The sequence below is a fragment of the Cantharellus anzutake genome, assembly GCF_015039405.1.
Source record: "Cantharellus anzutake strain C23 chromosome Unknown EI90scaffold_3, whole genome shotgun sequence".
In the NCBI taxonomy this organism is placed as follows: Eukaryota; Fungi; Basidiomycota; class Agaricomycetes; order Cantharellales; family Hydnaceae; genus Cantharellus; species Cantharellus anzutake.
Window position 1 is genome coordinate 230,539 of NW_024066953.1, and position 56,461 is coordinate 286,999.

At 47.7% G+C, this 56,461-nt stretch overlaps 3 protein-coding genes across 3 annotated transcripts; 2 read left to right on the forward strand and 1 right to left on the reverse strand.

Moving 5' to 3' along the window:
- Window positions 1-20,428: 20,428 nt before the first annotated feature.
- Window positions 20,429-21,727, reverse strand: EI90DRAFT_3011564 (uncharacterized protein; the record flags this gene model as incomplete). Its single annotated transcript, XM_039056475.1, has 8 exons — window positions 20,429-20,486; window positions 20,596-20,666; window positions 20,747-20,797; window positions 20,870-21,015; window positions 21,044-21,112; window positions 21,161-21,212; window positions 21,284-21,437; window positions 21,585-21,727. 8 exons carry the CDS (start codon window positions 21,725-21,727, stop codon window positions 20,429-20,431), a joined length of 744 nt encoding a protein of 247 aa, XP_038922620.1.
- A 737-nt stretch (window positions 21,728-22,464) lies between these two features.
- On the forward strand, window positions 22,465-22,835 carry EI90DRAFT_3115807 (uncharacterized protein; the record flags this gene model as incomplete). Its single annotated transcript, XM_039062827.1, has 2 exons — window positions 22,465-22,485; window positions 22,545-22,835. The coding sequence occupies 2 exons, from the start codon at window positions 22,465-22,467 to the stop codon at window positions 22,833-22,835; spliced, it is 312 nt and encodes a 103-aa protein (XP_038922621.1).
- Window positions 22,836-25,892: 3,057 nt separating this feature from the next.
- Window positions 25,893-26,744, forward strand: EI90DRAFT_3011565 (uncharacterized protein; the record flags this gene model as incomplete). Its single annotated transcript, XM_039056476.1, has 6 exons — window positions 25,893-25,924; window positions 25,999-26,075; window positions 26,128-26,279; window positions 26,348-26,460; window positions 26,544-26,618; window positions 26,654-26,744. 6 exons carry the CDS (start codon window positions 25,893-25,895, stop codon window positions 26,742-26,744), a joined length of 540 nt encoding a protein of 179 aa, XP_038922622.1.
- Between the last annotated feature and the right edge of the window lie 29,717 nt (window positions 26,745-56,461).

The following is a 56,461-nucleotide window of genomic DNA, read 5'->3' on the forward strand; positions in this document are numbered from 1 at the left end:
TGATGAATAACTGAATGAGATCAATAACCTAGTGCCAATAAAGAGGGGATCAAATGCCGATATTGGCAGGGAAGCAAACAATAGATGGCACTCGGCAAGGAATGAATGATAAGCTGCCAAGTGACAAATGACCAGAGGAAAAGCGGAGGTCAGCGCGCGGCGCCGATACAAGTCCGCAAATAAGCGGGGTCGGTGCGGTGCCGACACAAGTCCGCGAACAGAGGTTGATCTGCCAGCACTGTCACACAAGGACAGCATGAAGGCCAACAGAGGTACAGAGGTGGGCAGAGGGTGCGGAGTGGGCAGAGGGTGCGGAATGCATGGAAGCGGGGCATGGCTGTGACCACATAGCGGGAAGCGATGAGTGTGGTTCAGATGGAGACAAGGCAGGCGTGACTGAATGCCGGGAGCGCCAAGGGCTCAGGAACTGGAGGTAAGGTCGGAATACCGGCAGGGTCTAGGTTCTGATTCTTGGCCAAGTCTCACACAATAAGGCAGGGGGCCAGACATGGGGTTGGGGGCTGGTTAGGATGGGTTTCAGGTCGGCGGATTCGCCTATTGGCATTGGTTCGCCGCTGACGGAGCCCTGGGATTTGTCGGTCGTGACATTGTCCTTCCTCACCTAAGCTATTTTAATGGTTAATTAGAACTTGACTGCGCTGCATTTGTCGCAGTTTTCTATTTCAAATTCCTCATATTTACCATTAAGTTCGCTATGACTCGGTCATTCTGAATTCAAACTTCGCATTACTATGTGTATGGCTGCGCTGAGACCTTCAGCTGATTTATTCTATTTTTATCCAGTAACATTTAGTTGAAATGAGACTTGAAATGATAAATGAGTGAATTATTCAGGTTTAGAACCGAAAGGAAAAGTTGCTAGTAGTCAAAAATTGCTCAAACGAATGTATTATAGCTCTCCACTTCATTGGTATATCGTTCCCTAAAATTCCTGCCATGGTCCATTGTAGTTTAGTGGTGTTCGTGGATTTCATCCATCTCCCCTGATTCCCCTTTGTATTATTGCATCCTAGTCCTCCATATATATTGTTCGTTGTTATCGTAGGTCGTCCTCGAAGATATCATATTTTTATGTATTTTATTTGGGGCTCTGGACCTCTAGAAGCTGTCTTCCCACACGTTTTCAGGTTTCTAACTTCATGTCCTTGTATCTCGTTCATTTCTGAATGGTTTTTCACGTTCTTGGTATCATAAATTTCCATTTATTCCCACCTTTCCAATGGTACTAAAGCTGTGTTCTATTTCTTGGTATTCGTCGAGTTAGCAAAAGTTCGCATGCACATTTGGTAATCACATGCATCGTTCCCATGGTCGTTCGTATGTGGGTGCCGTTTCTGTTTAATTGTTCAGGATTTATGATATGCTCCGGTGTTTGTATCCTTCATATGGGCTTCCGTGATATATTTCAGATTTTTCCCTGATGATCTAAGGTTGTTTTGTACTTTCCATGCTTTGTTTTGACTGGGGTCTTCCTTATTTGGATGGAAATTGGTCTTCGCAATCTGCTGAAGTGCAGATCTCGGTTCCGATGGCCAGTTCCCTTCGCATCGCCACCCTCACATGTCTTTAAACATGATGCAGATTTCTATATTCCCATCTTTGGTATAACTTCACAACGGCTGGACCGTTTAGGCTGAAAATTTGCATATCTATAGTTTCCTATTTATCATAATTTCCGTGTAAATTTCGTTGTATGTTTTAATTATGGATCCTACGTAAACGTCGTCTTTTCCCTGAGCCCGGACTTTTGATGTCACTTTTCCCATTATTGGATATCTCATTGATGCGTGATCCTTTTATTATGAAAGTTTGGGTGGATTAAGATTAGATCCCTTCCTTTCTAATGGGCTATCGAGCTTGTCCCGGTCGTTGCTACTTGTTCTTCGCGCTTGCCTTTTAAATGTTGTCCTCATTTTCTGGGAGTTTTAGTCATTTCTCCGTCGTTTATGGGTAGTTTTCCCTGTAATTACTTTCATTGAGTCCGTTTGGGGGACATCTACATTCCCTATTATAAACACGACTTTGAATTTTGCATTAGTTCCTAAGGAATCCTTGTTCCGTGGTACTTCCATCCTCGGCTACATGTGCAGGCATGGGAAAGTAGTTTCCGTGGAGGTTCTCTGGTTGTTTTTATAGTCAAATCTTGGTCGACTGTCGTAATTCTTTGTTTTATATTTGCTATGAATTCCCCGAGAATTCCGTCTTGTTGATGCTAAGCTTGAAGTATTTTTGCTAATTTTCTTTCTTCCAATTTATTGTATGTATGTCAGGGCTTGGTCCTCGATCGGGGACAGCCCAACCTCAGGCCTAGGTGTGTGCAGTGTTCCAGGTGGCTGGGTGCTAGACCCTGTCCTCAGCTCCTCAAACTCACTGAAGGGACTAAGCAGGGATTGAGTTGTCATGTATTACAGAGGGTAACTACAACTTGCCTAAGCAGGGATTGAGTTGAGAAGAAGGGTAAGTCTCCCTATTCCCTGCTTGGCTACTATAAAAGGGAAGTGTACTGTACAGTTTGTAACATGACTCTGGGTAGAAGCCAAGCATGTTCCCGCGACTTGGAAAAGGTGTCACATGGGTTAAGGCAAGTTGCTCGCCTTGACCCACGTGATTTTTCCCACGGGCTCACATGCGGGCTGAAGTTGTGAGAGATATGTAGGGATGGGGAGGTCAGGGAAGTGGGGGAAGTCTGGGAGGGTGGTTCTGGGGTGTGGTTGGGTGCCCTGACAGTGGGGTCAGGGGCTGATCCCTGACAATGTAGTTGTAAAAATTCGTAAAAATTCAGGTTCTTCTATTTTTCTCATATCTACTTGTTGTATGGGGTTTTTGATTTATCTGGAATATTTCTATAACGGGTTTCCATAGTGTGACCGTTATTTCTCCTACACCATCAGTGGTGAACCAATGCCAATAGGCAAATCCACCAACCCGAAACCCATCCTAACCAGCCCCAACCCAATGTCTGGCCCCCTGCCTTATTGCATGAGACTTGAGACTTGGCCAACAATCAGAACCTAGGCACTCCTGGCATTCAGTCCCTCCAGTTCCTATGCCTGCCTTGTCTCCATCTGAACCACACTCATTGCTTCCTGCTATGTGGTCACAGCCATGCCCCGCTTCCATGCATTCCGCACCCTCTGCCCACTTCCATGCCCTCTGCCACTCCTGGTTGACCTCCACACCCTGTAGTCAGGTCAACACTCCCCTCCGTACCTTTGCTGGCCATCACACTGCAGGCGGGCTAGAGATCTAACCCCCTAAATGCGAGCAAATTCGTGGGGAGGGAGTCTGGGATATCCTGAGCTCATCCTAGGTTTGGTCCGGGTGCTAACAAAACAAAAACAATCACAAAACTCGCTAAGAATTACGTACCCCTGGTCTGTCTTGGACAATTGTCAGGGACTTCCTTATAATACTCAAAGAGTCAAGCTTAGAATTTCTCTCTTTTCCTTGGATCTCTCAGCACTACAGTCTCTTGTAGTCAAAAAGGGAGGTCGCTTTTCCATTCCTACATGTACAAGCTTTTAAACACATGGAATGGCAATAATGTGGAAAAACAAATGAAAGGAAAAATATAAAATGAAGGATTGTTGTTACGGACACCATGTGGACCATTAAGTACAGCCGATAAGTCCAACAGCCAACGTGGAAGTTCAATAAAAAGAAACAGGAGTGATAAGCGGGCCATATCCGCTAATAATTGCCATTCTCCACCAATTTCCACCATCACACTACACTCATCTGTCTCTTCCTACCCGTAGCATCCTTTCCTGACCTCTCCATTCAATTCCCCGGGTTCGTAGCTTTCTCTCAATACTAAATTTGTCCCAAATGGTTGAGATTTGACTGAGTGGTGGGCGTGAGAATCGTAAAATTGGCCTGTGCACAGGGTTAGATGTCCCAAAAAGTGTTTGTGAGAGTCCCCATGTCAATTGGATCTTCATACACATCCTTTGTGATTTTTCTGAATTTTTCTGAGCACTCCGGAGTGCATTCTGGTTGTTTGTTTGCTTCGGTATGGCTTGTGATTTCCATATTGGGCCGAAAACCAGTTTCGCGATCTCCCGAAGTATGGATCTTGGCTCCACCACATGGGACTTTCGACACCGCCACCCTCACGTGCCTTTCAACATTGTGCGGAACCTTGCAGTAAGATGAGAAATCGTCACCACCATTGTTCCACAACGGCTGGGTCGATCTGGACGAAATTCGGGGAATCCATAGTTATGATTTTTCTCTATTTTCTGAGCCCTTGATCGTCTTCTGGCGGCCAGTAGCGCCAAGCGTAGTTTTTGGGCTGAACCAATTCAGTACCAGCACATTATGCGCAATTGTACCCTGTAATAAATGAAATAAAATGTTCTTATGCACCATTGGCATTGGTAGGTGATCATCGCATATGGGAAATCCTTAAGGAACATAAAACCGCAAAAATGCTGGCAGTGTAGGGTATAGTAGGTTATCCTGCCTACAACGCTGTCCTCATTTGTGACAGCACTGACAGACCACCCTCTGTTGCGGACTTATCAGCTCCACGCTGATTCCCACATCCCATTTCATGGACTTGTGTCGGTGCCGTGCACCGACCCCGCATTTCCTTTGGCCTTTTGCCACTTGGCAGCTTATCATTCATTCCTCCGAGTGCCTATTATGTTCACCCATTTCATTCACTTAACTGGCATTTGATCCATGTGCTATTGCACTTTCCTATTCATTCATTTAATCTGTCAATATTGGTACTTGATCCGCTTTGACTTTATTCATTCCTTGCCTCCCATTTCCCGGGTTCTCATCCTTGGTTTAGTTTGACAAGTCCCCACTCATTTCCACTTATTTCCACACCAGACGGACCGGTCCCTCTTTTGATTTCTCTTACCTACTTATACCTTGTAAATACTTTCAGGGACCTCAGTCTGAAATCAACTAGAGTACCCCCCCTATTCTGATCTGAGTCCGTGCTCATGGAGTCCATGCTCCTCCTACAGGTCTGCTCCACTCGCAAGTCTTGTTTGAAGTCCACTGTAAGTGTCAATCTGTAAATATGGGATCTCCCCCAGATGTCAAGCTCAGGGCACAGTGCTCCACTTGAGTCGCTGAGGCCGCGATCCCACTCTGCTAACCTTGAACAGCGCTTCCGGACGCGCCACATATTTCCACCTGCATATCCACATGTGCATGCTCCAACAGATTTCTGCCAACACCTCCGACCTCGACTCAGACAGAAACCCCATCTGTCTTCAGTCTGTCTTCTGACAGCATTTCCGACTCTGACAGTAATTCCGACTCTGACAATATTCCCGTCTCTGACATTGTGGCCCCTTGACATTCAATATCTGGCTGGGTGCGCCATGCAACGAGATGGGAATGGCTGGGAAAGATATCACAGTGATTGGGCCTGCAAAAACCTCCAGAAATTAGGTTTAGAGCTCTCATCAGGACATGGCTCTCAATTATGCACATTAATAATAACCATTGGATCACATTCCTCATTTCCCCCATGGAATCAACTATCTACCTTGCCGATTCTTTATGATGGCCAACAGAAGATAATGGGCCACTGTCAGAGACCAGGTTTGGGATGAATGGAGACATCCCTGTGAATGGAGGGCTTTGGCCTGTCAGTGTCAGGGCACATACCCTGACTTAGCCCGGACCCGGACCCGTGTCCGGACCCGCTCCACTTCCCGTGCACTTCCTGTGCCACATGCTCCGCGCACCGCATGATCCGACCCCGGATCCCACCTCATGTGACTTCCGGGTATCCCCGGAAGTTTTCGCCATATTGGGGCCACTGTGGGAAAGTGAGAAGTTAACCTTCTTCTCACTTTCTTACCCACAGTAGAGTCATTGCCCTGGACAGGGCTGTTCATAGGTTAGGCTGTGGGCTATAGAGAGAGGGGTCATGGGGACCCGGGGTCCATCCCCTGACAGTCAGAGTCTGCATGTCAGTTCACACGTAAGAGTCTCCCTGAGAAACCAGTCATTGTTAAAGCTGGGGAGCCAACCCAGCTGGCGATAAGGCCTTATATACATGATTACCACCAATCACAAGAGCGTGGCTACAATGGAGATAACATAGAAGGACGACATGAAAGAGGAAGATAGATCATGCAGAAAAGGGGCTGATAACAGGTAAGGGGTGATGTGATAGCGGAAATAGCTTATTGAATACAACCTGCATTCTAACTACAGCAAATCACATGCAGATATCAGCTTATGGGTACTCAACCTATCCAGGTAGAGGTTAGGGCCAGTGTCATGGCCATGCATTCCGGCCCATTAGCCACCCATCCTGATGCTGCCTGAGCCCATCCTGCTGCATGAGCATGAGTGCGAGCCCTGACCCTCATCCCTATTCTCCTTGAGGACCCCCTGCTCACCCCCCCACTTGCCCCTAGGCTCCCCTGCACCTGGCTGACTCCACTCCAGCCACACCAGCCTTCCCACCCTGAGTCCGCCTCTGGCACTGTGCCCAGCATGACTCCTTCTACCTTGCCTGCTTGGCCCTCACCGGACTGCTATCATTCCCATGCCCAACTCCGAGTCTGGCACCACTATGATACCATTGCTGCTATCACAGCCCTATGCTCTTTCTTGTTTATCTATTATTGTTTGTTTTGACCCACAGTCATTGCCAGCCGCTATGCAGCCAACTCCGTTCCCTATTCATATTTGCTTCTGGACCCTTTGGCCTTCAGCCTGGGTCCGCTTCCATTCATTCTACCTTCATATATATATCCTGTATGCTACATTATAGTACCTTAGCTCTAATATCGATTTTACCACAACTCCCCAAGTCCTGACCCCAGCAAGGCAACCCCAGTGAGTCTGAAATGAGGGCCAAGAGACGGCTAGGGGGCACAGCACTCCTTTAGAGTCACTGAGGCCAAATGCCCTACCATCAGGCCTTGTTCACAGCATTGCGGCCATCATGGCCTATAGTGGCCCACAATGGTGACCCTCCCAGACCTGTGTCTAACAGCCAGCTGGATAACCAGGCATGCCCTGACATGGCCTCAGGGACTGATGCCAGGAGTGCTGTGCCTAGTAACACATTGGTGCCCTAATTTACAGACTGAGAGGGAACTGTAGAAGAGGGGGAAAACTCTAGTTGATTTTATCACTGAGGTGTAATGTATCTACAGGTTAGGTATATATATAGTTACAGAGGGAGTCTAGGTGGCAGGCCTGTAAATGGAAAGGGCTGGGCGGAGTGGACCTAACAGGGTTACAGGTTAGCTGACTGAATAATACCAATGACTTGGGTTATGGGGTTTAACAGATTAGTGGGTTATAACCCAGAAGGGATCAGTCTGAAGGTAGACTTGCAGGGCAGGCAACTAAGTTACCCAGCAAAGGCAGGGGTGCACTTGCAGACATTGGAGCTGTCTGGAGACCTTCAGAGTTCTGTACTTAGGGAGGTGTAGGTAATATGAAATGAGTGGGTGGTGACCATCAGGGGAGTCGGAGGGGATTGCGGAAACCAGAGGTTTTGAGGTTAGTGACAAAGGAGTGGAGGCAATCTGGAAGGACTGGAAGTGGTGGAAGGTGATGGCTGTGGATGGATATGACAGCCACCAGCTGCAGTGGAAGAGACAGTTGGTATTCTCAGTGGTGGCTGACTGTATCATGTTTGGGCTCTAATCAATCAATTTTGCCATTTCAGATTGTGTGGCTGCCAATTGCTCACCAAAGAGACTCCACTTCATGTGGTTTCTGTCAGGGCACGGCCTAACTGGCTACCCTGACCCCCTATGCCGGAAGGGAGTTGCCGTCAGACGATCCAGAGAGATCCGAAGAATGCAGGTAATCTCGCTTAGCTTTCGCTTAGCATCCCGCTTCTATCTTCCGTCCACATGTCACCCCTTTCCCACACCTCGCTTACGATTATCCAAATGAATAGCTATCTTTTCATGTCGTCATTCTATCGGCTGTTCCTTATCTCGTTTGTAGCCGTGCTCTAGTGGATAGCGGTATCCATGTATATAAGCTCTATCTCCGCTGAAGGTGGCGCTTCAGCGTTAACAACGACTAGGATTCTCGGGAACGCCTTTATCGTCGTGAACTGACACGCAGTCCCTGACAGTTTCTTCGCTCTCGATGCTCTGATGCATTGTCTCATCCCAACGAAATTTCACCTCTGTACCAGTGATGTGTCAGGGATTGTGGGGGATCCTGAGTGTCCACTCCAGGCATGCATGCTGGGCACAGTGGGAAGCCATCTGAGGTGTCTGGGCTGGATGGATTAACAGTACATTGATACTGTTAGAGACTGGGCACAAGACGAAGGATATGTCTCTGTGGTGGAGGGCTTCAGCCTCAGCGACTCGGACCAGGAGTGCTGTGCCAAGTTACACATCTGTGCCTTAATTTACTTACTGGCAGCGAGAACTAAAAAGGGGGATTAACTCTAGTCGATTTTATCACTAAGGTGTAACCTACCTACAAGTTAAGTATATATAGGTACATAGAGGGCAGGCCCATGAATGACAGGGCCGAGCGGAGCGGAGCTAATGGAGTTAAATGTTAGCCGACTGAATATTACCGATGAGTTGGGTTACAGGGTTAGTGGAATGGCAGGCTATAACCCAGAAATGGAAAGGAGGGATAGGCCTGAAGGTAGACTTGCAAGGCAAGCAAGTGAATTGCCCAGCAGGGGTGGGAGTGCGCTAGCAGACATTGGAGCTGTCCGGAGGCCTTCAGGGTTCTGTACTTAGGGAGGTGTAGGTAATATATTGAATTGAGGGGGTGGTGACCATCGGGGGGGTCGGAGGTGATTGTGGAAACTGGAGGCTCCAAGGTCAGTGATGAAGGACCAGAGGGAATCTGGAGGACTGGAGGGGATTGAGGATGATGGCCATGGATGGATATGACAGATACAAGGGAAAGTCATCTGTGTGAATAGAAAGAATAAACAGAAAGAGAGTAAATGGGAAGAAGGAAATAAAGAAAAGGGAAGAGAGAGAAAAGGAAGAGAGGAGAAGAGAGAGGAGGGAGGAGGGAGAGGGATGGGTAGCAGGGCAGCAGGTGAAGTGGGGCCAGGTGGAGCTGGGCCAGGTGGGTGTGCCCTGACATGATGACACAGCAACACTGCACATTGAATTTCTCACATCAATCCTTGACTGCCATGACACACTGGTAAGTGTCAGGGCACACCAGCCAGACCTGGCTCCACCCAGCCCCACCTGACCCGGTACCCCACTGTCCACCCCTCCTCAACCTCCTCCCCCTTTCCTCTCCCCCTCTTCATTTCTGTTTCCTTATCTTCTTTCTATTTTACTTCTTCCTTATCTTCTCTTTATTTTACATGGACAACCTTTCCTTGTATCAATGTACCATTGACCCACCGGCAGTGTGCCCACAACACACCTGGCCCAGACACCTTGGGCGACTCCCCACTGTGCCCAGCACACGTGCTCACACCGGATGCCCTCAGGATCTCCCACAGAGACACCTGGGTGGTTACGGCTGTGTGCAAGGGTGATGTGGCATCCATCAGGTGACCTAAGCCGCATGTACATAACATACCTGAAGTGGGAACCGAAGAAGTAGCCTTCTTCTCATCTTTCCACTTCAGGTAAGTAGTATAGCATTCCCCTTTTAATAACAATGACATCTTTCCACTTCAGTCTAAGTGGCCAGGGACCATTGTCCCACATTGGGCCTGTCAGTACGCATGCCCGATCCACCCCCTGCCAGGCTCTCAGCCCTGGATGCTACACCCAGGCTCCCTTGACCCTGGACAAGTCCCTGACAGTAAGTGACAAAGCACAGCCATAATCCCACCACTCCATTACCAGGCATCCTCGCCTATCTCAGAAGGAAATGCTCCAGCGACAAAACTAATGCCAGTGGCAGCAGCCTCAAATGCAGCAATCAGATCAACAATGATGTCGGTCCAAGTGACAGTGGTGCCACCACCTGCAGCTTCACTGCAAGTCATTGCCATGCCAGCAATGATTCTTTTAGGACTGAACATTGGGTGTGAGGTCTCAGGGGGGTCGCTCAGCACACCAGACTGTATGTGATACAATGGTGTTTATAATTATGATGGTGTTAAGCGGTAACTGGAAGTTGCCGCTTAGCCATGTGACTCAATGTACACCGTTGTTACATCAGACTCGGGGTTCGGGGCAATTGCCCTGACATTCTCCCCCTTTGTGTTGCATATGTGATGCATACATGGTTTTTTAAGAAGAAATAAATGAATTCAAAGTGAAAAATATTGTTTTAAAGAAAGTTTATTATTGCCACTTTAAAGTGGGTGATGTGTACATTTAGGAAGGATGGGAAAGAAAGAAAAAAATGAAGGGGTGTGGGGCCATTACTTTAAAGTAAATGGCAATACACGGATATCATGGGAAAGAGAGGGAAAAAATAGAAGAAAAAGGAAGTTTCGAGAATAGATTTCAACCCAAAGATTATATATCTCTGGTATTCCTCCTCACTTGTTCCATGAGGAGTTGTGTGTAAATGGTGTTTATACACAGGTGGTGGTGGATGTGGGTTAGATGGAGTAGAAGTTTCCGCAATTGTTACTTGCAGTTCCTCACATACAATATTGTGTGTGGGGCCTCAAGTTGGGGGAAGGTGTTTTCACAGGCACCTCAATGGCATATTACCATGTCACTTTCCCTTTCTTTGAGGGTAGAGTTATTGCCCCAGAGGAGGGTTTTCCTCCAGGTTGTTCATCTGGACATCTGATTGCTGCATCGGATGCACTGATGTAGCCCCAGGCTACATTGTCAAGCTGTGGACTCGACAAAGTGGGCACTTTCTGGGTGGGAGTGGGTTGTTGTGTGCCACTTGGCTCAGGTGTAGATGCATCTCTGTTATACCTAATTGGCCCATTTCTATAGTGTTCAGGTGCAGGAGAGGGCCATGACATCGAAAGAGTGTTACAGTCAATGTAACAGAAGTTATAACAGTGGTGTTTACAATAACACGGACAGGAGTGTTTTTGGGTAGTAATTGTTGGTTAAGTTGTTATTATATACATGTCACGTGATAATATACTGTACAGAGGCCATAAGAGGCTAGAAATGGGAATTTCCCATTTCCATAACAATCTCTCTCCCAGTATTTGGAAGCTTTCACTTCCCACCCTGCAGCTTTTGCAGCCCATTCCTCAGGAGTCCTGAGTGGTTTGAACTGGGCCTTCACATAGGCAGCTTTGCCTAGACTTTCCCAGGAGATTTTTCCCCTGTTCTCCAGGGAGTCGTAATCCTCCACGAGTTTTGCAATACTCAGGAGTTCCAAGAAATATTTCTCGGTTTCCTTCACTTGTTCACAAAGGACTTTGTGTACCTTGCCACTTTTAAAGGTGGCTTCGGCCTGTTTGTACCATTGTACAAATGCTTTTCCACTCACGCTTGTCCACCAAGCATATGCAGCATCATGCACTACTTCTGACCCCACTGTTCTCCTCATGGGGAAGTTGGGGTTGATTGTTACATCAACAGGAGCTTGTCAGGGTCGTGCGTGCTTGCAACGAAGGATGCCCCAGAAACCTAATCGATATCAAAGCTGGGGGACATGCCCATGCCAGCACACAGTCACATATACACAGTAGAGGTGGTAACTAGTCAACTAGCTAATAACCGGTAGTATCGGATCAAGAAAGATAGAAGATCATGTGGCATCATAACTGACAGCCGCAGATCGGATCAGATTGGAGATGAAGAAGAAAAGAAGTAGAAGCTGATGGAGATATGGGTCATGTGGCAATGCGCTACTTGCGCTAGCTACCCAAAGGCATGCCCTGACAGAGCTTTGACTTTGCCAAACTCATTGAGTTTGGCAGTCTTGTATAATATGTGGACACTTCCCTGCAGGGTAGCTTGCCCATAGGGTGCTGAGGTACTCAGTGGCCTGCTGCCTCTGGCAGTGGTCCCTGCTTTGGGGGTCTGCCATCAGTGTGTCAGGGACTTGTCCAGGGTCAAGGAGGCCCAGGTGTAGCATCCGGCACTGAGAGTCTGGCAGGGTGCAGATTGGGGGTGCATACCAACAAGCCCGATATGGGACAGTAGTCCCTAGCCACTTAGACTGAAGTGGAAAGTTGAGAAGAAGGCTACTTCTTCGGTTCCCACTTCAGGTATGTTTATATACATGCGGGATGCCACATCACCCTCACACACAGCTGTAACCACCCAGGTGTCTCTGTGGGAGATCCTGAGGGCATCCGGTGCGAGCATGTGTGCTGGGCACAGCGGGAAGGTGCCCAGGCCAGGTGTGTCATGGGTGTGCTGCAGATGGGTCAATGGTACATTGATACAAAGAAAGGTCGTCCATGTAGAATAAAGAGAAAATAAAGAGGAAGTAGAAGTAGGAAGAAAGTGAGGAAACAGAAATGAGAAGAGGGAGAGGAAGAGGGGGAGGAGGTGAGGAGGGGTGGATAGCAGGGTACCAGGTCAGGTGGGGCTGGGTGGAGCCGGGTCAGGTGGGTGTGCCCTGACATGGAGTCAGGGACACGTCCGGGGTCAAGGTGGTCCAGGTGTAGTGTCTGGTGCTGAGGACCTCACAGGGGGTAGACCAGGCATGCATACTGGCAGGCCTGATGTGGGACAGCTGTCCCTGGCCACTTAGACTGAAGTGGGAATGATGAGAAGAAGGTTACTTCTTCAGTTCCCACCCCAGGTGTGTTTATATACAAGCAGCTTGGGTCACATGAGGTCTGCCACATCACCCTGCACACAGCTGCAGTCACCTGAATGTCCCCATGGGGGGTCCCAAGGGTGTATGCTGCATGCACACATACTGGGTTGCGCCCTGAGCCTGTCCAGGGTGCCTGGGGCTGGGCCTGTCATGTGCATGTTGCAGGCAGGGCAATAGTACATGGATATAAAGGAAGGGCATCCATGTAAGATAGAAATAGAAATAGAAATAGGGGAGAAGGTAGAGAGAACAGGGAACAGAAAAGGAGAACATGGAATGAAGAAGGGGGGAAGAAGGGGAGTACCAGGTGGTACCGGGTGAGGTGGGTCCGGGTGGAGGCAGGTTGGGTGGGTGTGCCCTGACAGTCGGTTGCCTACCGCTCTCCCTCTTCCCCTTGACATGGGTTTGCCCTTATGCAACCTGGACAGGGTCACCTGACCATGGGGTGGCAGGATAGTCAGTGCCCCACCCCTTGGTGTGCTAGTCCCTGCATGGGGTCATGCCTCATGAGGCCCAGCTGTCATATCCATACCAACTCTGCCCAACCTCCAACCTACTCCGTCACCGTTCTGGTTCATTTCTGGTTTGTCCTCTCCCTCACCTCCACCTCTGATCTCTGGTACCTTCTCCAGTACCCTGTATCCTCATCATAGAAGATTATTAATATTTCTATCTACCCAACATTACTATGGACCTCCTAGGACCTCTGCCAACCCCGCAAAGGTTTTCCCATTACCCAATAGCTGTCACTAATCCCACCCTTCACTTACCCACTCCACAGGGCTCGATAAGGTAATTCTTTCACGAGCTTGCCAACCTGGCAAGTGGGTAAGTCCATCTTGGGTTTTCCCTTTCTTCTCATATTTGTCCTATATTATGTATATAGGTCATGTACTGTAGTTGATGGCACTTCAGTGCAACATCGATGACTAAATCCCCCAGAGTTTGCACCCTCCCATTCTGAAGTTAAGGACCCAACAATAGCATAATCAAATGTTGGCACAGTGCTCCCCTCTGAGTCGCTGAGGCCATGGTCCCTCCACTTGTCCTCTACCTCCAGCCTCCCTTCCAGGGAAAGGTCCAGACACGCTTGTTCCCTTTTTGCTGTGTTCTGACACTGGCACTGTATCCCCTCCCCCTGACCTGGGAGGCCCCCATCATAATGGGTTTGGCAGCAAGATCTGCCAGTGCACACGCCTCTTCGAACTCGTGTTTTAATAATTCGATCTCCCTCTTCTGGAGATCGACTTCTCTCTCTGTATCTCTCAGAGAGGCAAAGATGCCTTTGGCATTTCTGTGTGCTCTATTGTATTCACGCCTCCAATGGGCGCAATTATTGCAGGCATCATCTGACACCCTCAAGTTGTCAGACCATGCCTGTTTGGATGGCCTGGATGAGGAGCCGCTGTCACTCCCTCATCTCCCTCCTATGAGGGACTTCATCTCTTTCAACTCCTGATGGAGTTGACCCATCTGGGCAGCTACCACTGATGCAATAGCTGATTCCCAGCCTACATTTGGCTGGGGTGTTGTCGGACCTGGGCCAAATTGGCCGATCCAGGGAGTGATTTGGCCAGGGAAGTTCCCTGGAGAGTAGGCCTGGGGCTGCAGCAGCAATTGACTGACGTTGCAAGCAGGGTAGCTGTGAGGTCTCAGTGGGGTAGCTCAGCACACAGAGCCATAAGTGATACAAAGATGTGTATTTTACGGTGTGTGTAAGCAGTTAACGGAAGTTACTGCTTACCCACATGACTATATGTATCTTGTAATCACATATGGCTCGAGGTTCGGGGCTATTGCCCTGACCGTAGCAGAGCACAAGGGGTCAGGGACCAGATAGGAATGGATGCACGGCACAGCAGCGCACCAACCTACCACAACCACCACCACCTCAACTACTTCACACCACACCTACTCCCACCCAGCAGGATGAGAAATAAAAAGGGGGCCAGCAAGCGGCTTCCTGGACAGAATCAAGACCAAACTCAAAACTCAACTGGACTCGGTGTCCTATAACTTGGTGTGGATCTCCCTGAGGACACTGTGAGGCTACCTTGCCTCCCTCAAGACTACTGCACTCGACCATGCCTCCAGCACACTTCACTTGGTGACCAGATCTAAATGTAGCAGAGGGGAAATCTCTGTATCTAGCCAATATTATATACAAACGACCCTGAAAACACGTCTGCAAGCTTCCAGCATGTTCCATATGACTCATCTGGTCACGTCACAAGAGAAAATAGAATAGGAAACACAATATCACAAGCAACAAAATATAAAACAATAGAAAGTGGCCACAGAAAAACCCAACCTGCACCTCCAGCCCAAACCACTCGACACAACTGCGCTCCCTTCATGTCAACCAACTCGCCTAAACTACAGCTATCCAACGCAACAAACCACATCCAATTTGATGGAGAATTGAGTGAGATTGAGGTGGGGAATATCCGGCACATTTTCCCTAACTTTCCAACCACATGTTGCCAAGGTCCCAAAATTGGCACATCCTCCCGACCAGCCACACCATAAACAATGGATATTTATTCCCATTTTTCTGAAGCCTGAGGGATGCCAGGGACCATCTGTGTACCCCATTTCCCACGCATGCACAATGAACATGTGACATGCATCGTGATACACAACTGGAATCTGCATATCTCTGTGAATACTTCACCGATTCTCCTTGCGTAACGTGCATTTGAATTGCCTCGATGTCCTCTACCATCCGTACTATAACCTCATCACCTAATTTCTACCTAACTTTCCATTGTATGTTTTCCTAACATTTATTCTTCATGAAGGACCAGATATTTAGCTGGTTTTGGGATGCCCATGGCTACCCTCCTACAACATTCGGCATGAATATCGATAGATATTCCACCATTCCCAGGAATCTTAAGAATCCTGTGTGGTCTACTGGCTCTTGCCAGTTGCAGATTTTTTCCATTTTATCTGCTTGAGCGTGGATGCCTTGTTCATCCATGTGGCTTCCTAGAACGTCTAGGATTGGAGCAAACAGCTGGAATTTCTTCCGGCTTATGTAGAACTTCACCCCCTTGAGGTGAGGGAATAACCACAATAGTGCTTTATTGTGGTTCTTCACCAAGCTTGTGCTGGTAATATCATCGAACCAGACATGTAGATGTTGTAGGAGAAATAACGGTCACCCTATGAAAACTCATTATGGAAATATGCCAGAAAAATCACAAAAACCCCCATATGACAAGTAGAATAGAAGAACCTGAATTTTCATGAATTCTTACGAATTATTATGACTACATATGACAAATACGAAGAAAGAAAATTAATAAAAATACTTCAAGCTTAGCATCAACAAGACAGAATGCTCGGGAGACTTTATAGCGAATATCAAACAAGGAACTAGGTCAATCAAGTAAGATTTGACTATAAAATCAACCAGAAAACCTCCACAGAAACTACTTTCCCACGTCCGCACATGTAGCTGAGGCTGGCAGAACAAGGATTCCGTAGGAACCAATGCAAAACTCAAAGTTGTGTTTATAATAGGGAATGTAGATGTCTCCAAAATAGACTCAATAAAGGTAAGTTCAGGGAAAACTACTGATAGATGATGGAGAAATGACCGAAATTTGCAGGAAATGAGGACAACATTCAAAAGGAAAGCGCAAAGAACAACCAGTAATGACCGAGACAAGTTTGATAGCCCATTAGAAAGGAAAAGCTCCATTTTTAATCCACGCAAATTTTCATAATAAAAGGTTCATGCATCAATAAGATATTCATTAATGGAATGAGCAACATTAAAGTCATAGCTCAGGGAAAAGTCGACGTTCACGCAAAATCCATATTTAAAACACATAACGAAATTTAAATGGAAAATATGATAAATTAGAAACTACCACTGTGCGAAGTTTCAGGCCAAACGGCCCACCCATTGTGAAGTTATGCCAGCAACAGGAATAGAGTATTCCGCACTATGCTTGAAGACATGTGAGGGTGGCAATGCGAAGGTGTCATATCCATACAACTCTGGACCTCCACTCCTGTTTCTGGACCTCCATCTCCTCCTCCAGAACTCCACATCCTCCACCACCTCCTCCCCCTGTTGGTTGTTGAGAGCCCACTCTGCCTCTGGCTCCAACACAACGTCCAACACTACCTCCGATCCGACTCCAGTTTACCCGAGTCCGATCCCAACCTTGTACCTTCCAGACCAGAGTTTGTGATGCTCCACACCTCCGGCTCTGGACTCCTGTACTGGAACCCCATCACACCTCCACCTCTGGAACACCAGTCACATCTCCGCCTCTGGACTTTGACCTCCTCCTCTGTCTTATCTCCTTGTATTCCTTATTACATTTCATTTATTACGTTTGCCAATATTCCGGACTTAGACTTCCGACTCCGGACCTCTGGAACTTACTCTGGACCCTGCAGTCTCTACTGTATGGTGTCATTTAATCCTCTTGTTGCCTCTTCCTTATTTAGACAGCTGCTTCCTTTCCATATTAGTCAGCTGTCATTCCCCACAACCCCCTCCACTCCTTCCCCTCTTGGCCTTGCCCTTTTGGGAAGCACCATAGAGTCCCACCCCTTGACCCTTGGGGTTGTTCCCTCATCCAGTCCCCCTTTGTCCTCCTTCCTGTTCTCTGACTCCACTCCTGTATCGTTATATATATACTCTGTACTTAGTTTCCTGTACCCCCAGTCTGAAATCGACGACCATGATGACTGGATTGTCCCCCCAAGAGACTCCCCCTGCTAACCTGAAATTAAGGACCACCTTAGACAACAAGCAACAGCACAGCGCTCCACCTGAGTCACCGAGGCCAAGGTCCCTTCATTCCTGAGTCCCTTCTCCACTTCTGGACAACTCCATGCTCCTCTAACAGAAGGGAACCAGCCATCGGAACCGAGATCCACACTTTGGGAGATTGTGAAGACCAATTTCTGTCTGAATAAGGAAAACTCCGGTCAAAACAAAGCACAGAGAACACAAAAACACCTTAGATCATGAGGGAAAAATCTGAAATAAATCAAGGAAGCCTGTATTGAGGATACAAACACTCACACATACAATAAATCCTGAATGATTAAACAGAAATGGTGCCCACATACAGATGAGTACGAGAACAACACACATGATTACCGATTGTCAAAAACCCATCGGTTATGGAAGAAGGGGTGAATGCGTGAGTCCGAATGCAGGCGGGGGCTCAACTAGAGGGGGGTCCGAGGGCTCCGGTGATGAACCGAAGCTCCTCAGGGAGCCCGGTTCTGCTGGATGGTACAAGAGGCTCTAAGAAGGACGCAGCCTCAGCGACTCGGAGGGAGCGCTGTGCCTCCATTACGTCTCTGTTAGTCCTTGTATTTCTTATGTCTGAGGTGTCTTGTAGAACGGAGACAGGAATCACTCAGAGGGACTTTGGGTGGCATTTTAGTCGAGATTAGAACTCAGGAACTACAGGTTCTAATCTACGTGTATTTATAAAAGTGGATGGGGAGGACTTTAGTCAAAGCCCGAAATGACAAAACGGGGAAAACACCGAAAGGTACCGAATGATACCGAGAGGTACCGAAAGGTTCCAAACGATATCTAAAACGGGGAACCGAGGTGTCGGGCCAAGGAGGGCGGAGTTGGAGGCCGGAAAATGGATGGGGAAGACAAATGGGGAAGGGAGGTTAGCCGACTGAATGGTAGTAAGAAGGTAGTCGTGCTAAGGATGGAAGATGACTAATAAGTGATAGCGTGAAGGAGATCACCGAGGGATACGGTTAGCTCCGAAAGCGGAGTTGCGTGTCCGAAGGATGTTGGGTGACTCCAATAAATGAAGTGGGCGAGGGAATGGTTTAAGGGCATGTCACGGGATGTCGGAGGTCCGTCAGGATATCGGAGCAAATCCGGGGTCTCCGAATGTTCCGACTCGGGACCGAGGTTCCGGGATGGGAGTAGCCAAGGTTCGGTGTGCCGCGACCAGACCGGAGCTGAGACAGCCAGGAGGGAAGGTGATTTGGAGAGTGGGGAGGCATGGTGTAGGGGATGGTGAAGTTGTTAGGAAGGTGTGATGTGGTGGGAGTGTGCAGGGTCGGTATTCCGGGATATGACATCGGCCGCTTTTTTGACCGCCTTGTGCCTCACCCGCTCATTCAGCTTTGCCTGCATCATGGCAGGCTCATCGTCCATCGCCTCCTGGATGTCCTCCTCCTCCCAGGACGCGATGTTGTGCAGTTCAAGAGTTTTGGACATAGAGGCGGGGTAATTGAGTAAGTCTGATGGTTAATGACTGGATTTGATCAAAGGATGCTTGGTTTTCACACGCGGATTCAAAATTCGGAATTGGCCGAACGATTCCCATGTGTACCAATTGGGTCTCCAGGGGCATCGGCCCTAAGAAGGGGATACTGTCACAACCCGACATACCTGCCACTTCCATCTACGCGTCCTAGTGCCACTTGGCCTGTCCCTCCCACTATCATCATCATCCATCCACCCATCCGTCCACCCATCACCCTCACCCGCACTTCCTCCCTCGCATGCATACCTTCCAACCTAGGTTGCCCACTTCATTGTTGTCCGCTCGCCAGCCGGACGGCTTGCTAGACGGCCGGATGGTTCTTTCTCTTTTGTCCGCTTGCGGACTATTGTTCTTCCTTTTGTTTCTTGCTTTCCTTTTGTTGACCAAGTTTGCCGATATTAACTATTTGTTTCTTCCTTCATTCATTAATATCGTGCTTGATCTGCCACTCCTTCCGGGCCAGTCTCATTTAGTTACTTGTGTTTATAATGCATGTAGGTTACACCGGATGTACCTCAGTTCATATATCGACTTGGATTCCCCCTCTAAACTCTTATCCTCATCATAAGGCTTCTGTCTGAAATTGGGACACCAACGTAAGAACGAAGCGCAGCGCTCCACCTGAGTCACTGAAGTTAAAGTCCTGCCCCTCTGACCTTACGAGCCCGGACGACCTTGCGCACCTCACGGGTCACCCGGAGAAAGTGCAGATGAGGGTGATGGATGGATGGGTGGATGGACAGATGATGATGGCAGTCAGCGGGATGGGCCAAGTGGCACTCAGACACATTGATGGAAGTGATGGATATGCTGGGTCATGACACACAGTAGGACTATGCCCTGGACAGGGCTGCTTACAGGATAGGCTGTGGGCCATAGAGAGGGGTCATGGGGACCCAGGGATCGTCCCCTGACACCAACTGACCTTCCTTCATTCTCTCCTTCAGTGTCAGCATATCTTTCAGTGGATTGTAGTACATACTGGGAGACTGTCATTGAGCTGAAAGTGTCCAATGTGTAGCATGATTTGAATGGTTCAGAAATTTCGGTTGCCACATCCCACTAGAAAGGTTGCTTCGCAACCATGACCTTGCTTGCACATCACATGACCCTACCCTCTTCCGTCATCCTCCATTGATAGAATGCATATTAGACCATGTGTGGTTGAATCAGAAGTAGAGATCTCAGCATTGCAGTCTAGTAATCATGTCTTTCACAGCAGTTTTCACACATATAATAATTGTTCTGAGTTGAATCAGTGTTTTAGGTGACATCAATAACACTAGGACAAATGCTGAAAATACTACGAAATTACTTATAACAGGAGGGAACAGAAGGGATGATTAATTTGCAGTGAACACATCGACAGAGCTTTTCTCAAGCTTTCGGCATTTTACAGGTGAAAAAGATGGACCTGAGAACTGGCACTTCAAGGGGGATCCATTGTTAGTGTGAGAGCTGACAAGAGGGGTTGGGGGTCAGAGGACAATAATCTCCTCGATGCATGTGGAGAAGGTCGCCTTTTTGCCCTCTGAGCTTCCAATTAAGTGGCAGGCATTGGTGAAAGAAATCTGCACAGTCACTCCTGGGAGAGTGCTTGCATGATCTGTTGGTGGGATGACTCCATCTCCTTCATGATACACACGTAAAGGATTGGTTTGCCATCTTGAACATCTTGTCATGCATGGGGACATTTTCCTGTGATACAGGCCAATGCTGTAAGCCAAATTCGGGAGCCAAGAAGCCGTCAACTACCACAAAACATGGTCAGCTCGCAAGTGATTAATGGAACGAACCTGAATCATCATCACCATCAGTGCTGTCATCGCCATCGTCATTGTTATAATCTTCCGGCAATGCCGCATTTGCAATTTTTTTACTTAATGAAATGCTAGTGTGTTACCAATGAAGATACTCACCTTTGCCTTTGTTTTCTGGGGTGCATGGCTCTGTTGGTGTTGTGCTGGGCCCTTTTTCCACCTCAGGATGTTCAGTCTCTCTTGAAGTTTCCGCAGTTTTGTCCTGAAGGACTCAAGGACTGTCTGCTGTGGCTGTTGAGTTGTGGCTTGTCTGAGTATGGATTATGTACTTACTTGCATTAGCAAATCTTAATGCAACTGCATGATTGCCTGGAGTAAGCTTGTATCGTGTTTTGGACTTGGCTATTATGTGGAGTCAGTTGCACATCAGACTTAGATAGCTACATGTACTCTCATACTCCTGCTGAGGAGTAGCCAGAAAACGAATATTATCCCAGCACGACTATAAGATAGCTTTCTCAGCGACTAAAGCAATATAACCAAATATGGAACTTCAAACATTCTATGAATCACCTTGATCTGAGGTGCATTTGCACCCTCCTCATTGACTAAGGAGTAATGGTGATGAGTACCACCCAGCATTAGGTTCTTGATGTATGTGGGGAAATCTTCGTATCCCAGCAAGCTTTCATCCATGATTCTTTCAAGTTGCGCCCATGCATTTGTTCTGGCCATCACCTCTTGGAGTGAGATATGGCCAAAATAGATCATCGCAGTCGATTGCTGAAATCCGCCATCTGGGACTAACTTGAATGGATGTCAGGAAACAGAGAATATGCTGTGGAAGGTGGCTGGTGTTGGGTTTAGCACTGACCTATCGGCACCCTTAGCACAGAGAACATGGCAGTGGCGAGCCTTTGCATATATCCATTCAACTTTAGATGTGATGTTCAGGCCCCCAAGGTATAGACCAGCAAGACACTGATGGAGCTCGTTGTTGGTGGAAAGAGAGGTCATCAAGAAAGGCCACAATAATCATCACTGAGAGGTGGGGGAAGTGGCAAAGTTAGTTGTTAGACCTTATTATACTCTGTTGCATGTCAAATGAGCATGTACTATGAGTATACTATTGGTGACACAGTACTTGCTCTGTGATACATGCTATTGAAAAGGTGACTGAATGAGGATTAGAGCAAGAGTGGGATGAAATAATGGAACGAACTTGGAGTCGAGCAATACCAATATGAATTTGATACCATTTATGGCAGGGTTAGGGTACCTCAGAAGTTTTGATGACCACACATGCGCTGGCTGGGCTACATGCGATGAGATCATTAAAAATGAGGGATCAGTTGAAGCATCATTGAGAGTGAATAGCACTAGTGACAAATGTGGCACAAAGTATGAGATAGGTTTCAGCAACCAGTCAAAGGTTCTGTCATATCCATACCAACTCCGCCCAACCTCCGACCTACTCCACTAATGTTCCAGTTCACTTCCAGTTTGTCCTCCCCCTCACCTCTGCCATTCCCTCCAGCATACTTCCGGTCCATCTCTGCCTCTGATCTCCGGTACCTTCCCCAGTACCCCGTATCCTCATCATAGAAGACTATTAATATTTCTATCTACCCAACATTACTATGGACCTCCTAGGACCTCCACCAACCCTGAAAGGTTTTCCCATTACCCAATAGCTGTTGCTAATTCCACCCTTCACTTACCCACTCCACAGTGCTCGATAAGGCAATTCTCTCATGAGCTCACCAACCCAGCAAGTGGGTAAGTCCTTCTTGGGTTTTCCCTTTCTTTTATTTGTCCTGTATTATGTATATAGGCCATGTGTCATATCCCGGAATCCCAACCCCATACTCTCCCACCTCATTACACCTTCCTAACAACCTCATCACCCCCTACACCATACCTCCCCACTTCCCAACATCACCTTCCATCCCCACTGTCTCAGCTCCGGCCTGGACTTCAGCACACTCGCCCTTGGGAACTCCCATCCCAGAACCTCAGTCCTGAGTTGGAACATTCGGAACCTCCGGATTTGCTCGGACCTCCTGACGGACCTCCAACATCTTGTTCCATACTTCTAAACCATTCCACCACCCATTTCATTTAGTGGAGTCACCCAATATCCTTCAGATATGTAACTCCGGCTTCGGAGCTACCCACATCCTCCAGTGATCCCACTCACGTCATCTTAAATTAGTCACCTTCCATTTGTAGTACGACTGTTGTCTTCTTTCCATTCAGTCGGCTAACTTCCCCTTACCCACTTCTCATTCCCATTTATCCTCCAGCCTTCTCCTCCACCCTCCTCGACCTGACACCTTGGTTCCCTGTTAAAGATATCGTTCAGTACCTTTCGGTATCTGTTATAGGAATGGACCAGAATCTTATGGTCCATGGTTACAAGCAGGTAGAACCAGGTATGCCTCCTTATTGTTTTCCCCTATTTCTCTACCCAAACCCCATGCCAAGCTTTCCCACTGGGTTTTGGTGCTGGCTGGGGGAATTGTTGAATTTCAAGGGACTCCCCTTGACCATTACAACTTTTATATTAGATATAAACTAGTCATATGACACGTAAAGGCAAATGCCGAAAGAGGTCTTTCTTCATCTAATACATAACCCACAAAACCTTGTACCACGATTGTAACTGCCACACCATTGTGCCACCACTGTAAGCCTTCTCTGTAACATCTGACTTGGTCCATATCGATGTCTACATCGATATTCTTACAATCTGTGAGAAAACCTCAACGGCCCAGTGAGTGCTCAGACACCGGACCTCACCCTTCCTGCTCCCACCCCCCCACTGGGTGGTTGAGCTCCCATTCCTACCCTTCCTGTAGTACCCTACTGGGTCCTACAACCCTTCCTCCCTTCTTGGGAGGGAGAAGTGACTCAGGCAGCCCCAGGATGCCTGGCCACGTACCCGTGGGCCCAAATTCCCACGGTCATTCACTACCGTGCACTGGTCAACCAACCTGCCTGTCCCAACAAATCCCGCTACCGGTATGCTCCCCTGAGTGCCAAGTAACCGATAGTCAACCACTGGGCTACTCCCTCAAGGAGTGCCAACTACCCATGCTACCGGTACGCTCACATGAGCGCCAAGTCACCGCTAGCCGACTGTTAGGTGGCTCCCTCAAGGAGCCCCCACTATACCCGCTCCCGGTACGCTCCTTGGAGTGCCAAGTCACCGTTAGCAGACCACCACACCCGCTGCCGGTATGCTCCTCGGAGTGCCAAGTTACCGTTAGCCCACCTGGCCTTGGATCTCCTGCTCTCCCCTCAACGGCTACACAGCCACCTCCGTCTGTGAGCAGAATGGCTCAGGTTGGGTTCCCCAGAACCCATTCCTGTAACAGTATCATTCAGTACCCTTCAGTGTTTGTTGGTATCACTTGGACTTTGACTAAAGTCCTTTTCCTCCTCCCTCTATATATACTTGTAGATTAGAACCTGTTGTACCTCAGTTCTAATCTCGACTAAAATTACCCCAAGTCCCTCTATGAGTGAATCCTGACCCCCTCCTACAAGATACCTCAGACACATGAAATAAAAGGACTAACTGACACGTAACAGAGGCACAGCGCTCCCTCTGAGTCGCTGAGGCCATGTCCTTCTTAGAGCCTCTTGTACCACCCAGCAGACTCAGGCTTCTGGAGAAGCTTCGGTTCACTACCAGAGCTCTCGGAACCCCTCTAGTTGAGCCCCACCTGCATTCGGATTCATGCCCCCTGCAGGGTTTTTGACACCATGTACCATAGTTGATGGCACTTCAGTGCAAAATCGATGACTAGATCCCCCAAGAGTTTGTGCCCCCCTGTTCTGAAGTTAAGGACCCAACAGCAAGTGTAATCGAACGTTGGCACAGCGCTCCCCTCCGAGTCGCTGAGGCCATGGTCCCTCCGCTCGTCCTCTACCTCCGGCCTCCCTTCCAGGGAAAGGTCCAGACATGCTTGTTCCCTCTTGCCATGTTCTGACAGGTTCATCCAGAGTGAATCACAGCAGTGATGGAACTGGTATAAAGTATGGTGGTGTCATATCCATACAATCCCAACCTCTGCTCCGGGCTCCCGGAACTCCGAACTCCGACTTCCGGAGCCCTACTTCCCTTCCGTCACCTTCTCCTTGCCGACTCCCAAGAGGTTATCCCACCTCCGGCTTGGACACCACCTTCGGTCCGACTCCGGAACATTCCGGGTCTGACCCCAACCTCGACACCTTCCAGACGAGTACGCAACACCTATGCTCCCGACTCCGGACCTCCGCTCCGGAATCCCGTTTGCATCTCTGTCTCCGGAACCTCCGGTCTTAGCTCTGACCTCGGACTTTGACCCCACCTCCACTTATACCCATTGTATTGGTTAGCTCATTCCATTTAATTATGTTTGCCAATATTCCGGAGTTTAACCTCCGAGTTCGGACTTTCCGGACTTACTCCGGACCTTGCAACTATTGCATTGTCCATTTCAATCCCGCTATTCTCCCTCATTCCTATTTGGGCTGCTGCTTCCTTTCTATTCAGTCAGCTAGCCATTCCCCACTCCCAACCTCCTTCCTTCCTCCTTGGGCCCTGGCCCTTCATTCCTCCTTTGGGAAACACCATTGAGTCAAACACTTGACCCTAGGTGTTGTTCCTCTTTCCATCTCCCTTTGTCTCCTTTCATCCTACCCTTGTTCCTTTTGATTCCGGACCCCTCCTTATATACAATGTACCTAGTAACTTGTAACCTCAGTCCGAAATCAACTTGAATTCCCCCCAAGAGACTTTCCCTCTGCTAGATCCGAAATTAGGGACCCCTAGGACAACCAGCAATGGCACAGCGCTCCGCATGAGTCGCTGAGGCCAAGGTCCTTCCATAATAAGTCTCCGATTCCATTCCGGAGTCGTCCGAATCCCCGCATTCTAACAGGTGGGAGGAAACTAGTAAAAATTGGGATGAAACTGAGCAGTCCTGTCAGAGAACGTCATAGAGGAGATTATATAAGTGACAGACCCAATGTTGCCACAAATGTGCCTTGATTGCACCGGTGATTTAAATCCAATAAACTAATAACTGTGAATGACAGGTGTTTGGAATCAGACAAAGCATTGTCAAGACTTATTTCTACTAGTGATGGACCTGATACAAAGTATGGTGGGAGGAAACTAGTCAAAATCAGGATGAAAGCTGTCAGAGAACATAGAAGAGATTTGTAAGTGACGTACCTGAATGGTAGCCTTGATTGTGTTGGTGAATAAACTAATAAGTATGAATGATAGGTTTCAGGAATTTGCTGAAGCATCTTGAAGAGTCAATTGCATTAGTGGAAACTAGTCCAGATGGGGATATGAGAGAATGGACCTGTCAGAGAACATTGTCGAAAGTGACTGATCCAATAGACATTCATTGGCATAGTTACTCACTTGGCACTTAGTCATTGGGGCAACTCTTTCGACTACACAATGATGGACTGGCTTTCGCCATTGACACTGGCAGAAATCATTGCAATCTGCAAAGAGTATCAGATCTACATGTCAGATGCGGCTCGAAGGAAGCACGAGAAGATGGTGTCTTTGATCCAAACCTTTCATGAGGATCCTCAAGTTATCTTTGAGCAACATCATGATTGCAAAAGAATGCACCTTTGCCAAATAAGAGAAAATCAGACTTGCCAGTTCAAGGACCAAGGAAGAAAATGAAGAACTCTGGACCAAGTGCCAGCATCAATGGTGATGATACCATGGACAAGTCAGATGAAATAACACTCCCCTCCATAGTCAATGATAATCACATCACTGCCTCTCCTGAGTTCCTCCATATAATCATCCCAGACTGAGCTTCGAGATTGCCAAGGAGAGTTCTTACAAGCTATCTCACCTTCAGCAGTTCAAGAGGCTGTTTGCACTGTGTGTGCATGACTCTGCTGGGAACATAAGTGCAGTGTGTCAGGAATATTCCAAATGCGGGCCGTTTACAACCAGCAGATTAGGACAGACATCCAGCTCAGGTCTTTATTGCTGGCATGCTACTAGAGGAGAAGGGAGTCATCAAGGTCAAAGGGAAATGTAGTGCAATTTTGTGTGGAGCCTGTCTTCAAGATCTTCATCATGATAAAATACTGCGGTATTCCCTATCAAACAAAATGTGGATAGGCAATATACCTCATCTGTCATATCCATACATACCTGATCCCGATCCGACTCCTGGACCCTCCACTTCACCACCTCTGGAGTCCTACCTACCCCCGTTCGCTCCGACAGCCACCTTTGGACCAAACATAACCCCTTTCGCCACCCTCCTCCTCTTACTCCTCCTCACTCCTCATGTTACCTCCACCCTCACATCCCTCTCCTACCTATCTCCGTTTGCTCTGACATCCACCTTCGGACTGAACATCACTCCTCTCTCCACCCTCCTCACTCCTCCACCCTCACATCCTTCTCTTACCCTATCTCTGTCTGCTCCAATGATCACCGTTGGACCTGACATCATTCCTCCTCTTATCTCTCCTTCTCGTTCCTCTCACTCCTCTCTTTCCATCTCTCTTCTGCCAAACCTCCAGCAAGTTACAACCTTCTGCTGCAGCCCCATACCTTGTACTTGGACACCACTTGTACCTTTGCTCCGAGATTCCATCATAGTTCCGACCTCGGACTTTGACTCCACCTCAGCTTAAGTCCATTGCATTGGTGACCTCATTCTACGTAAACACCATTGCCAACATTCCTTGGACTTTCAATCCTGCCTCTGCAACCTCTGTAAGCTCCACAACCTCTGAGCTCCATGGATCATACCTGGCACTTTTGCCACTTGTAATGTATCTTTTGCGCTTTTCCCTCATCCTTATTTGGACTGCTGCTTCTCCCCATTTTAGCCAGTTAGTCATCATCCCCACTTCACCTCATCCTCCTGCCCCTCTGGGCTTCACCCTCCCTATCTCCTTTTGGATGTACCACAGGTTCTGACCTATGACCTTCAGTGCCACTCCACTTCCGTCATCCCTTTGTCCCCATTTGGATGCCTTTGTTCCGATTCAGACCCCTTTTATTTCCATGTGCTTTCGCCTCTCTCCATTATATACAGGCGCTTGTACATACTTGTTTTAGGCCCTTAGTCTAAAATCGACCTGAAATGCCCCCTAGAGACTTCCTGCTCACTGCTTCTGAAATTAAGGACCAAATGGACAAACAGCAATGGCACAGCACTCCGCATGAGTTGCTGAGGCCAAGGTCCCTCCTTGCTAAGTCTCCGGTTCCCCTCCAGAATCGTCCACCCTTGCCCAGTTCTAACACTCATCAGCTCTCTTGCCTCACAATTCCTGAACAGCTCTTACTTTCACCCATTTATCCCCACTGTTTCATTTTCAAAATGTACCCCAAAGGCAGAGCCCAGGATGATCCCACATGCTTACAGTCAGGCTTGCATGGAAATGTGACAAGTTACCCTATGAACACTGACAAAATTTTCAGTATGCTCCAAGGACACATGTTGTCAGAGACCAGGTCCGGGATGAAGATGATGTCCCTGTGGGGGGGGGGGTTTCAGCCTCAGCGACTAAACCAGGAGCGCTGTGCCTAGTTACATGTCCATGCCCTGATTTACTAACTGGCAAGGATTCTAGAAGAGGGGAAACTCTAGTCGATTTTATCACTGGGGTGTAACCTATCTACAAGTCATGTATATGAATGGTGGAACCGAGCGGAGTGGAGCTAACAGAGTTATAGGTTAGCCGACTGAATATTACCAATGAGTTGGGTTATGGGTTTAGCAGAGTAATGGGCTATAACCCAGGAATGGAAAGGAGGGATTGGCCCGAAGGTAAACTTGCAGGGCAAGCAACTAAATTGCCAGCAGAGGTGGGGGTGCACTAGTGGACGTTGGAGCTGCCCAGAGGCCTTCAGGGCTCCATACTTAGGGAGGCATAGGTAATATATTGAATTGAAGGGGTGGTGACCATTGGGGGTGTTGGAGGGGATCACAGAATATGGAGGCTCCAAGGTTAGTGATGAAGGAGTGGAGGTAATCCGGAAGGACTGGAGGTGATGGCCGTGGATGGATATGACACATGTTGCCATGGTGTCAGGGCACGCCACACCCCTCTCCCTCTCCTTCTTTCTCCCCCTTTCTCCTTCTTCCTTTCTTTCTCTCCTTTCTCTCCTTCCCCTCTATCCTTATATGGATGACTTCTCCTTTTTCCACATCTGTAGCACAGATGTGTCTGACACCGATCACCCTGCACAGGCACCATGACGCTGGACATGCTGCACATTCTTACTTATGTTTTCTTCTCTGACACTTGGGATCGACTGCAGAGCCACCTGTGACAACCCGGCTTTGTCTGGGGCTGACGTTGTTGTGGGGACAAGTCCGTGCAGGTCAAACCAACCCTTATCACGCATTTCACCCCCTACTGCATCAGGGACTAGGATTGGTGAGTCATGGTAATAGTAGGAGTTGTAGATACTGTGGAGGTGGTTCTGACGAGTCCAAGATCGTCGGATTTGGTGGAGTGGTTGAGGAGATATGACCTTTTCTTTATTTTCCTTATTATTTTCATTCATTCACACATGTGACTTTCCTTTTATATTTGTATTGGACTCTTCCATGACAACTGTACAGACAGTTAGTTAGAGGTTAGAGAGAGTATCAGCACCGTACTCAAGGACCATACCTACCTGAGAGATAGAGAGAGAGACCTACCCCCCCTAGACCTGAGCCACGAGTCTAGATTCATAGACCCGTTACAACGTGGCACCTCCATGTGACCCGTTCTCACATGTATATAAACTTAGCTGAAGCAGGACCAAAGAAGCAGCCTTCTTCTCATTCCCGCTTCAGGCAAGTGGCCCAACCTAGTTTAGCTTTTCATCCCAATGACAGACAATACATTCCTGCTTCAGCCTAAGAAGCCACACAGGGACACAAGCCCAAGTGAGGGCTGCCCACCATACAGTCTCACCGCCCCACCACCATCTGGGCTGTTAGCACCAAGCGCTACACTGCTACCCCTGCCTCTCTAGAGCCATCCCTGACACATGGCCAATGGAGATACTTCCCTCGATTATATCAGTGACATATGTTGGAGTCAGCAATCTCCCAAAGCATTGGCTTGAATTGACATTTCACATTTGGAGAAGGGTAGTGTTGGAGGCGCTTGAATGGTTGATTGAGCATACATCTCCAAGTATACTGTAGACCAAGTGGTAATGGCATCTTTACCTGAAGACAATGTGCCTCTTGAGATTGTGAGTTTACAGCACAAATCATATATGCTTGAATCTCGCCTTCTTGTTTGGTATAGTCAGTGATGACCATGGCGACATTAGTGAGAGGGCTGAACCACCTAACAAGCAGTATGGTGTGTCCGATGCTCAATATTTCGATACAAAACTTACCAGAATGTTAGATGAAGGGGACATTGTTCCATTACAGTATATTGGCAGTAGCCAAACTGAGCTCACAGCAGTATCCACATCCAATCTACTTGAAGAGGGACTCACCATGTCAAAACATGATGATCCTGGGTGCAGATGGGGCTCAACTAGGGGGTTCCGAGAGCTCTGGTAGTGAACCGAAGCTTCTCTAGGAAGACTGGGTCTGCAGGCTAATACAAGAGGCTCTTAGAAGGATGTGGCCTCAGCGACTTGGAGGGGAGCACTGTGCCTCTGTTATGTCTTAGTTTCAGATGTCTGAGGTATCTTGTAAGAGGGGAACATGAATCACTCATAGGGGTGGGGGTGAGGTTTTAGTTGAAATTAGAACTAAGGTACAACAGGTTCTAATCTACAGGTATATATAATAAGGTGGAGGAGGAGGACTTTAGTCAAAGTCCAAAAGATACTGAAAGGTTCTGAAAGTTATCTTTAATGGGGAACTGAGGTGTCAGGTCGAGGGAGGCAGAGTTGAAGGCCAGAGGATAAATGGGAATGAGAAATGGGTCAGCTGACTGAATGGAAAGAAGATGTTGTAGGTGGGATAACCTACTATACTTTACACTGCCGGTATTTTCGTGGTTTACATTCCTTTTGGGTTCTCATGCCCACCACTCAGTCAAATCTCAACCATTTGGGACAAATTTGGTATCAGGAGAAAGCTACGAACCCGGGGGATCGAATGGAGAGGTCGGAAAGGGATGCTATGGGTAGGAAGAGACGCATGAGTGTGGTGTGATGGTGGAAATTGGTGGAGGATGGCAATTATTAGCAGATATGGCCTGCTTATCACTCCTGTTTTTCTTTATTTGAACTTCCACATCGGCCGTTGGACTTATCGGCCATACCTAACGGTCCACATGGTGCCTGTAACAACAATCATTCGTTTTATATTTTCTTTTCATTTGTTTTTCCACATTATTGCTGTCCCATGTGTTCAAAAGCCTTGTACATGTAGGAATGGAAAAGAGACCTCCCTTTTGACTACAAAGAGACTGTAGTGCTGAGAGATCCAAGTAGAGAAAGAAACCCTAAGCTTGACTCCTTGAGTATTATAAGGAATCCCTGACAATTGTCCAAGACAGACCAGGGGTACGTAATTCTTAAAGAGTTTTTGTGATTGCTTTTGTTTTGTTAGCACCCAGACCGAACCCAGGATGAGTGTCAGGGACCGGATGTGGGACAAAGGAAGCGTCCCCATGGCGGAGGGCTTTGGCCTCAGTGACTTAGACCAGGAGTGCTGTGCCCAGTTACATGTCTGTGCCCTAATTTACTAACTGGCAACAAGAACTTGAAAGAGGGGAACTCTAGTCGATTTTATCACTAGGGTGTAACCTATCTACAAGTTATGTATATATAGTTACATAGAGGGTGGGCCCATGAATGGTGTCATATCCATACAATCCTGACCTCCGTTCCAGGCTCCCGGAACTCCGAACCTGACTTCCAGAGTCCTGCTTCCCTTCTGCCACCTCCTTGCCAACTTCCAAGAGGTTATCCCACCTCCGGCTCCGACACCACCTTCGGTCTGACTCCGGAACATTCCAGGTCCGACCTCAACCTCAACACCTTCCAGACGAGCATGCAACACCTATGCTCCCGACTCCGGACCTCTGCTCTGGAATCCTGTCCACGTCTCCATCTCCGGAACCTCCGGTCTTAGCTCTGACCTCGGACTTTGACCCCACCTCTGCTTATACCCATTGTATTGGTTAGCTCATTCCATTTAATTACGTTTGCCAATATTCCGGAGTTTAACCTCCGAGTTCGGACTTTCCGGACTTACTCCGGACCTTGCAACTATTGCATTGTCCATTTCAATTCCGCTATTCTCCCTCATTCCTATTTGGGCTGCTGCTTTCTATTCAGTCAGCTAGCCATTCCCGACTCCCATCCTCCTTCCTTCCTTCTTGGGCCTTGGCCCTTCATTCCTCCTTTGGGAAACACCATTGAGTCAAACACTTGACCCTCGGTGTTGTTCCTCTTTCCATCTCCCTTTGTCTCCTTTTGTCCTACCCTTGTTCCTTTTGATTCCGGACCCCTCCTTATATACAGTGCCCCAAAAAACCGTTGCAATGTTTTGCACTTTCACTTCACAAGCTTATTGCACCCTGGGAAGGGATCCTAAAATTGCATAAAAATATGAAAATAATGCGCTAGTAGCTCATTAATAGCTCCACTAATTCTCTAATAAATGTGTCCATTTTTGGTAAAGTTATTCACTTTACAAAGGACCCATGTCATTGCAACGGTTTTTTGGTGTGCATTTTGGAGAAAGGAAAATCACATTTAGTATGACTACCTTTTGCCCTAAGTAGTGCCTCAATCCTCCTAGGCATACTCTCGATTAAATCCTGGCAGACACTTGGTCCTATCCTCTCCCACTCCTCCTGAAACTTATCCCACAGCTCATGAACACTACTTGGAGGTTCTCCATACGCCCCAAGCTTCCTCTTTACATGGTTCCATGAATATTTGATTGGATTAAGGTCTGGGGACTGGGAGGGCCACTCCATGACCCTGATACCATGGTTATTGAACCAGCTATGGGCCCTTTTGCTGGTGTGTTTTGGGTCATCATCCTGTTGGAAGAGGATGTGGGCTGGGTTTTTGTCATAATATGAGGGGGTTTGCTGGAAGTCCTCTTCCAGGATTTGGCAGTAGAGCTCTTCATCTATCTTTCTATCAATCTTGCATGTCATTCCAACTCCATCTGATGTCATACATCCTCAAACTATGACAAAACCACCACCAAACCTTTTTGTGCCTTGCACCAGCCTGTCAGTAAGAGGTTCATCCCCCCATTTCCACACCCATTTCCTCCCATCTGAGCCCAGGCAATTCACCTTAGTCTCACCAGACCACACCACTCTCTTCCAATCCTCCAGAGTCCACTCTTTGTGGCTGATTGCGAAGTCCATTCTCTCCATGGTATGATGTCTGCTGAGCATAGGCTGCTTCTTCTTCACCACTGCTCTCCAACCAGCCTCCTTTAGTTGCAGACGAACAGCCTCAGTTGAGAGGCTGGTGCTGGTGACGTTTTGAAGAATTTGGGTGACTTGTGCAGCATTGTTGGCTTTACCAGAGTTGATAAGATGCATTGCATGATGGATATTGGTGTCTGACAGTTTAGATGGGCAACCACCACTGGGCTTAGGAGTGTCAGTACAATGTTTAGACCAAATATGGGTAACAGTGGAATGGTGGACAGCAGTAATTGATGAGATCTGGTGAGCACTGTGGCCAGAAACAATGAGAGAAAGCACTTGGTCAATTTTCAAAGCAACCAATTGACACATTCTAGAATTGGGGATTACAGCTTAAAATCCATGTGTATTTATGCTCCAGCAATGTTTATTTGTTTACTAGTGTGTATTCTAAACAATATCACATGACCTATCAGATGATATTTCCAGTTTTAGTCCATTCTGGCAGCACACCAAAAAACTGTTGCAATGACATGGGTCCCTTGTGAATTGGATAACTTTACCAAAAATGGACATATTTCTTATGTAATTGGTAGAGTTATGGACAAGATACTAACACATGTTTCACATATTTATTTGAAAATTTAGAACCCTTTCCCATTGCTTAATAAGCCCTTGAAGTCAAAGGTGCAAACATTGCAACAGTTTTTTGGGGCACTGTACAATGTACCTAGTAACTTGTAACCTCAGTCCAAAATCAACTTGAATGCCCCCAAGAGACTTTCCCTCTGCTAGATCCGAAATTAGGGACCCCCAGGACAACCAGCAATGGCACAGCGCTCCGCCTGAGTCGCTGAGGCCGAGGTCCTTCCATTCCGATTCCACTCTGGAGTCGTCCGAATCCGCCCGGTTCTAACAAATGGTGGGGCAGAGCGGAGCGGAGCTAATGGAGTTACATGTTCACCAACTGAAGGGGTTAGTGGAATGGTGGGCTATAACCCAGAAATGGAAAGGAGGGATAGGCCCGAAGGTAGGCTTGCAGGGAAAGCAAGTGAATTGCCCAGTGGAGGTGGGAGTGCACTAGCGGACATCAAAGCTGTCCAGAGGCCTTTGGGAATCTGTACTTAGGGAGGCATAGGTAATATATTGGATTGAGGGGGTGGTGACCATCGAGGGAGTCAGAGGTGATTGCGGAATATGGAGGCTCTGAGGTTAGTGATGAAGGAGTGGAGGTAATCCAGAAGGATCAGAGATAGTGGAGGTCGATGGCTGTGGATGGATATGACAACGAGGAGAGAACATCCTAGACTCCCTCCCCATGAATTTGCTTGCATTTAGGGGGTTAGATCTCTAGCCCACTTGCAATGCCTGTCCTACCTTCCTACAATGTTGCTTGTCATTAAGTTGCATGTAAGGAGTGACTGGATGGGGGAAACCATAGATGCATTGTCCTTTTCGATTACAGTGGCTGGTGTGTGTGTGTTGAGGATCAAGATGATTGGACTGATGCATCATGTGGGATAAAACCAATGTACAAAGGGGACTTTGCTCAGGAGGGATTTCTGCAGAAACACTGTAATCAATGTGTTCGAAGTCAATGTGCCGTTTCAGCTGTTGAAAGAAAAAAGATGGTGAGCATTGGATGGAAATTGAGTGCCAGATACCTTCACAACAATATGAGCATGGGGTAAGCCACGTTTCTGAAATTCCACAGCATATACCAAATACCGAAAGCCTCCAAAGAGGACTTCAATTCTTTTAAGCAATCGTTGCAATCGAGCCTGATAATAAAGGATAAACGAAACAACCCATAGAATCCTGAGAACAGTGATCACCTGAAAAACCCAAGCTGTTATGACAGGAGCAGTGGTGGCACTCTGGCCAGGCGATAGTCAGGCCGTGATTTCAGGCCAATTAGGATTGCAAGTGGCTGTGATCATAAGGTCAGGTTTGCTGTACTGATGTGCCAATGCAAGAGCATTGGCTACTTTCTCCATGTAATATCATGCTGACCCAGTGAAACTGGATGGAAGTTGATAGAAATGTTCTTCATCTTCTGATTCTTGGTGATCAGCACATAATAGACGGTATTCATGTTGTTTTCCTTGTTTAATGAGGAAAAGCCATTGATCTTCCACTTGGGAGAACATGACTCGTCAATCAGCCATTCACAACCTAAGCACCAAAGTTGATGGACATGACTTTCAATCAGGAGACAATATTTATACCACACAATTTGAGTCCAATGTCCATACTGGACATGTCGATACATTTCGCCTCAACCCCTGACACCATGAGGGAAAAGAATGTGGTACTGTAAGGGTTCGTATAATGTATTCAAAATATTAACAGGAGTTGGAGTGGCATTGTGACAATGCTGTACATATAAGCAGCATGGATCGTGAGTAGCCCCAGAACCGACATGATAGATAGCAGGAATTTCATTGGAGACACCAGGATCCTGAATTTTCATGGAGATGTTGTAGGGGTGGTGGTCACAGACACCCCAAAACAGGCGAAATATCGGGTCTCACATGCAGGAAAATAGTGGAAAACCTACAGTGGAAGGATGGCCAGGAATTTTGTAACGAGCCCATAGTACAGATGGTAGAGGATGTGAAGGCAATTCCAATGCACATTGTGCGAGGAAGATCAGCTGGGAACTCATCAAGATACGAGGATTTCAGATGTTGTGCCGCATTGGATGTCACATGTCCGTTGCGCATGTGTGGGAAACGGGGTGCACAGACAGTCTCTGGTGTCCCTCAGACCTTGGAAAAATAGGAAAAAATAGTCATTGTTTATGATGTGACTGGTCGGGAGGATCTACCGAATTTGGGACTATGGGGATATGTAGTTGGAAAGTTTGAGAAATGTGCCGGTTATTCCCCACAATTTTCCCTATCTCACCCAATTCTCCATCAATTTGAACGTGGTTTGTTGCGTTGGATAGCTGTGGTTTTGGAATGCTGGTAGGCACGAAGGGAGCGCCGTTGTACCGAGTGGTTTGGGCTGGAGATGCAAGTTGGGATTTCTGTGGCCACTTTCTATTGTTTTATATTTTGTGGCTTGTGATTTTTGTGTTTCTCATTTATTTTTCTCTTGCGACGTGACCCGAGGGAGTCATATGGAACCTTCTGGAAGCTTGCAGACGTATTCAGGGTCAGTTGTATATAGGATTAGGTAGTTTGACTATGTACAGAGAATCTCCCCCCTCCTCCCACCTAGCTTGGAGTCAGTGTGCTCTGGGGTGTGACGAGTGGTCTGAGTATAAAGACTGAGGAACAGGTCCTTAGGGCGATTCCACCCCTAGTTGAGTAGTCCAACAAGTCGGTGTTGGCTGAGTTTTTGTTTTTGTGTGTTAGTTTTTCTGGACCTGGTCTAGATGACCTACCGACCCTCTTGGGCCCCCACTCTCCTTCCCTGTCTCATCAGGGAGTTGGCTGGAGCGGTTTCCTTTCATCCCCCCTCCCCCCTGCCGAGTCTGCCCCTGCTTGCAACGTCATGGAGATGGGGTTGGAAATGTGCAAAGTCTTGGAAGGTGCGAAATAAAGGATTGTGAGCAAACAGTTCTTGTCAGATTGCATCCACAGTGGTAAGAGATACATTGGATTGAAGAATGGCAGGTGTGGCTCCCAAAGGGCCGTACAAAAACCAATTTATGGGATGGCCTGTTTGTTGACTGGGGAAATGTCAGGGGACGACTCCTGGGTCCCCATGACCCTCCCCTATGGTCTACAGCCTACTGGTGTAACCAGCCCTATCCAGGGCACAACCTACTGTGGGTAAGAAGATGAGAAGGAAGCTGACTTCTCACCTTCCCACAGTGGCCACCATATCAGGAAAACTTCCAGGAATATCCGAAGTCACATGAAGGCAGGATCCGGGGCCGGATCATGCGGCGCATGGAGCATGCAGCGCGGGAATGCGCATGGGAAATGTAGCGGGTCTGGACGTGGGTCCGGGTCAGGGTGTGTGCCCTGACAGGAAAATTCAATGATACATACAACTGGTGATACAAAGAGAATATGGGCCTAGCGCCATGGTTAGAGAGGAGAGAGTGAAAGAGGAGGGCAAACTGACCTTGGAAAGAATAAAATTCTCCTGACACTCCTTGCACACTAAGATTGAATAAGTAGTTCAAAGCACGGGATGCATTGCCTGCATTGGTGGGAGAGGTAGTGATGAACAATAACAAACAAGGAGGTAAGGGGGGTAGAGGTTGGAGACGTTTGGCACTGCAATGGCAACACCAGTCCACACTTTCGCTTTCTAACAATAGTGCTCCACACCATTGACACTTGGTAGATCACCATCAGAATGTGTTGCACATTGGCAATAATCGAGCAAAATATGCCCAATATTGGTGGTTGGAAAGTATCTCTCTGACCAAAGAGTGATCAGTGGGGGAGGCAGTGGAATTCGAAGGACATCCATTGATTGGGCATTCTGGCCCCTCTGACGACCATGGCCAGAACCAAAAACGTCCAGCAGGATCGCCATGTTAAGAGGAAGAGGTGGGGAGGAGTTAGATTAGAGGGAGGATGTATGGATGGAAAGGAGTGGATTGAAAAAATGACAGAACTCATCGATGATCGAGGAGTCCCCACAGAGAGGGGGCTGAATTGAACAACCCTCCACTTTCCAGAAACACGAACACTGGTCTGTGAGCATTTGAAATCTTTGTAATAGCAGCGAAGAGTCTCCACTTTCCAAAGACAGCAAACAAAGAACCAGTAACTTGTGGTACGATGGGCATTTGAAATCTTGGTAATAGCAGTGAGTCCCAAAAACTTGCCACTTTCCAAAAAGAACAAAACCCCTGCATGTTCACGTGACAGGAGCCATTTGATGAAAGAACCAGTAACTTGAGGAACGAAGGGGAGGCAGAAGTGTATGTCTACAAGAAGCATGTGATGAGAATCGGAGAGAGCCAATGGGGAGTCCATGAGCAGACGCTGTTCCAAAGTGGTGAAGATATGATTGTTCAATGCTGAGAATTTGTTCACAACAAATACAGATAGAGATACATAGTCTTGGAGTAAGGAAAAGGGCAAATACACAAACCCAGTAAGTCAAAACGGAAACCAAGGTGTGAATGGAAGAAATTTGAATCCAGGCAATATATCATATGAAACTACAACTATAAAAGGCCCTCTAAAAGGCCATGAGGGGGAAGGCAAACCACACACGTGAGGAAGTGGAGACAGTGAGTATGGATTAGATAATAGGGAGCAGCCAATCAAAAGGATTGTAACCTGGCTTCAGGGTGATCCGAGCCAATCATATGTCGTGAATGAGCATCCTGTCAGGGTCCATCCCTTGCCCAGAGGGGATGTAGTGATGAGGCCCAGGAGTGGCACTGGAGTCTTCTCCAGCCACTAATTCCTCGAAGTCGCTGAGGGGACTTGCCCTGGGCTTCACAGGGAATGAGTTGGTGTGCATTAGGAAGTTGGTAATTACACTTGCCTTCACAGGGAATGAGTTGAGAAGAAGGGTAACCTTCTCAACCCCCTGTGAGGCCGCTACAAAAGGAGCCTGAGAACTGTGCAGTTGTCGGGTCTTTCCCGAGTTTCCATATTAGGTACCATGGGAAGTTTCTGGGTGAGCAGCTCACCCAGAACGTTCCCACGGGTTCGCATAACTGTACTATTGCAGAACAGTGGAGGGAAAATGGGGAAAAATGGGGGAAGGGTGGTTAGGAGGGGGGAAGGGGTGTCTGAGGGTGTGTGGGGTCGAGGGCTGTGCCTTGACACATCCACAAAGATTTATTAGCAGGTGTTGTTATAGATGTTATCACAAAGACATGATTTTGTTAATGATTGATTCATTAAACTCTATTACTATGCAAATCATGTGATACAGAACCCATAAGAGTCTAAATTGGGAAATTCCCATTTCCATAACAACACTCATGCTCAACAAATGTCACCCAGCCTTGGTTACTGTCGCAGTTCATACCCTTGTAATTCATAACAGTAGCAATGTGGGTGTCATATCCCGGATCTTCCACCTCCCTCTGCCCTAGTCCTATATGACTCCTATGACCTCCACCAGCCCTCCCAATCTCTCTCTGCTGCCTCCAGTGAATGCCAACGATCCTAGGACTACCTCCTCCTTCGACTCTCTCCTGCTCTGCCCCCCATCTATGTCCGCATCACCTCCAGACCTCCCCTACCAGACCTCCACCTCCTCGGACCTCTTGTTCAAAGGATACGGATCTGCTTGTTGTTGGTAAACCTCAACTTGCCTATCCACCCTCCTTCTTACTTCTGGTCTCTGCACCTCTGGCACCTCCAGTTGTGTACCTCCAGTACCTCCCCACTCCTACCTTACCTCCAGTCATGTTATTCTTTTTGTTTTATCATTTGATATTTTCTACAACCCAAATCTTCCGGACTACAACTTCCGGGCTCCAGACCTTTCCGGACATCTTCCTTGTAGTCCCCTGCTCATTCATAGATGGGCCCAGGCCTTACCATTCAGTTGGCTTCTAATCCTCCCACTCCACAAACCTCAGACATAATTCGGGCTTTTCACCTATTCCTTATTTGTCTTGTGGATTCCTTTCTATTTACTTCTCCTTCCCCTTGGTAACCTTTGTTTACCTTCAGATCCAATTGTCTCTGATATATGTATGTGCATACCCCTCTAGTAAATAGTTTTTCCCCCCAGTTATTAAGTCCTAAGTCCTCGAATCCAAACCCTCTCCAGGACGTCTATTGCATTCCACTCGTCTGCTGCTCCACCCTGAACCAAGAACTGAGTAACAGGCATGTCTAAAGGCACCTTGGTATAAAACCCAACAAATTGCGTGACGAACGATTGACCCTTGCTAACACTTCTATCGTTAAGTAGTGAGGGGGGGCTTCAGGCCCCCTTCCACTGGCAGCCTCAGTTCCTCCATCACCAGCCCCCCTGACAAATTGGGGGCAACAAGACGTAATGGGTGCAGCGCTCCATTCCGAGTCACTGAAGCCAAGTCCCTTCAACACCCTGTCACCCTCGGAGCTCCGCCCCACCTCTGGTCAGTCTCTGACCCACCGTTGGATGACCCAGAACACCGAGCTCCACCAGACAGCACCCACCTGGGTAGCGATCAGACCTATCCCCAGGTGGGTTCATGACAGTGGGGAGAGATATGAACTCACTGATGTAAATAACTGCATGTAGTGGTGTTGTTGGTACTGTGTACTTAGTCATCAGAAACTTAGTATTTGAATATGTGTGATGGATGGATTACTCAGCTGTTTCTTTTTCTAGGATCGGTTGGGTTCCGTGAAATGGTAATAGGCAGAATGCTGAAGTAAATAGAATGGGCTCAGTTGGGTTCCATGAGATGGTAATCTGTGGCATGCTAAGTAAATACAAAACATGGAGTACAAACAGTTATTTGTTTTTTTTTTGGATGACTCCTTCCTTTACCTTTGCCATCAACCTCGTCATCACCATTCAATTCCAACTCATTGTGTTCATCCAATGTCTCTTCTGTCAGAGACCAGACTTGAGACGAAAGAATGTCTCCGTAACGGAGGGCTTCGGCCTCAGCGACTTCTGCCAGGAGTGCTGTGCCTAGTGACACGTCCGTGCCCTAACTTACTGACTGGCAATTAGAACCTAGGGGGAACTCTAGTTGATTTTTCTACTGGGGCGTAACCTATGTACAAGTGGGATATATATATGGTTACAGCGGAGACGGTTCCGCAATTGGCGGAGCCAAACGGAGCGGAGCTAACGGGGTTTAACCATTAGCCGACTGAATATTACCGACGAGTCGGTTCATGGGGTTAGCGGAAAGGCAGGCGATAACCCAGAAACGGAAAGGAGGGATAAGCCCGAAGGTGGACTCTGCAGGGCAGGCGAGTGTATTGCTCAGCGGAGGCGGGGGTGCGCTAGCGGACGTCGGAGCTGTCCGGAAGGCTTCGGGGCTCCATACTTAGGGAGGCGTAGGTAATAAATTGGAATGGGGGGGTGGTGACCATCGAGGGGTACCGAGAGGATTGCGGAATAACGGGGGCTCCGAGGTTAGTGAGGGAGGAGCGGAGTTGGAACGGAGGAATCGGAGGGACCAGAAGTCGATGGCCGGGAATGGATATGACATCTTCGTTCCTCTTTTCTTGATTTCCAGTGGACATCATAATAGAAGTGGAAGTGTTTGCAGAGTCGATAATGTTTGGACCCTGGGATGGTGATGGTTTGCCAGTACCAAACATGCATTTACATTTGTTTGGAGAAGTAGGAGCATTGGCATTTGGACTATCAATGGGGGAAACCACACCGAGGTATGAGATGTTTTCAATGAGCCAGTGCGTGCAATTAGTGGAGTTGCATTTCCATTTTGCTTGAACTTCAAATCCTTGTTGATTTTTTCCCTGAGTATTCACCTTAGTTTATAGGACCACTTCAAAAAGATAGTGGAAATTGTGCATGAACTTTGGCACTATAAGCACTGATGTTCAGTCCGAATCCACGACCAGATCCGTTAGTGACAGTGGTCACTTGACCCACAAAATGGGCAGTAGTCAGTCAGGCATCAGAAGGCTTCATGTCTTCGACCACAATTCCGACATTTTCAATAGTTGATGCATCCAGAATCATCACAGGACCATCAACAACCTCAGCTCCCTCATTGATGATGAGCAAAGAGCCGGAAATGTAAGCGACATAGTCTTCTTGTGCATTGTCTTTCATTGGGGGTTGAGCATAGGCAGACATAGTGATTTCTCAAACATTTGGATCATCAATGGGTCCCTCCCCTGCTAATCCCAAGATGAAAGAGCAGCAGGTGCCATCTGAAATCACATTCAAACAAATGGGAAATAGCCCTGAGAGATGAGAGGATGCGATGAGAAGTAGTTGTGATCCAAAACAATGTTCATAGGGGACTGCAACAAAAGAAGTTTATATTGAGAGAAGGAACCAAGGATAGATGAAGTGATTACTCAAATTTCTAAACCATTGAAATGGATTAATTGTAATGGTTGATCAGCAGATGAGTGGCTGTCCATTTGAAACTCAAACATGAACAATATTGCATGTTATTGGAAACCTGGGGGGTGGTACCATAAACGAAACATCATCAGATTTGCGGTGTTGAGAAGACAGTATGAAAAAATGAGTGATAGAGAGAGAAGAATGATGAGTGATGTCACTAAACTTCGGTTGTACCATAAATGAAAGGTCATCAGATACATGCTAAGTAAAAAACGAGTGATAGAGAGTGGAAACTGATGACTAAAATCACTTAACTTCAAGTTGGCATAGGCCTGATTGTTCCCAGCCATAGTGATTCAGCAGAAGATTTATGAAATTAGCCCAATTCGTTCTGTGATTACAGGTGATAAATGAGTGGTTATCAGACACACATTCAAATTATTTTTTATACATCACATTCATGACATCAAGTTTATCGTTTGGAATGAGTACCATACCATGAGACCGGTGGCGAATGCATGTAAGGGCAGTGTATAGCTGTCCATGTGTAAACATGCCTCCGCAGCAGTCAAGACCAACATGATTGAGAGTAAGCCCTTGACAACTGTTGAAAGTCATGGAGTAAGCCAGGCATAAGGGGAATTGTTTGCATCTGATTATATATTGGGCATATGGAGGTTGAAAATCAAAGTTGATACATGGTATGAGGTGAGAGATGTTGGGTCGATTGCCATGATTTAGGAGTTGTACTTCAATCCATCATGAGCGACAGTTGACAATGAGCACCCATTGGTTTTTGACTAACCCTTTGGGTACTGATAGGTTTCTCAATAATGTGCACACCGCTCCAGGTTTGAGATGAAGTTCATGGTTGGGAGCTTCAGTGGATTTCATGAGAGCGAGGTAATTGTCATATCCATACCAACTCCACCCAACCTCTGACCTACTCTGCCACTGTTCCGGTTCACTTCCAGTTCATCCTCTCCCTCACCTCTGCCATACCCTCTGGTATACTTCTGGTCCACCTCTGCCTCTGATCTCCAGTACCTTCTCTGGTACCCCTTATCCTCATCATAGAAGTTTACTAATATTTCTATCTATCCAACATTACTATGGACCTCCTAGGACCTCTGCCAACCCTGCAATGGTTTTCCCATTATCCAATAGCTGTTGCTAATCCCACCCTTCATTTACCCACTCCACAGTGCTCAATAAGGCAATTCTCTCATGAGCTTGCCAACCCAGCAAGTGGGTAAGTCCATCTTGGGTTTTCCCTTTCTTCTTACATTTGTCTTGTATTATGTATAAAAGTCATGTACCATAGTTGATGGCACTTCAGTGCAAATTGACAACTAGATCCCCCCAGAGTTTGCGCCCCCCCATTCTGAAGTTAAGGACCCAACACTAGCGTTACCGAACGTTGGCGTTAGATCGGGTGGATTTGGATGACTCCAGAATGCAATCAGAGACTTAGCGTGGAAGGACCTTGGCCTCAGCAACTCATGCGGAGCGCTGTGCCATTGCTGGTTGTCCTGGGGGTCCCTAATTTCGGATCTAGCAGAGGGGAAGTCTCTTGGGGGGAAATCAAGTCGATTTCAGACTGAGGTTACAAGTTACTAAGTACATTGTATATGTATAAGGAGGGGTCCGGAATCAAAAGGAGCAAGGGTACTCCGAAAGGAGACAAAGGGAGCTGGAAGGAGGAACAACACCGAGGGTCAAGGGTTTGACTCAATGGTGTTTCCCAAAGGAGGAGTGAAGGGCCAAGTGTCAGGGACAGCTCCGAAAGCGGCAAAGTCCTGGTGCAAGGGAGCCAATGGGACAGATGTCGGCTGTGCGTAGCAGCGATCCCATCATGGGGGAGTGTCCCCGACCACTTAGTCTGAAGTGGGAAGTTGAGAAGAAGGCTGCTTCTTCTGTTCCCACCCCAGGTGCTGTTATATACATGCGGTGAGGGTCATGTGGGGGGAGCCATGTCATCTCCACACACAGCTGGACCTCTCTGGGTGTCTCCATGGGAGATCCCAAAGGTGTGCCGCTCTGTAGGTGTCATATCCATACAATCCCGACCTCCGCTCCGGGCTCCTGGAACTCCGAACTCCGACTTCCGGAGTCCTACTTCCCTTCCGTCACCTTCTCCTTGCCGACTCCCAAGAGGTTATCCCACCTCCGGCTCGGACACCACCTTCGGTCCGACTCCGGAGCATTCCGGGTCCGACCCCAACCTCGACACCTTCCAGACAAGTACGCAACACCTATATCCCCGACTCCGGACCTCCGCTCCGGAATCCCGTTGGCGTCTCTGTCTCCGGAACCTCCGGTCTTACCTCCGACCTCGGACTTTGACCCCACCTCCGCTTATACCCATTGTATTGGTTAGCTCATTCCATTTAATTACGTTTGCCAATATTCCGGAGTTTAACCTCCGAGTTCGGACTTTCCGGACTTACTCCGGACCTTGCAACTATTGCATTGTCCATTTCAATTCCGCTATTCTCCCTCATTCCTATTTGGGCTGCTGCTTCCTTTCTATTCAGTCAGCTAGCCATTCCCGACTCCCATCCTCCTTCCTTCCTCCTTGGGCCTTGGCCCTTCATTCCTCCTTTGGGAAACACCATTGAGTCAAACACTTGACCCTCGGTGTTGTTCCTCTTTCCATCTCCCTTTGTCTCCTTTCATCTTACCCTTGTTCCTTTTGATTCTGGACCCCTCCTTATATACAATGTACCTAGTAACTTGTAACCTCAGTCCGAAATCGACTTGAATTCCCCCAAGAGACTTTCCCTCTGCTAGATCTGAAATTAGGGACCCCTAGGACAACCAGCAATGGCACAGCGCTCCGCCTGAGTCGCTGAGGCCAAGGTCCTTCCATGATAAGTCTCCGATTCCATTCCGGAGTCGTCCGAATCCCCGCATTCTAACAGTAGGCAGGAATGTGCGCGGTGGGTGTGGCGATCGGGGGAGCGGCATTAGGTGTGTAATGATACATAGAGAAAAGGGAAGCCAACCATGGAATAGAAATAGAGACAAAGAAGAAAAAGGGAGAGGAGGAACAAGGAGTGGTAGCAGGGAGCAGAGTAGGGCAGGGTGGTGCAGGGTGCAGCACTGGGTCAGGCAGGGTGTGCCTGACATCACCCCCCCCTTAAGCCGCTTTGCCTCAAAGCGCCAGGTGGTCCTCCTTTTCTCTCCCTGGGGTGTGGGGGTGTGTTCGATGGAACTCCTCAACTAGGTCAGAGGCATGGGTCAGGTGGTCACACGTGAGCCATTGATTTTCCGAGTGCAGCCAGCCTGTATACTTTACCAGGTACCGGAGTTTTCGGTGTAACCACTTAGAGTCCAGGATTTTCTCAACTTCATACTCTTCTTCTCCATCTATGAGGTCTGGGCCCAGGCGGGGGTCAGTGGGTCGTTCCATGATTTCGTCAGGGTGGTGCGGTCTGATGTTTGTCACGGGTGGATTCGTCTTTGTCAGGCAGTGAGCCGGAGTTTGATGGCAGCAGGGGAGATGACTTTAACAATTGTGAAGGGGCCAGTCCATTTATGGTCCAGCTTCTTGGTTGGGCGGTCAGTAGTGTAACTCTGGGTGCTGAGCCAGACCCAGTCACCTTCTTGGTACGTGGGGGCTGCCTCACGGTTTCGGTTGTAGTAGTGGGCCATCTCATCCGCCACGTGCTCTAGCACCACCTTCACCTCTTCCTGCATCTTCATCATCCTCAATGAGAAGGCATTGGCGGCTTCTACCTCGGATGTGTGTGTGGGCTCCATCCCCATCCTGGGGTGTTGGCCAGTATCGAGCTCAAAGGGGGGTTCAGCAGGTGGAAGAGTGGACACGGTTATTATAGGCGAACTCCGCTAGCAGGAGCCAGTCCACCCAGTTGTCTTGGCAATGGTTGACAAATACCTGGAGGTAGGCCTCTACCTCTTGGTTCACTCTCTCCATCTGCCCATCTGTCTGGGGGTGGTAGGGCATCAAGGGGGTGAGTTTGATGCCAAGGAGGTCCGCGAGTTCTTTCGAGAATTGTGAGACAAAAGCACTCCCTCTGTTGCTAAGGATTTCCTCAGGGAGACCATGGTGCTTCCAAACATGTTTGAGGAAAAGCCACGCGATCCCCACCAAGTCCACCGTCGTCACAGTTGGGATTGTGTGGATGCGTTTGGATAGGCAATCTACTACGATCAGGACAGTGTTGTAGCCCTTCGACTTGGGGAGCTCTCCAATCATGTCCACTGAAATCACTTGCCAGCGGTGGGTGGGGATCTTGTTCGGGATGAGCTTCCCCACTTTATGGGAGGGGAAGGATTTGACACAGTTGCAGGTGTCGCATCCACGGATGTACTGCCCAACATACTCTGCCATCCGTGGCCACAAGTAGTCACGGGAGACGAGTTCTAGGGTTTTCCACCATCCTGGGTGCCCCATCGCCTGCACATCATGGTGTAGCCGCACCAGGTCGTGGTGGAGCTGTGGGTCCTTCAGGATGTATACCTTTCCTCTGTACAGAACCAGCTCTCCCTGCTTCTCCCATTCGTCCAACCTCAACATGCCCTCTCCTAATTCCCGCATCACCTTCACCACCTTCTCATCCAGGTCTTTCACCCTACTGATCCTCTCGAGGATAGTCATCTCTTTGCCCTCTACCAGGACTGCCTCTGCTGCGCAGGCCTCAAACCAAGCAGGTTGGAGGAGAGTCAGCCCCTCATTGTCGTCCTTGCCTTTCGGGTGGTCAGCACGGCATGAGAGCGCATCCGGTTGTCCCATGAGTTTTCCTGGGCAGTGAAGTGGAATTGGGAGAGGAAGAGTGACCACTGCCCTTGGTGCCAGTTCAGCTGTTGCGTGGTGTAATGGGTCTATCACCACTAGACTCGAGACAGAAGAGAGGGGGAGGGTTGGAGTGGTTGCATGCACAGGTTCGTTAACTTGGAGTGGATTCCGCTACTCCTCACTGTCTAGCTAACTATACAGCTGGTCACGGTATCACGGAAGAGTCCGGTAATGACAAATAAGGAAAGAACAATGAGAAGGGGAAACATCAGGTGGAAATGGAGTCAGAAAAATCAGGAAAAATAAGAAATGTGTAGGAGGGAAAATTGGCTAAGGGTGGTAGAATCGCGGGATTTGGCTTGTTTATGGTACACCAGCAAATCCCCATTACAGCGGTGCAGAAATATCCTAGGTTGCAGTGGTCAGTGTAGACCTCAACCTTCTCCTCCGCTCCTTGTAGGAAATGCTGCCACTCCTCGAGGGCACATACTATTGCGAGCATCTCCTTGTCATACACCTCGTAGTTATGCTCTACATCCGTGAAACTCTTGGACATGAAGGCTACTGGGTGGAACTCTCCATCCATCTGGAGCTGGGATAGGACCGCACCAGTCGCAAAGTTAGAGGCGTCGCACTCGAGTTTGAAGCAACTGGTATCAGCAGGGAAGGTGAGGACCGGGGCAGAGGTGATGGCGTCTTTGAGGGCATGGAATGCATGGTCTTTGCCTGGTCCCCAGGCCCATGCCTTGGTTTTGTGGGTCAACGCATGGAGGGGGCAGGCTGTCTTGGAAAAGTCTTTGATAAACCGGCAATAGAAGTTGACGAACCCCAAGAAGGACTGTACTTCTTTCTTTGACCTTGGTTGGGGTTGGCCAGTCGAGAACTCCGCGGACTTTCACAGGATCCATTGCGACGCTTCCCTCAGAGATGATGAGGCTGAGGTACTCGATCCGCTTCCACTCAAACTTACACTTTTCCAGCTTCAAGAAGAGTCTTCGCTTCCGCAGCATCTCCAGGACCTCTCAGACAACCCTCTGGTGCTCCTCCAGGGTGGCAGTGAAGATCAAGATGTCGTCCATGTAGCAGATGATGACCTCTCGATTGATGAAGTCCCAGAGAATGTCGTTCATCATTGTCTGGAACATCGCTGGGGAGTTACACAGGCCAAAAAACATAATGATGGGCTCGAATAGTCCGTGGTTGGTCAAAAACGCTGCTTTCCACTCATCGCCGTCCTTGATGTGGACATTGTTGAATCCCCATCGCAAGTCTAGCACCGAGAAGTACTTGGCATTTCGGAGGCGTTTGAGGATGTCTGAAATGAGTGGGAGGGGGTATGAGTTTTTCAGTAACTCATGAAAAGTGATAGATGCTCCATGGGCTTCATGGATTTTCATGGATTTTCATGAAGTTCCATGGATTTTCTGACAAATTACATGAGTTTTACAGCCTCCCATGGGTGGTCATGGGCTTCTGTGGATGTTCATGGACTCCCATGGGTGTTCATGGAATCCCATGGATATTCATGGACTCTCATGGGTGCCCATGGGTGCTCATGAACTCCCAAAGACCATTCATGTAACAGCTTCTATGTGCTTGTTATTTTGCTCTGTTACAAAAATTTGACACTCAATGCTGCCACAGTGATGTGCAGATGGTCAGAGCAGAGGGGGGGGTTTCCATTGTTCAATCAAGTGTGAATTAATGATGAAAGTCACTGAAGACAGGCAGCACTGACATGTCTATATTCACCAATACTATTTACATAAATTTTGCTGTGATCAAAACTGATGGAGATGTATGCATGTATGATGCACCTGTGATTGGTTGTAAGGATTGTATTCCCCACCCTTAACCATATATGTAGCCTCATTGTGGCATGTACTGATGGACTGGGAGTGTGAGGCTACACCAGTGCTTAAACAAGCACACCAACATATTCAGTGGACACTTGCAGTTGTGGCACAAAAATCAATGTTCATATATATTATTATAGAAATGGGATTTTCCCGTTTTTGGCCTCTTATGGGCTCTGTGGAGTACAGTATTCCATGCCATGTAAATAGTTAGTATCCAACAACTATCATCACACAAAACCTGACCCAACCATGTTATTGTAAACCGCCACATTATCTGTAGAATCATCCCTATGCTGACCCCCTATGCTGCACCCAAAACCTATGGAAATGGACCAATTCAGCCCCACAGTTCTAACATTTATACAGACTCCTGTTGTCAAAGACTGGATTTGAAAGGGAGGTATGACTCAGTGTTCAGAGGGCTTTGGCCTCAGCAACCCAAGCCAGGAGCGCTGTGCCCAGTAGCATGTTGGGGCCCTAATTTGCAGATACATGGGAAGTCTAGGTGGAGAGCCCATAAATGGCAGGAACCAGGCAGAGCTGACATAACAGGGTCAAGGGTTAGTCAACTGAATATTACTGGCAACTTGGGTTACAGGTTTAACAGACAACAACCCAAAAGGAGAATGGAGAGGGTGGTCCAAAGGCAGACTTGCAGGGCAGGCAACTAAATGGCCCAACGGAGTCAGGGGTGCACTTGTGGACATTGGAGCTGTCTGGAGGCCTTTGGGGTTCCATGCTTAGGGAGGTGTAAGTAATATATGGAAATGGGGGGGTGGTGACCATTGGGGGGCTCTGAGGTTGGTATGAGTGGAGCAGTGGTAATCAGGGATGGCTGGAGGTGACAGAAGGTGGTGGCAGAGGATGGATATGACACCTGTGAAGACATATGTATAAAGGCTTTTGGTTGGGTCCCCATGGGTCTCTGAGTCCTGCAATTTCAACTGATATTTTCACTTGCTATAGTATTGTCAGGGCACCTCACCTGAACATACAACCCTGAAACCCCTCCCCCCAGTCTTTCCCCATTTTTCCCTATTTTTCCATGTGTATTTACAACCAGGAGCCCACATACAGACCCATGTGACACCCTTTCCAAGCTGTGGGAATGTGCCTGGCTTCTGCCTGCAGTCACACTATAAACTGGCACAGTCCACTTCCTTTTATAGTAGCTTAGCAGGAATAGGGAAACTCACCCTTCTTCTCAACTCACTCCCCACTTAGCCCCCTCAGTGAGTTTGAGGAACTACAGGCAGGATCTAGTGCCCCACTGCCCAGATCCCTGCACACACCCAACTCCAAGGTCAGGCTGCCCCTGAATGAGGGCTGCGTCCTGACAAGTATGTTGTTGTTCATGCACTGTCATGGACTTCTGTGGACCTCCATAAACCTCCATGGACATCCATGGACATTCATGGACCCTTCTAATAATGCTCCCATGGGTATTCATGGTACCCATGGAATTTCATGGAAATTGGAAGATAATGTTGTACATGGGCTTTCATGGGCTTCCATGGGTGTCCATGGGTGTTCATGGCCCCCCATGAAAATCCATGAAAGCCCATGAAAGCCCATGGAAACCCATGAAAACCCATGGATATCCATGGAGCCCATGGGAGATATTACACTTTTCAGATGTTACTCGAGTTTTTGACCATGATCTCGTTGAGCTTCCGGTAATCTTGGACTAGGTGCAAGGATCCATCCTTCTTCTTGACAAAGAAGACTGGGGCTCCCATCAGGGATTTGGATGCCCATATGCGCCTGTTCTGCAGGTTCTTGTGCAGGAACTTGTCTAGTTCCTTCTGCTCTGGTCATGACAGGGGGAAGGTCCTCCCTCTCAGGAGTTTGGCGTCCAGCACCAGATCTATCGTGTGGTCCCAGGGCTTCTGGGGGGGCAGTTGGTCGAAGGCCTCTTTTGAGAATATGTCTTGGAAGTCCTGGTACTGTTCTGGGACTAGCACCTCAAATGGCACAGGCTCTGCCTCCGGTTCACAGGCTTCCTGGGCCATCCGCTGGGATGGCGTTGTGGTCGCTCTCAGTTTGTGTCCCCACCCCGGTGTAGGAGAAATAACGGCCACACTATGGAAACCCATTATGGAAATATGCCAGATAAATCACAAAACCTCATACGACAAGTAGATATGAGAACATAGAAGAACCTGAATTTTAACGAATTTTACGAATTTTTATGAATTATTATGACTATACACGATAAATCGAAAGAAAGAAAAATAACAAAAATACTTCAAGCTTACCATCAACGAGACGGAATTCTCGGGGGAATTTATAGCAAATATTAAACCAAAAATTAGGACAATCGACCAAGATTTGACTATAAAAATAATCAGAGAACCTCCACGGAAACTACTTTCCCACGTCCGCACATGTAGCAAGGATGGAAGTACCACGGAACAAAGATTCCTCAGGAACTAATGCAAAAGTCAAAGTTGTGTTTATAATAGGAAATGTAGATGTCCCCCAAACGGAACCAATGAGAGTAATTACAGGGGAAACTACCCATAAACGACGGAGATATGACTAAAACTCCTGCAAAACGAGGACAATGTCTAAAAAGCAAGCACGAAGATTAACTAGTAACGACCGAGACAAGCTTGATAGCCCATTAGAAAGGAAAGGATCTACTCTTAATCCTCCCAAATTTCCATAATAAAAGGATCATGCGTTAATGAGAAATACAATAACGGGAATAGCGACATCAAAAGTCCGAGCTCAGGGACAAGACGATGATTGCGTAGGATCCATAATTAAAACATACAACGAAATTTACACGGAAATTATGAAAAATAGGAAACTATAGCTATGCAAATTCTCAGCCCAAACGGTCCAGCCGTTGTGAAGTTATACCCATGACGGGAATATAGGAATCCGCATCATGTGTAATGACATGTGAGGGTGGCGATGTGCAGGGAACCGGCCATCGGAACCGAGATCCGCACTTCGGCAGATCGCGAAGACCAATTTCCGTCCAAATAAGGAAGAGCCCGGTCAAAACAAAGCACGGAAAGTGCAAAACAACCTTAGATCATGAGGGAAAAATCTGAAATAAATCACAGAAGCCCATATGAAAGAAATAAACACCCGCGCATATCATAAATCCCGAACAAATAAACGAAAACGGCTCCCGCATACGAACGATGCACGTGATTACCGAATGTGCGCGCGAATCTTTGCTAACTCAACGAATACCAGGAAATAGGACACAATATTAGTATCATTGGAAAGGTGGGAATAAATGAAAATTTATGATACTAAGAACGTGAGAAAACATCCGGAAATGAATGAGATACAAGGACATGAAGTTAGAAACCTGAAAATGCGTGGGAAAACAGCTTCAAGAGGTCCAGAGTCCTAAATAAAATAGATAAAAATATGATATCTTCAAGGACAACCTACTATAACAACCAACGATACATATGGAGGATTAGGATGCGATAATACAAAAGGAAATCAGAGAATATGAACAAAATTCACGAAAACCACTAAACTACGACGGACCATGGCGGGAATTTTAGGGAACGATATTCTAATGAGGTGGAGAGCTATAACACATTCGTTTGAGTAATTCTTGACTACTACCAACTTTTTCTTTCAGTTTCAAACCTGAATAATTCACTCATTTACCATTTCAGTCTCATTTTAACTAAATGTCACTAAATAAAAATGGAATAAATCAGCTGGAGGTCTCAACACAGCTGTACGCATAGTAATGCGAAGTTTGAATTCAGAGTCATCGAGTCATAGCAAATTTAATGGTATATATATAGAATTTGAAATAGGTAACTGCGGCAAATGCAGCGCAGCCAAGTTCTAATTAACCATTAAAATAGCTTAGGCAAGGGAGGACAATAAGAATTCTAGGCGCAGTCTGACCGCAGTAGAACCGCAGTTCAGCGCAGCAAAAGCACAGTAGAACTATAGCATGAAAATTTCATTTTTATTCAGTTTAAGAAAAATACACTGTAAATAAATCCTGTAAATAGAAGGTAGAGCGTGAAAAAGGAAGGCGACCCAAGGAGTATAAAAGGGAGACCCTTTCTGCGACTTTTCGCCCCCCTTAGAGAAGTAAGAAAATAGAGTATTATTTTTCTCAAGCATTTCTGGTTGTCACTCCAGTGCGAAAAAGTGATATACAGTTAAGATTGCCACTGTAGTAAAAGGCAGCAAATAAGGAGAGACATATTAAGTAGATATTTCAACAGGAGAGCTGGTTAACACTCCAGATTTCAAAGTGTAAACACAAAACAGTTATTTTGCTACTGTTAAAACAAGCAATAAAATAAGACAAAAATAAAAACGAACTCAAGGGACACTCCAGACACCATCCAAATTCATTAACTGAATAGAATCTTTGAAACAGAAGATTAAATTCAAGTTTAAATCCAAATTAAACAACGCTACACAGAATTACACCTAGACAAATTAATAAATTTCAATAAAGAAACAGCTCCACAGGGCTCGGTTTATCTGTAAGTCAATTCCCAGGAACTTTAAAACTAACCCATAAAAATAGAATTAGCCAAAACACTCGGATTGGTACTTTATTTACAATAAATAACACTAGTACACTTCCCCATCCTAACTATAGAACCAGGGAACAGCTTGGTGGTGGTCTCGTTTGAACCTCCCAACTGACTTTCCTTTGTTCTCTCCTTCACTGGGGGGATGATAGTGGCATAAATCCCGTTGCCCAGTTCTACTGTGGGGTCTGGGTCGGTGTGTCCTTGTGTCGACTGGCAGGAAGATGGGCAGCGGGACATTTTGACCTTTTGCCATGCCCAGTCCAGCTCTGGGTTGTGGTGCAGCAGCCACGAGTGTCCTATGATGAGGGACTGTCACCCAAGGTTTGCATCAGCGAAGCAGGCCCGTTCCATATGGCATCCGAAAGCCAGGAGGGCCTCTAGTTCCTCAGTTATGGCCCTGTTCTTGTTTGGGTCCCATCAACGTTGCAGACGGGAATGGGTTGGGGGAGCGGGGTTGTCTCAAGTCCGTGCTTTCTGACAAACTCAGGGCTTACAAAGTTCCCAGTGACTCCTGAGTCCAGGAGCACTGACACAGTGACAGTGGCAAGAGAGGTCAGGGTGGTCAGCTTTACAGCTAGGTTGAGGGATCTGGGGGGTTGCTTGGACAGCATGTAGATGGCAGGTGGTGGGACCGCTACCTCCAGTGCCACACTTGGTGTTTCTCTGTCCTTGCTGGTTGAGGACACGGTTTTCCTCTTTTTCTTGGCGATGACTTGGTGGAATTTGGATGTCGGTGCTGGTTTAGGCACCTCACAGTATCTACATGAGCTAGTACTATCGCCTACAGGCAGCTGGGGTGCGTCCCTCACCGGTTGCCTTCCTGAAAATCCTCTTGGGCCTCTGCCTCTTGCCCCTCTCCTCCATCCATCTCTGGTTCATCCACCAACTGCCTTCTCAGCCCTTCCATGAGTGCCCTAAGGTCCTCTGGGTGCATCTGTCTGGCTTGGCAGATTTTTGGTTGCGGGCAGTCTCACGCAATGTGCCCCAGTGCGTTGCAGTTATAGCACAGCCCATTCTGTCTTTGGTCTATCCTTGAGCAGTCGAGGTCCATGGGTTGCAGCCCTCCCCCCACTGTGAGGTACTCTCCAAAAGTGTAATCCTGCATCATGAAATCATGAGGAGTCATGACATGTCGTGAAATTTCATGACCCATCATGACATGTCATGACAATTGAATTGAATCAGACATTTTTTACATTGAAAATTTTGGATTTCATGACAGTTCATGACAAATTGTCATGAACTGTCACCAAATTTCATCAACTGTCATGAACCGTCATGTGCTGACAAGGTTCATGACTGCTGGTGACACAATATGACATGATGCCTCATGGAGGTTCATGAGTGGTCATGAAGGTTCATGGAGTGTCATGGAGTGTCATATGTTTATTTTGACCTTTCCCCATCATGTAAAATGCTATAATGTCCCATGATGCATCATGGACATTCACAATGCTCCATGAAGATGTATGATGAGTCAATGCATGAGATGTCACAAGCACTTATGAACTGTCATGTGACAGACCTTATTTGTGACAGCACTGACTGATCAACCTCCAACTCATGGACTTGTGTCAGCACTGCACTGAACTCCCATCCTCCCCTCGCACCTCTGCTATACCCTCCAGTTCACCTCCACCTCAGATCTCCGGTACCTTCTCTGGTACCTGTCAGGGCCCAGCCTCGGACTCGGAGGCTCCCTGACCTCAACCCCCATCTATCCTCTCCTCACACTATGTGGGGCATGAGATGAGAAGAAGGGTAAAGGTCTCATCTCCCCGCATGGTTGCTATATAAAGGAATGGGTCACATGCCCACAACTACACAGCTCCTAGAGTTGTGTAGTGTGACCCGGAGGGAACATCCAGGTGGCAGTACCCAGTAAGCATGGGAACGTTCTGGACAAGTTGCTTGCCCAGAACTGTGGCTGTGACCCGTGGGAACATTCTGGGCAAGCTGCTCGCTCAGAAAGTTCCCATGCTATCCTGTGCATGTGGATACACAACACAGAGAGGCAACAACAAGGCAACAATGAAGGAATGGAAGGAAGGGATTGGTTGGGGAGTCTGGGGCACCCTAGGGCAGGGTGCTGAACCCTGACAGTACCTCTTATCCTCATCCTACATGATTATTAATATTTCTATCTACCCAATATTACTATGGACCTCCTAGGACCTCCACCCACTCCACAAAGGTTTTCCCACTTCTCGTAGCTGTCACTAATTCCACCCTTCACCTACCCACTCCACAATGCCTGATAAGGCAATTCTCTCATGAGCTCGCTGACCCAGCAAGTGGGTAAGTCCCCCTTGGGTTTTCCCCTTTGTTCCCATTTGTCTTCTATTATGTATATAAGTCCTGTACTGTAGTTGATGGCACCCCAGTGCAAAATCGACGACTAGACTGCCCCCCAGAGTTCGCACCCTCTTGTTCTGAAATTAAGGACCAGACTCCTAAGCGTTACTGAACGTAGGCACGGCGCTCCTCTCCAGGTCGCTGAGGCCATGGTCCTTCTGCTCGTTCTCTACCTCTGGCCTCCTTCCAGGGAAAGGTCCAGGAACACTGCCCTCCTTGCATGTTCTTGACAGGGGTAGAGAATGCCGAGGAACTAAACCATCAATGACAGGATCAGACACTGGACAATAGATCCAGTGGACCATCACGACTGCAGCATGAACATTGCCTACTGGTCCGATACCAATGGATATCAATGCCTTATCATGGCCAACTATGGTGTTGAAGCCATGAGTTGCCTAAACTGGCAAGTCCGGGAACATCCGAAGAATATCGGATAAATGCGATGAAAGCGGGATCAAATCCTGCTTCCTACCATCAAATTTGAAATCGCTCAAATGAACTCGACTGAATCCCCCCTCATTAATTCTTCCCTTGACCTTACCCCCATCAAGGAAGCCCTTGTAGACTCCAGCCCAAATTCCCCACCTGTAAGTCCAATCACGGATGCTGCTATGTCATTGATGGACGATAACTCCACAGTCACTCAGACTGTCACCCCTGAAGTGCCCAGCATGGGTGTTTTAACCCCAAAACAGGACCCTTCAGTCCTGCCCACTCGCATAAGTGCGAGTGAGAAGTACCCTCACCTGCCTCGTTCCATGCAGACAGGGCTCAATCAACTTGAAATGATCACAGAGGTTGTGTGGGCCCGTATTGAGAAGAAGCTCGAGAAATGCAAGGAGACTACATTTGAAGACAAACATAGGAACGATGAGCTAGACAAGCTCAGGAATAAGTATGAAATGTTACAGAATGAGGCTGATGACCTATGTTC